The sequence below is a fragment of the Benincasa hispida genome, chromosome 12 (assembly GCF_027475165.1).
Source record: "Benincasa hispida cultivar pf3 chromosome 12, pf3_genome.v1.1, whole genome shotgun sequence".
Lineage (NCBI taxonomy): Eukaryota > Viridiplantae > Streptophyta > Magnoliopsida > Cucurbitales > Cucurbitaceae > Benincasa > Benincasa hispida.
The window spans coordinates 41,751,741-41,823,829 of NC_143489.1; the positions used below are offsets into that span (position 1 = coordinate 41,751,741).

The following is a 72,089-nucleotide window of genomic DNA, read 5'->3' on the forward strand; positions in this document are numbered from 1 at the left end:
CCAAGAAGGATGTGAAGGATGTCGACAGACGATACTGTCTCCAGGGACCAAGCCGCTACGAGTTCAGAGTCAGCTGCACAAGTAAAAATGCAACAGTTTTGTGTAAATAAGAAGAAAAGCTTCTGCACCTATTCATTCACCAGTTGGTAGAGTATTATCAAGTATAGGATCTTCTCTTCTACTTCAATGTAATTTTTTATGTACAGTAAACGAAATATCTTCATGGCCAGATGACTTAACTCCAAATATTATGAAGAGAAAGCAATGAAACCATGTCATTATATATCTTTGCCCCTCTTTTCTCCAATCTTCATACTTCCTTGTTAACGTGCTATCTATTAAGCACAGATACTTCATGTGAGACAAAGAATCCGTATCAGATACATATCGGATACCGATACTTCCATATACTTTCCAGATACGTATCTGACACGCGATTTGACGTATCTATTTCTATGCGTATCTTTTTTTAAAGATAAAAGATAACCAACTCATCTAATTTTTCCCAATTTAAAATTGGGTAACCTATTTAAAAAGCTCACTACTCGAGTCCAAAACTAAAAGGAAAAAAATAAATAAAAGACCAAACCCTAGAATTATCTAATCTTCATCTTCACATTTGAGTCTCCACAAAGTTCATCAAAATATAAATCATTTGGATATCTTCAACAATTCAATGAAGAAGTTCTTCGTTTATCTTCATATTTCTCCCTCTAATCTTCTTCTTTGTAATATGAGTCACTTTTCTATTGTATTTTATTAACTATTGTACTTCAACATCTTAGATATTTTTTTTGTATTGTATTTTAGTGTTTATATTCTATTTTGTGCTATTGTTATTAACTTATATGCTAAATTTATCTATATACTTGATTTTTTTTAAGAAAAAGAAAATGTATCTTCAACAAATTAGTATCCTTGTTTTTTAGAAATATATATATTAAAAATATATAAAGAAATGACGTATCCTTAGACGTATCCGTCTCTTAGTTTTTTTTAGAAATTGACGAATCGCTATATCTGATCGTATCCGTATCGTGTAACTGTATCTGTGTCTGTGCTTTATAAGTGCTATTCTCCCCTTTCTTTCAAATGCCTAAAGCATCGAGAAAAGACGTTACTTACAATTTTAATTTATTTTCATTTTTTTCAGTAGCATGAATACTTCTAATTATGCAGAAAATTGGTATCAGATACATATATGATATGGATATGTCCAGATATGTGTTCGATATGTGATTTGAAGTATCTGACTTAAAAAATTTTCTTTTAAATTTTAGATACGCGTATGCCCTTCCAAATACATGAAGAGGATATGTTAGACCATTTTTTTTTTCAAATTTAAATCCAACCACTCAAGAAGCCCAATCCATATCCTATTTTATTTAAAAGTAAATTAAATCTAGGCATCCAAAACAAAATAAATTAAAAATAAAATAATAAAAGTAGAAAAAGGTAAAAGAAAAACCCTAAAGATAATTACATCTTCATTCTTCTTCTCTCTCACTATCTAAATCATGATTCACACCTCCCCCCTCTTTATCCTTAACTTCATTCTTCAATCTCATCTTCTTCCCTGTAGTTTGCCTTAGTCGCTCAATCACAACTCGAGGATGTTGTATTTTTTTTAGTTTTTCCTCTCTTCTTAAATCTACTTTGTTCTAACATAAAATAAAAATAAGTATTATAACAATTATTTGGGCATGATTATATATATATAACATATCTTCAATGTATCTGTATCATATTTTTTTAGAAATTAGTGTATCATCATATCTATCGTATTCATATCTGTGTTTGTGCTTCTTAGATGAGAGGATTTAAATCACGAGCCTCTTAATTCTTAGTATACATTGATGTTAGTTGAGTTAAACTCTTTTTGGTACTTATAAATATTTTTTTGAGGTTTCATTTAAGGATTGTGAAGAGAGATAAAATGAGTTAAGTTAACTATTAATTCAAATTCATTTTCTTTCTCCTATGATGTAGTAACAATAAATTACAAGGCATGTTGGAAAGTAATAATACCTTTTCTTTCTTTTTTTTTTCTTTTTTCTTTTTTAATGGTTTAAGGGTTCGCCACCACTGCTGCCTAAAGTTCTAGGGTGTCTTCATCGGCACTGGGTTCTCTACGGGTGGGCTTCGTCTTCATCTGCGCTGGGTGGGCTTCCACCGCCGGTCGTTGTTTCATGTCCTGGATTCCTAGTTTCAAAGTTCAGGTGGGCTACGTTCGGTTTCTACGTGCCGTCGTCATCGACTGAGTCTGTACGGGTGGATGTGCGTCTGGTGGGGTGGATTCCTGGTTTTGTGTCTATGAGGTTCTTGGTTCCCGTTTGCTTGGGTGGATTCAAAGATGCATTCTGTTGCGTTCGACGACCGCCAGCGACTGAGTCTGTACGGGTTTTGTTTTACGGCTTGCTAATTAGTGGAGGTGCTCATGGTCAATTGGTGAGGCTGGGTTCTGTTGGTTCGCAAACGGTGACGTTCTTATTGAGGTGGGTTTAACATGGTGAGAGTTAGTGATGATGGTGCGTAAGCGGTTGCCTCTAAGACTGAAGGAGAAGAATGGAGGGTGAGTTGCTCGTCAACCCTTTCGTCTGCTTAGACCGGAGAATGATTTGGGATTGGGTGCTTATTCTTCAGAGATGAAGGATTTTAGGTTGTCTGACGGTCGCTCTGAGGAAGGTGAAGGCTCTGGTATGGGGAGTGTTAGGTTGAAGAAGGAAATTCGGGTTGTGAGGGTTGAATTGGGTGGGCTGGGTATTGAATTAGTTGATGGATAGGAAGTAAAATGGGTGTCTGGGAGTCTTGAGGGTGTTGGGGGCCCAAATGAAAACCGGGTTGTGAGGGGTGATGAAGTGGGCATTGAGGGAGTTGGAATGAGCGGGCCTATTGGGAGTGGGTTGAGGTTGAGTGAAGGGAGTGGAATGGTGCAGGGGGAGTTGAAGAAAGGGTTGATAGGTGTAGGAGCTTTGGTGGGAGGGCCGTGTGGTGCGGGGCCGAAGTTGGGAGGCTCGGGGTGAGGGGAGGGGGGAAAGGGGGTAGAATTCAGACAGTGAGGAGGTTTCGCAGGTTGGGCTTTGTGGAAGTGAAAGCCGATCGGTGGACATTCAGGTTCTTCGTAAGCAGGAGGAGTCGATTCCTAAAACCGGTTTTGCTAGGGGGTTTGGTCCAAAGGTGGTTCGGTTGGAGGAGGGGTGTGGTTCTAGTGGTTCTGGATCCAGCGTGAAAGGGGAAAAGTCATGGGCAGCCCTTTTCGAGTCTAAGTTGAGGGGTAATTTGGAGTTCATTCCCCCATTAGTTGAAAATGATAAAGTTATTGTTGAACATTGTGAGAAGATTATTGATGAGGGTGTCTATGTGTGGGAGAAATCTTTGGTTGGTCAGTTTGTGGATACCAAACTCCCGTATTTTGTTATTTGTCGTCTTATTAAGAGAATTTGGGGACGTGTAGAGATGCTAACTATTACCTTGTTGGATAATGGTTTGATTATCTTTAATTTTCAGAAGGTAGAGTCACGAGATTAGGTGCTGGAGAATGGTCCGTGGCACTTAGGTGGAAAGCTCATCTTATTACGACAGTGGTCTCCAGGTATTGTTCCTGAAACCTTTGTTTTTGATCCTGTTCCTATCCGGATTAAATTGGAGCGTGTTTCCCTGGAGTTATGGACGGATAGGGGTTTAGCAGTGTAGCTAGTACCGTGGGTAAACCTGTCTCTTTTGATGTTGCAACAAGAGAGCGGCAACGATTATCGTTAATGCCCCCATCAATCATTGTTAGAATGCGGGGTTAGGAGTTTATTATTCTAGTAGTGTATGAGTGGAAACCTCATAGGTGTTCTTACTGTGGTTCCTTTGGCCATACTGGGGCAGTGTGTGAGCAACAGGGTGTGGAGAAGGGTTAAGAGTTGTGTATTTTGGCAGTCAATGATTGATGTTTGGAGGAGAACGGGGGAATTGAGAGTGTGAGGAAGGGGCAGGACTTGGGTATGGGTGCAATGGAAGCTAGCCTAGTGGATGAGATTAAGGGCACGGAGAGGGTTGAAGATTTTACTATGGTTAGTCGACGTAGGCGTGATAGAGGAGGTGTAGGGCATAGGGGTGGTAATGGGTCACCGGGTACGGTCCCCTTGAAAAGAAGAGTAGTTTATGGGTCCCCTGGAATTACGGGGTTTGTAAAGCATGTTGATGATCGTAATCAGTTTGATGTTTTATGTGATAAGGGGGCAGACTCGTTGGCATTGGCTCTAGTACAGGTAGATCCCGATCCGTTGTTTGTTATGGATGGGATGTTTGGGAGTTTGGGCAAAGGCCTAGTGGAAAGTGGTAGGTGTGATCTCTTGCAAGATTCATGATTTGGTGGAATGACCCTGTCAAGTGTAGAGTGGTGACACACTTTCTGGCTTTCTCCTCTGTTACTTTTTGTTGTTTGCTTGAGACAAGGGTTGGTCGTGAAAATTTTGATGTGGTGATGGGTAGGTTTAGTGATGCCTGGAGTTGTGTGTGTAGCTATAGTGTGTAGGGAGTTGGGAGGATTTGGGTGATGTGGTGGAAGAGTGCCTATGATTTTTCCATTGATGTCAATGGGGATCAATTCATTTCTGGAAGCTTAGTGGATATTATATCCAATGCTAGGGTACATATTGGTGCGATGTATGCCTCTAATCATGTTAGCGATATGAGGAGCTTGTGGTCTCAATTGATTGATGTGTGTGCCTCATGGCAGCTTCCTGGAGTTGTTTTGGGGGATTTTAATGCTATTTGTAGTAGTTCGGAAGATTTTGGTGGTTGCCCTAGCTTGAGGGAGATGGAGGAGTTTGATGAGGTGTTATTGGGGGCGGACCTGATTGAGTTAGGTGTGACAGGTAACTAGTTTACCTAGACTAGTAAACTTCAAGGGAATGGTATCTTATGCCAGTTAGATTGATGCTTGTCCAATGAGGCGTGGAAGGTAGCTTTTTCGTATTCAGAGGTTTGGGTTGGTCAGTGGGGGATTTCTTATTATAGCCCTCTTCTGGTTTCTACAGGGGAGACGAGGAGTAGACCGCCTCCTAGTTTCGTTATTTTTCTCATTAGGCGAAGGTAGAAGGTTTTCTTGATACTATCTAGTCAGTGTGGAGAAGGTCTAAGGATGTATCTTCTATCGTTAGTTTTGTGGGAAATTTAAAGGAAGTGAAGCGGGTTTTGTGTGCATCATTTGGTAGGCGTATCTCTATGTTAGCTGATAAGGTGCGGGCAGCTAGGCAGGTTATGGAGGCTGCTCAGGCTGCGGTAGAAAGGAATCTTGATTCAGAGTCGGTGTGTGCAGAGGCGACTCAGGCCACTGAGGTGTTTTGGTCAGTGGCGAGATTGGAGGAGGCGTCGCTCTGGCAGAAGGCCAGGGTCAGGTGGCTGGAGTTAGGTGATATGAACACAAATTTTTTTTATCGTTGTGTTCGTTCTTGTTGCAGCTCTAGTGGTTTATTTACGGTCGTGGATGCTGGGGGGGACTCGCCAGACGGTGCATAATAGGGTGGCAGGGGTGGCGGTAGAATTATTTCAGGGTTGCTTAAGGGCTTAGCATGTGAGGTATATGGATCTTATTGCTCGAATTGGGGATATTGTGCAGTTCAGCTGGCCTGAGGAGAGGGTGGAGGCACTTGGTTAGCCAGTGAGTCGGGAGGAGATTCAGAAGGCTTTATTCTCGATGAAGTCTGGGAAGACTCCTGGGCTTGATGGGTTTTTGATGGATTTTTACAAAGCTGCTTAGAGTGTGTTAGGGATGATTTTTGTGACGTTGTGCTGAATTTTTTTGAAACATGTTACCTGTCTGGTGGAGTTAATTCTAATTCTATTACTCTCATCCTTAATAGGCAGGGAGTTAAACGTATGGAGGAATTTTGTCCTATTTCATGTTGCAATGTTGTGTATAAGTGTATCTCGAGGATCTTAGCGGAAAGATTGCGGTTGTGGTTGCCTGATTTCATCAGTGGTAATTAGTCTGTGTTTGTTCTGGGTAGGTCGATTTTTGATAAGATTTTATTGTGTTATGAGCTCGTGGGGAGCTATAAGGAGGGTAGAAAGAAGCCACGCTGTGTGTTAAAGGTAGACCTTCAGAAGGCTTACGATTCGGTGAATTGGGATTTTCTGCTTGGTGTATTGTTGGCTATAGGTACGCCCCTTCAATTTATTAGTTGAGTGAGGGCTTGTGTTACTTCGCCTAAGTTCTCTGTGATGATTAATGGTTCCCTTGAAGGATTTTTTCTTGGTAAGAAGGGGTTGAGGTAGAGGGATTCGTTGTCTCCTTTTTTGTTTGTGATGGTGATGGAGGTCTTGTCTAGGTTGTTGAATAAACCTTCTGTATGGTTTAGGTTCCATGATCGGTGTGAGCACTTGGGCCTAACTCATCTGGTTTTTGCCGACAATTTAATGATTTTCTATGCAGCTAAGAGATATTATTTGAAGTTTGTGAGGCAGGTATTGACAGAGTTTGCAGAGCTATCTGGGTTAGTTGCAAATGTTGGGAAGAGTTCCATGTTTGTTGCGGGTGTAGAGTTTGGAGAGGCGGAGGAACTAGCTGCGTATATGAGAGTCTCTCTTAGTTCGTTGCCTATTAGATATCTGAGTTTACCTTTATTAATGGGTCGATTGAGGGATGTGGATTGTGCGCCTTTGATACAGAGGATTACAGCTCGTATTAGAAGTTGGGCATCGAGGTCTCTCTCCTTTGCTGGGAGGTTGCAGCTTGTTAGGTCTATTTTACAGTCCTTTCAGATTTTTTGGTGTAGCATATTCGTGTTGCCTGCATGTGTAACTCATGAAGTTGATCGTCTGTTACGTAGTTATTTATAGAAGGGTAGTGTGGTGAGTAGGGGTGGTGCATGGGTGGCGTGGGATGAGGTGTGCTTGCCGTTGGGAGGGGGGGGGGGGATTGGGAGTGAAACATATGGCCTTTTGGAACCAAGCTGCTATTATGAAGCTGCTCTGACTTCTCTTAATTAAATTGGGATCACTTTAGATGGCGTGGGTGGAGGCGTATGTTTTGCATGGACGGTCGTTGTGGGCTGTTCGGAGTGAGGTTGGGATGTCTTGATGCTTGAGGGATATCTTGCGAAGTAGAGATAGATTCAAGTATTTGGTTCGTTTGATGATTGGCAATGGATGGTCTTGTTTTGTTTGTTAGGATCCTTGGCTGCCGGGGGGCACGATTTTTGGATTCATATAGGTCTACGGTGGTTTATGATGCAAGGAGTAGTTTGGAAGTGCGGTTGGCAGAGTTCTTGGATGGTGATGGAGGTTGGAGGTGGCCTACAGTGTTTTGGGAGCTACTTGAGATTTGGGGTTTTATCCAGACAGTGGGGCCTAGGGTGAGGGGAGAGGATTATTGGGTTTGGGTGCCGGATGTTAGTGGTCGGTTTTCTATCGCTAGTGCTTGGGATAGTATACGTCCTCGTCGTCTTAGGGTGTCTTGGGCTGGCATTTTATGGGCAGAGGGTGGTATTCCTCGTCACTCCTTCTGTGCGTGGTTAGTAGTGAGGGACAGGTTGAGTATGCGGGATTGGTTGAGAAGTTAGGTATGTTATCAGAAGGGGGGGGGGTGTCTTCTGTGTGGGGGAGGTGTGGAGTCGCGGGATCATTTATTTTTTGAGTGTGGGTTTGGGAGAGAGGTGTGGTCTAGTGTGTTGCGTCAGTTGGGTTCGACGTATCGGGTGGATGGTTGTGATGTAAAGTTAAGTTGGTTGTACCGAGTGGGGTCGGGTAAGGGGGTGCATAGTAAGGTATTCCGTGTTTTCTGGCATGCGTTCGTATACTACATCTGGCAGGAGTGTAATCAGCGGCTGCATGGAGGTCGATCGAGGTCGGTATCTACTCTGGTTCACCTTATGGTCTCTACGGTTCGTGCTCGTGTTACTTCCTGGTGGGTTGACCTTCTTGGTCTTATCTAGTGTGTATACGATGTTTTTATTTCCTTTTGAATTTCACATTGTTCTCTGTTTTGCTGTAGCCCTTATTTTGTGGGGTTTTGGATTCTTTTCTATGCCTTTCCTCCTAGTGGTTTGCGAGTTTGCGTCTATGTGTTAGTTTTGTTCTGGTCTTATCCTGTTGGCTTTGTTCTGGTTTTGATGCCCTATCTTTGCTTGTGCTTTTTTGCTTTGATGCCTTGATCCCGGGTTGTGGGATACTCCTTGTTGTTGTATAATAATATTACCTATTCTAAAAAATAATAATACCTTTTTTTTTCCTTCGTGAACAAAACGAACAAAGCTTCTTGTAGAAAAATCCAAATGGAAGGTGATCCTCGTATAGGATTAACATGTTTGTCACTTTTTTGGAGGGCCTGGTTCATGGGTCGGAAGTCACAAACGGTCTGGGCTGAACTTTATTTTCTTTGTGGGCTTGTAAGGTTGAGGGATAGGGAAATAGTACTAATTACACTCTCATTTGAAAAAAATAGTACAATACGGAATTGTTTTGAATTACAGTAAAATGTCTCCCTTTTTCTTTTTGTTATTCTTAAAATATCCTCAACGATATCTTGTATTAAATGGTAATTATATTTTGGTCTTCCTATATTATAGCCTATTAAATCTTCCCTATTTGTTTAATCTTGAGATAGGATCCAATCAATCTTTCTTTCTTTCTTTTTTAAATCTCAAATTTTATCTCAAATTTGTGTTGTCCTTTCTTTTTCTTTTGTATTTTCCCCCTTCCAAATATCATATATCCCCACTGTTCTGATTTTTCCATCTTTTTCTTTCTTTTTCTTTTTAACTTCTTTCAAATTATATATCATCCATATATTTCATTTTATCTCTTCTTTTATACATTTATTTTGTTTCTTCTTGGATATCTCAAATTACCGAAACATCAATGCGATAATACTTCCAATTTGGTTTCTTTCCCGAGTTATTGTCTAAATGCTTTCCAAATTCTTTGTGAACGAGCTGATTTTCTTGGATTCTTGTAGTACCATCCTGATATATTTTCAAACTCCAGATTATTCTTCATCAATTCTTTTTTAAAATAAAAAATCTCTATAATGAGAAGTATTTGCGTTTCTTAATCGACTTCTGGAAATTAAGATTGGAGTTATTGTTGTTGTTGTGATTCTTTAGTTGTATGGATATCGTATCACAAATTGAACTCGTCATCCTGACCACGGAGAGATTTAAGGAAGCAACAAGCCTTTCTAGACGAGCTCATCGGCAGAACATAGCGCGATGGAGGTTTAAGAAGCGAAATAAAGACTGTGAATTCAAAACCGGAAGATGATGAAAGAAGAGAAATAACTAACGAATAATTATGTTTTTTATTCTTGGAAATTTCAATCATTTATTTTACAACATTATCAATTATCTAGTAAGTAGTCACTATTTTGCTTCTTTCTTTTCTTGTTCACCAATTTTTCTTCACCAACATATTAAAAGTACAATGTAATTAACTACATCCCACAATTTTCAATCTTCAAAAAATACAATATATTAAAATTATAATGTAATTAACTAATGAACATGACACAATTTTCAAATTTCAAATAATGATCAATTACAGTGTAATACTGTTTAATAGATGTTTATTTAAGAAAAGGAAAATTTGACTACATAACATCTTTTTATATTCCATTTGTGAATTTAGTAAAAAGAATTTCAGAATTGTGGTAAAGAACTCAAGAACTCATTTGCACGTGATGATGACTTTCTTTTATCCTAAAATGCCCTCAACAATATATTTAATTTCAATGCCATTAAATATTAATATTCAAAGATTTGAAGCAACCTCAATTGAATCTAATATTCTTTTAAAATATTGTTAAAAAAATAAATTAAAATCACATATCTTCATCTAAAAATCAAATCTCACCTCTTTTTTTAAAATGTTATATTTTCATCTTGTTTTATTTTTTCTTTATCTTTTGATATATATATATATATATAATCTCAAATTGGTTTTAAAATCCCAAATCTTTTGTTGTCCCAGATGACTAGATCTTCACGATAATAATCACAATACACTCAGTTATAATGGTTGATAACAATTCAAGAGTCAGGGGAGATAAAATGTAGATGCTCGAAAAACCTTCTATCGTTTACCAAAAATCTACATGATCATGTAGACGATGCACCAATAATTAAACAATAGGCCAATTAAGTAAACAATAGGAGGAAGCGTTAAACAATCGTATAGACGACAGTTGACCGAAGTTAGACGATCGTATAGATGACAACTAAAGAGTTAAACGATTATATGGATGATTAAATGTGGAGCTAAACAATTGTGTACACGATGTGATAGGAACTACACGATCGTATAAATGACACTTTAGCAAAATCTAAATGATCGTAGAGGAAGATGAAAATACATAGAAATTTAAGTGGTTCGACCAAAGGCCTATGTCCACTGTGCAAATTAGGAGGTTCTCTTTTATTACTCTTCAAAAGCATTTATATGTGCAGGAAATTCAGTCAACGATGATGAGCTCTGGTGGTTACCACATTTAACAGAAAGAAGTTGATAATCGTTCAACTGCCAGCTGCATTGTTCTTTCTTGATTTCGAGTCTTTCTGTAACAATCTCCACCTTTGTAAGCATCCACAGTTTCTTCCCTCTTTGCTTCACTGAACTATCTTGAGCTACTTTTTCAGGTAACTCAAACCCGAGAAGTTCCAAGCATCTACCAAGCTTATTCAATGAAACAGTTTTTGTTAGCATATCAACTATATTATTCGAGGTATAAATCTTCACTACCTCGATTTCCCCTTTCTCAATCTCTTGTCTGATGAAATGATATTGATATCAATATGCTTGGTTCTGCTGTGAAACTATTGATTCTTAGATAGGTATATTGTGCTCTGATTATCACAATAGATTATGACTTTAGTTTGTGTTATGCTAAAATTATTTAATAAAACTTTCAACCACAAACCTTCCTTCACAGTCTCAGACAAAGCGATGAACTCAGCCTCTGTTGTGGAAAGGGCCACAACATGCTGCAATATAGCTTTCCAACTAATCAAATTGTTCCCCAATAGGAAAACATAACCTGATAGAGAACGTCTTCTGTCCAAGTCTCCTGCATAGTCTGCATTTACATAGCCATAAACCTCATCATTGGATGGCTCATTCTATCTATATAAGACTTTTGCCTCCTTGGATGAGCATAGATACCCTAGTATCCACTTGATTGCCTCCCAATATCTTATACCAGGATTTTCCATGTACTTACTCACCATACTTGTTGCATAGGACAGGTCTGGTCATGTCGAAGTCAAAAATACATAAGAAATCCCATTGCTTAGGAATAAAGGACAACTTTCATATGGTTCAGATGTTCTTCATCAGTGCTCTTTAGACTATTAGCAGCTGAAAGCTTAAAGAGAGGGGCAAGAGAAGTACCGACCGTGCTTTCTCCATCTTGAACCTCTATCAAATCTTTGAATAATATTCAGATTGGCTAACAAGTAATTTGCCCTATTTTCTATCTCTTTCTATTTCAGTGCCTAGGATCTTTCTTGATGAAGGAAATTGGACATGAGGATTTCAATGAGCAGCAGAAGGATCATTCCAAATTTCAATCGTATATGAACATACTCAGTTACAATCAAGAAACAGAAACAATAGGTTGTGCACAAATTGAAATTACAGCATGCTCTACTAAAGATCAAGGGAAAGAACACACATACCTTTGAAGACTTATCTTCAACACCCTTGATCACGAATGCTCGTACAACTTCAAGACTGGCACACACGAACGTTCGTCCACCATGACCGCAATACAACACGATCAACAAAGAACTCGAACATCGAGATCTTCAAGATCACAAACACATCAGACTCCACACAAACACCCCGAATGGCCTTCAAATAACCTTGACTATGTCGAGTTAAGTATGACACCACCACAATGGCTACCTTGAAATTCTCGGTGTGAGAATCTAGAAGTTTGGGTTCTGTTTGGACTTGGTTAGAAGACGAGACCGGAGGAGAACAATTGTGTAAATGATTGAGCAAGTAGAAAATGATAGTGTCCATCATATAGACGATGCCCAATCGTTTAATAAAATCTATGCAATCGTTTAGCAAAAGCTGCACGATCGTTTAGCTCATCAGCTAGCTGAGTGTCTATCATATAGAAACACTCCAAGATTGTCTAGTCTCTCCAAGCTTTCATTTAGAAAATCTAATTTACTTGACAAACTTTCCGTGAGTAATTTCTGAGAATGGAAATCTCAAAACAAGAACCTCTAAATTTAGGAAAACATTTTTCCTTTTATCTCACGGTTACCATGAAACCACCAATAACCTCCCACTCAATTGGTTATTAGAGAGCAAGAGATAATTATCCAATAATTAATATTATTATAAATACATATGAGAACCAACTTACCATACTATATTTATAACCTATAGTTTTAATATTTCATCTCATGAAACATCTAAACCATAGCTTTTTTTTGTATTCCATGGTCCTTAATATAAATCTCATTTACATTAATCCTCCACTTGATGTATCTCATACACCATATTGATCATATCATATATAATCGAATTACCTCTTGTAAATTTGAACATTTCAAATCAACACCAAGAACTGATCCACAACTTGAATCCATTGAGCTACCAAGGGGACCTTATGATCTGTAGCTCGAAGCTCCAACAGTACGTGAATAACTGACTAAACTCTTTAATCACGGGATCCACCATCCATTAACTACTAGACACTCTACTAAAGACCGACAGTTGAACTCTTCTTACTACAGATATATTATGTGTCCATCTTAACCAATCAACAGTGCGATAACCCTTCACAGATTGCTCCTAAGTACAGCTCGGCCAATAACCATTATGCCCCTGTAGTTACATCTAACTTCTTAAGTACCATTGATCCCTCTAATGAACATAAGTCATAGTTCTACTATGACTGAGTCCTCTCTTCCAAAGAGAAGCTGTGGCCACTATGTTCAAGCCCCAGAATCAGTCCTTAGGGGAGCAATCTATCTACTTACCCCTACTTTGGGGAAGGAATGAATTCCATCTTGTGTAACTGAGTTCTCAACTCCCAAGTAAGACAAATCCCCAAAAAGGTAGGCATGTTGAGTTGGCAATCTGGCCATTGTCACCCATACTCATCAAAGGACCACCCTCAAAAGCAGGAATTCCCAAAACAATCAGGATTGAAGTCATGTCACCTATGGTCGTTTAGGTTAGATGCAAGTCTCAAGTCTCAACGGTGTTATATATAGAGACTACTCATCTTGTGCTCCAGTCTTATACAAACTCTTTGTATAGGACACCCCCGCTCGCATGTCTCCACATGAATGGTCAGGATCTACCATCTGTAGTAGTTCACAACACTTGTAAACCTCTACAAAGCGGACCGTATCCGTAATGTCACCAGCATTAGAAATCCCTCCTTAATCCTTATACTACAGACCTATTTAGGTTATCACTTAAGGCATGATCCACTTGTATATCTCATATACATGCTTAAGTTTACACACAAATCCCAACAATTTCCCACTTGTCCTAATGCCTCGGGAGACTAATGTACAATACAATATAAAGACATGTACAATATATAATAAACTAGGGCATACCCCAGTATAATCTCCCACTTGCCCTAGACAAGATGTCATATGTCCCACAGACCCAGACTCTTTAGGTGACCCTCAAACACTTTAGCCGTGAGAGAATTTGTAAAGGGATCAGCAATGTTGTGCTCCGACATGGTGTTCGTGACTATCACATCACCGCGATGCAATATCTCTCTGATCAAGTAGTATTTTTTCTCTATATAATTGCCCCGACGATGACTCTGAGGCTCCTTTGAATTTTCCACAGCCCTGTTGTTATCACAATAGAGAATGATAGGCAAATCCAAGGAACAACTTCCAAATCTGTAAGGAATTTCCTCAACTAAATAGCCTTTTTAGCTGCTTCACAAGCAGCTACGTATTCGGCTTCCATAATGGAGTCCGCGATGCATCCTTGCTTGATGTTTCGAAACTCTACAACCCCTCCATTCAGAGTGAATACTGACCCCGATGTCGATTTACGAGAATCTCTATCATTCTGAAAGTCAGAGTCTATGTATCCTATAAGGATCAGATCCTTATCTCTATACACGAGCATGTAGTCCCTCGTTCTTCAAAGATACTTAAGGATCGTCTTGACAGTCGTCCAGTGATCAAATCTTGGATTGGACTGATAACAACTGACAATCCCTACAGCATAGCAAATGTCAGGTCTAGTACACAACATTGCATACATTAAGCTTCCTACAGCAGAAACATAGGGAATCCGTCTCATCTTCTCAACCTCTTGAGGTGTCTTAGGACATTGATCCATAGACAAAACGATTCCATGCCCGAAGGGTAACAAATGCCACTTGGAATCCTGCATCCTATACCTGATCAATATTTGCTCGATGTATGTGATGGAACACGAGACATACACAGTGAAATAAAGAACTAATTATACTCTAATTGCTTCTAGTTAAATGGAAAATAGCATGCAACCCTAAATTAATTAATTAGGGTTTGTTTAAAAAAATTACCTTTGAAGCTCCCGAAATGCTTTTATCTCCACCCGAACACGAACCGGACAACCACTAAAGCTAACCTACTATCCTCTGGACTCAAAACCGGATTGTGGGACTTGATGAATGAAAAAACCGAGAGAGAGAAAAAGATGGAAGAAGAAATGGATTTTTCTTTTTGGTTTTGGGTTTTCTTTTTTTTTTTTTTCAGCCCAATTTTGAAAACTAAATTTGGCAAAATTGCAAAAGTTTTTCATCCAATTTGAAAACCCAAATTTATAGAAAAAAGCCATGCAACAATTGAATGAAACAAATTCATAAAAACCCAACACCTCAAAATCCACTATCTAAGTGGGCCAACACCTAGCCCACTATCTTGTTAGTGGAAATATCTAACAAAAGTTTGGATTTTCCCACTAACTTTAGTCAAATGGCAAAATAGTCATTTTGTCAAGGTCAAACTTTGACCGAAAAGTCAATATTTTGACTTTTTATGATTTTTTTCGTGTTGACTAATTTTGACCTCCCGAGCATGAATCCGCATTCATTTTCTCGAAATTCAAATCACAGTTGGATATAAGGTCGGTCAAAGTTTGACTTTTCAAAGTCAAAAGTCAAGTCTTTGACTTTTTACATCTTTGACCATTTCCATTATTTTTTAGCTTCCGAATATGAACGTATTCATATTCTTGATATTTAAATCACATTTAATCAATAAAGCTTTATCTCTAAACTAAAAACCGACTACTATATCACATATACTTGTTGATTTCTCTCTCTTCACCTAATTCGAACAATTCGAATCATTCTATCATACTGTTTTATTCCATATGAGCTAGTAGGGGAACCAAATGGACCTATAGATCATGGGCTCCAACGATCAGAGATTAGCTGGCTAAAACTCTTTTAGACGGAGCTAATCAACATTCGTTAACTAACGGATCATTCCACTATAGTCCCGTAATTACACTCCCCTCACTATAGATATATTTATGTCCATTTTTTATAACCATGATTAGTAAGCTAATCATTCAAAGGTTGTTCGTAATCTCGGCTGGGTCATAAAAACCATTTTACCTTCAAGACTACATCTTGTTCCTTAAGTTCCACTGATTCTCTAATAAACAATTGGTTTAAGGTCCAACCTATAAACCGAACCCTTCTCAGGTCAAGGAAAGGGTGGGGCCCCTTGTTCAAGACCTGGATTTAGTACTAAAGGGAACAACCTATCTACTATCCCTATAACGGGTAAGAGTGAATTCTATCTTGCCCCCTATGTTCCCAGTTATCCACCTGATCTTATCCCTGAAATGGGAGGCTTATTGGGTGAACGATAATGAGCTGCCCTCACCTATGCAGATCTAAGCATAATTCCGAGTGAACAGGAGTTCATAGTTAGCTCAGGATTAAGATTAAGTTACCTAGGTCATCAATAAACGAAATAGTCAATTTTATACATAAAATGACGTTTAGAACGTAAAAAATGACTATTTCATGGTTCAATCTTATGCAAACTCATTGTATAGGATGCCCTCACTCACATATCTCTATATGAACGATTCAGGATCACATCGTTTGTACTAACTACAAAGTGGGCCGCATCCATTTTAGCTATATATTTGAACTTGATCCACAATTATGTCACTACATAAAGTTTAAACTACATTAAATAGTCACAGGACCTTAGTTTATTGGATTTAAGATTACAATTTCAATAACAATTTTATCAAAAAATAAAACAGAATATGTTTATCAATTTACAAACTATGAATTTTAGGACATAAAATCTAACAAACTCCCACTTGGACTAAAACTCCCAGTGGAGTATCACAATGTTGAATTTAAGTGAGAAACATATGAGTACAATAAATATATGAATACAATAAACTAGGGCATGTACCCAAAAGTTCTCCCACTTGTCCTAGTTTACAAACTTTGTAGACCTAGGCTCTGTAGGTGACCTTCAAATAGTTTAGCCGTAAGGGCCTTTGTAAAAAGATCAACAATGTTTTGCTCTGAAGATATCTGGGTCACTACAAGATCTCCACGATGTACAATCTCCCGAATCAGATGGTATTTGCGCCCAATATGCTTGCCGCGCTTGTGGCTTCTTGGTTCTCTTGAATTTGCAACTACACCACTATTATCACAATATAAGGTGATAGGCAAATGCATATTTGGAACGACTTCCAAATCTGTCAAGAATTTCCTCAACCATACTACTTTCTTTGCTGCTTCACATATAGTTACGTATTCAGCTTCCATTGTGGAGTCCATAATACAGTTTTTCTTGACACTTCTCCACACTACTGCTCCTCCATTTAGAATGAACACTGTTCCCGATGTACATTTTTTTGCATCTTTATCGGTTTGAAAATCAGAGTCAGTGTATCCAGTAAGGATCAAATACTTAGTACCATGCACGAGCATATATTATATCCAGGATTGGACTAATACCTACTGACTATCCTTACTGCATAGCATATGTCAGGTCTAGTACATAACATTGCATACATTAGGCTCTCTACTGCGGAAGCATAGGGAATGTGTCTCATATCCTCAACCTCTTGAGGTGTCTTAGGACATTGATCCTTTGACAAATGAATTCCATATTTGTAAGGTAACAAACCTCTTTTGGAATTCTGCATCTTATACCTAGACAACATTTTGTCTATATAAGTTGCTTGAGACATGGCTAGTGTTCTGTTCTTGCGATTCTGAATAATCTGAATCCCGAGAACATACTACGCATTTCCCAAATCTTTCATTTGGAATTGCGTTGCTAGCCATTTCTTGATGTCAGTTAGCTAACCTACATCATTCCCAATGAGTAGAATATCATCAACATATAAAACTAAGAACACTATAGTAGAATTGACGATCTTCTTGTAAACACAAGGCTCGTCAACATTCTGTTCAAAGCCATAAGATTTGATCGCAGTATCAAATATTATATTCCAAGATCTAAAAGCTTGTTTCAACCCATAAATGGATTTTTGAAGCTTATAAACATTTTGTTCTTGCCCCTGTGCAATAAATCCCTTTGGTTGAACCATATAGATACTCTCTTCAAGATCACCATTTAGAAAGGCTGTCTTGACATCCATCTGCCAAATTTCATAGTCATAAAATGTGGCAATGGATAAGAGTATTCTAATCGACCTAAGCATGGCAACGGGAGAGAAAGTTTCTTCATAGTCCACCCACTCTCTCTGGGTATAACCCTTTACCACAAGTCGAGCCTTAAAAGTATGTACTTTATCAACTTGGTCTCGTTTTCTTTTGTAGATCCACTTACAACCAATTGGTTTTACATCATTTGGTTGATCTACAAGTTCTCAGACAGAATTGAAGTACATAGACTCCATTTCGAGGTCTATAGCTTTGACCCATTGATCACGGTCCACATATTTCATCGCCTGTTTGTAGGTCGATGGATCCTCTGTTCCGTCATCAGGTATGACGACTTGTGTTTCTGTTAAACCCAAGTAACGGTCAGACTGATGAATAAACCTCCCACTACGTCGAGGCATTCTCAACTCTTGAAAAGAATGTGACTGACCAGATGTACTAGTTTTATCTACTATTTTAGTAGATGAACTAGCTCTATCTGTAGCGTCTTCCTCTAAGAATGTGGCATTTGTCGATACAAATACCTTATTCTCTTGAGGATCGTAAAATAGACCACCTTTTGTTTCTTTTGGATAACCTACAAATAGGCATAGTTTTGAACGACGTTCCAATTTTTTAGGATTTTGCACCAACACGTATGTCGGACGTCCCCAAATCCTAAAGTGACGTAAATTGCCTTTACGCCTTTTCCATAGCTCACTTTTAGAGGGAACGTTATTCAAAATATAAGCAACAGTTTCTAATGCATGTCCTCAAAAGGGATCAGGTAACTTAGCAAAGCTCATAATTGAGCGAACCATGTCCAACAAGGTTCTGTTTCTTCTTTCAGATACACTGTTCTGCTGAGGCATATTAGGTACAGAGAGTTGTGACTTAATTCCGTGTTCTATCATATAGTCTTGGAATCTTAAGTCCATGTACTCTCTACCTCGATCTGATCGTAGTGTCTTAATTGTTTTACTTAACTGGTTCTTAACCTCAACCTTATATTCTTTGAACTTTTCAAAAGAATCAGACTTGTGATGCATTAGGTAAATATGACTATACCTTGAATAATCATCAATAAAATGGTGAAATATTCATACCCACCTCAAGCTTTGACATTCATCAGTCCACAGAGGTTCAAATGTACGAGCTCTAAGGGTATTGTGGCTCTCAAGACCTTTTCTAGTAAAAGATCTCTTAGTCATTTTTCCCACATGACAAGACTCACATGGAGGTAAAGAATTGTATTCTAACTGATTTAGGAGTCCATTTTTAACCAATCTCTCAATCCTTTTGAGATTTATATGGCCAAGTCTTAAGTGCCATAGATAGGCATTAGAAGGTACTTTTTGTCTTTTATTATGAGTTTAGGCTGTTCTAAACATCTCAATATTTAAGACAATTTTTTCTTTAGTTTGTCTTAACTTATATAAGTTGTTTTCAAGTATAGCAGAACAAATTTGAATATCTTTTCTAAAAATGAATGCTTCATTAACTTCAAAAGATATTTTATACATTTGTTCCAATATACATGTGATAGATATTAAATTCCCATTTTAGGAGCATACAAAATATTTTGAAGTATGATATCTCTATCATTGAAAAACAACTTCAAGTCTCCCACTGCTTCGCCCGAGACAACCTCTCCTGTTCCAACCTTGAGGGTGATCTCGCCTTCTTCAAGCTTTTTTCAGGAATTAGTTTCCTGAAAAGAGAAGCAAATATGATTAGTGGCTCTTGAATCTAATACCCAGGTTGAGGTATCATACTCCACTAAACATGTTTCAGCAGTTAGTAAATCATATTTACCTCGTGCTTCTTTCGAGGCAGGGGCCTGAGGACATTCCTCAGTTAAGAAAAATCTCAGGTCATCTATTACTAGTGTTGAATTCAGATTTATTTTCCATGTTCAGTAGTTGTCGCCGTTAAGTTTTTCAGAAGCTAATAGTTGTACTAAAGAGCTAGTCATGCTGAAAAGAAAAACATATCCTTTTTAGTAAAAATCATTAATATTTTAAATCCAATCAAGTTTAGCAAAAAAACTAATAATATACCCTTCATTATTATATTTTGCAACGATATTTCAAAAGTTTAGAGTAACCTCCATCGAAGGGCAGTCGATTATTCCTCTTTGTTTGTTTATTCCAGTAGTTATCCAATGAAAATGAATGAAATTTCTATAATTTTTTTTATCCTTGCGTTTGTCCTTAGCATATTTTTTTGTTCTTTAGCTATTTTTCTAGTCTTGTACGTTGCTTTACCTCAATGATATTAGCAGTATGAAATTTATAAGTACAGAGTAGGCGTTAGGAAAATCAACAAAGCCTCAACTTTTCTAAAAAGACTACATGTTTTCTTTCTAATGCATGCAAGCTTTAAATCAAAACTCCTTTAGAAACTCTCAAAACCTTTTCGAAATTTTGTTTCTCTTTTAGCAATGAGGATTTAGCTGATCTCTAAATTTGGAGATGAGGGAAATCTGAGTTAAGACGCATTAATCGTGTACATTAAAAAGAACGAAAACAAAATAGAAAAATGTTCAACGCAACTCCTCTGTCATTTCTCTAAAAGAAAAACCTCAAATTGGCATGAGTTAAAAATTGGAACATGCATTTAGCCGTAGTTGGATGCTCACATGACACCCGTGGGGGCAAGCCAAAATGAAGTTAAGTCGCATAGACCAATGCGTCCAAAAAATCCTCTATCTAGTTTAAAGAAGCTATAACTTCAAACGCATAAATGCTAGATATGAGTTTAGTTGTGAAGGGCTCTCACCCGTAGTTGGATGCTCGCATGACACCCGTGGGGGTAAGCTAAAACAAAAGTGGGACATCTGAAACAACGCATGGGTAACCAAAAATTTATACTTTCTTTTTAACCGGCTTCTATTTTAACAAGCATCTAACACATTGTTGGTTTAGAAAAGACGGGAATGTTTTGAGAAACGAAAGGAGTTGTTGACAAAAAAGCTTGCTGCACTTGAAATAAAACATTATTCCTTTTAGAAAAGAATCAACCTACATTACATTTTCCAAACTCCAGTCTCAAGTTTATAAGTGAATATGATGAAAGGTGAACTTTGCACACTAAAGATAAGGGAGATAAAAAAGAATTATTTATGGAATGCTTGAGGACAAGCATTGTTCAAATTTGGGGGTGTGATAACCTGTAGAAATACAAGTTATTGTGGCTCATAAGTTGGAACAATAAGGGTCTTTAATGATAAAATCTCATCATTTTTTAGAGAAAACGCATGGAATTACTCGAACACTATCAAACTCATGCAAAAGAATGATTATTGCTAAAATACTACGGCACTAACGCATGATATTGCAGGATCTCAACAAGAGGCTAACGCATGATTAAGAAAAGTGTCGCAGGCAAAGTCTAATGCATGGGGCATGCGTCAGAGGGGTTCAACGCAAGGAAGATTCATTGATTCAAGCTGTTTGTGTCAAATCACCACTTGCAAGCATGGGCACCTGCAGCGGGCAGCGTCTGGAAAGCATCTGAGTGTCAGGCGGCTAACCAGGGTATGGAATTTAATGCTGCTTATCATTAAGTTGGAGAAGACTGACGCTTATAAATTGAAGAAATCCCACTAGTTGTTTGAAGTTAGAAACTCCGAGTTTTAGTTCTCAAGTTAGATAGTCGGAGCTTAGATTAGAATCTTAGATCTTTAGAGCTGTGCTGTGGTGCCGAGAAGAACAAGAGGGAAGAGAACCACTACCATCACCGATCAAGGAGCGAAGGAATCCGAGCTCGAGAGAGACACGTTTACTAATTCTTCCACAAGTGGTTGTACATGACTAGAATTGAGCCAAAGAGGACAAGAGATTGTACTCTGCAGCTTGATTTTTTCCATTTCATCTTACTTATCACTTTCATCTTTTCATTTGATTAAGTATTGGTTTGGTAAAGACAATCAGTTTCTTTCTAAATTCACATATTTGATCTATCATACTTTGCCATTGTTTATTTCTTGTTTACGTTGGATGCATCTATACTTCATGCAAAATTCCATTTCAAACGCTTAAGCCAACTAAATCAATTGGTAAAAGTATCTTTAGCTTAAAATATTCGAGAGAATAAGTAAGCCAACATCAATTTAGAACGCCTAGTACATCTAGAGATAAACACACTGGTGTTTAGTTGCATCCTGTGTTTGACGCATACATCTTAGAGATAGGTATTGTATGAACACTTTAGCTGAGGGAGTATTACGAGCTAAGCCGAAGCTTGTAAATGTTTATGAGCAGGGAGAGCACTCCTGAACTTGTATATGACCCCGAAGTTGAAAGGACCTTCCAACAAAGAAATCGATCTAATCATCACTGTAGGTTAAGGCAACAACTGCTCAGACAACAAACCATGCAACAACAAATGGCGGACGAACAAGTGAATCAAAACTTAGCTCAACAGCTAGCCTACGTTGCGCAAAATCCTATCATAATGGCAAACAATAGTAGGAGTCCCATGAGGGAGTATGCGTCTTTTGTATTGTACGATTTCTCACCAGGGATCATATATCCAACGCCAGATGGGACAAGATTTGAGATGTTACAAATGCTCCAAACTGCTGGACAATTTAGGGGTGCTCGGGGAGAAGACCCTCACGCCCACATGAAATGTTTCCTGGAGACGTGCAACTCATTTGTGATTCCTAGAATCACCCCAGAAGCTATCAGGCTATCTTTATTCCCATATTCTCTGCATGACGGTGCAAAGCAATGGGTAAGTTCTTTGGAGCCTATTGAGATCACAACCTAGGAAAAGTGGGTGGAGAAATTAAAGCAGAAATACTTCCTACCCACCACAAACGCAAAGAGGCGGAGAGAGATCATGAACTTCAAGCAGGAAGAATTTGAAACCTTGAGCGCCGCATGGGAGCGTTTCAAAGGATTAGTCAAGAATTGTCCCAATCATGGATTACCGTTAACCATCCAGATGGAAACTTTCTATGGTGGATTAAACAGAGCGTCTCAAATGGCGGCCGACGCAGCTGCAACTGGAGGCATTATGGACAAATCTTATAACGAAGCTAAGGAAATACTGGGCCGCATAGCCAAACATAATATGGAATGGGTGGATGACATTTAAGACACAAGAGCAGAAAGGAAGAGGCGATCTCAGAATGTGAATTCTATTGACTCTAACGCCATAACCATGGTCTCTGCAGAATTGGCTACTATGACAAACCTTTTGCAGAATATGTCACTAGGGAACGCATCAAACCAGCAAAAGGTAAATCAGGTAGAAACATTCGTACAACCCATGGTTAGCTGTGTAGGCTGTGGAGATCCTCCTTCCTACTCTGATTACCCACAAAATCTGCAATCGGTATGCTTTATTAAAAATAACCCATTCTCAAACACATATAATCCCGGAAGAGGAACCATCGAAATTTCTCTTAGGCAGGTAATCAAAGGAGCCACACCACCTAGGGGGTGAACCAGCAGCAAAGGCAAGGACCGCCGCCTGCATTCCAGCCAATGCAGTAGCCGCACCAACAATCCTTTAATAGAGAAGGTCATGTATCGAGTTCAGCATCTCCGTTTGAAAACCTCTTAAAGGAATATATCACCCAGAATGATGCATTGCTAAAAATCCAGGCGTCGTCCATCAGAAACCTGGAGATACGGGGCAGATTACGAGTGAGTTGCGAAGTGGCAATGGAGTCTTGCCTAGCAACACGGAAACCCTGGGGAATAACAATGGAAAAGAGCAATGTCATGCGGTGACATTGCGAAGTGGCAAAGCTCTTGAAGAAAAAACCATGAACCCCAGAACCAACAATCCTTCAAAAGAACTCAACACACGCCTAATGGAATTAGAAGATCAAGAAGAAAGGATGCCTGAATCCACAAGCCATTCGGAGCCAAGCACGTCCAACGTAGGAAAACCTACGGTGTAGCTGAACGCACCATTCTCTAGACGCTTGATGAAAAAGAATGATGAACAGCAATTTAAGCATTTTCTTGAACTCCTGAGGCAACTTCACATCAATATTCCACTTGTAGAAGCCTTGGAACAAATGCCAAAATACGTCAAATTTTTTAAGGATATTTTGACAAAGAAAAGGAGAATCAGCGAGACGAAAGTAATTGCACTAATGCAGGAGTGCAATGCGTTCGTCAGCAACAGACTACCCAAGAAACAGAAGGACCCACGAAGCTTCACAGTGCCGAGCTCAATCGGAGGGTTGGATGTGGGACATGCGTTGTGTGATCTGGGAGCAAGCATTAATCTCATGCCACTCTCAATCTTCAAGAAATTGGGAATTGGTGAAGCACAGCCCATTTCTGCAACTCTTCAACTCGCTGATAGGACGATCAAGTACCCTAAAGGAAAGATTGAATATGTTCTGGTAAAAGTTGACAACTTCATATTCCTAGCGGATTTCATCATCCTAGACTATGAAGTAGACAAGGATGTACCAATTATTCTTAGACGACCCTTTCTAGCCACTGGGAAAGTATTAATAGACGTGCATAAGGGAGAATTAACCATGCGCGTAGACAATCAGGAAGTGAAGTTTAATGCGTTAAACGCATTAAAGTTCCCAGATAGTGAAGAATGTCAACTGAACAGAATAGAGTTTCCTGAAGAGGAAGCGCCCCAAGTTTGCGAGGTCCTCGCGTTAGAAGAAAACATGAAAGAACCTGAGCCACCAAGTCTGAATGAGCGGCGGACGAAACCAACACGTCCATCATTGGAAGAACCACCAAAACTAGAGCTGAAACCGTTACCTAATCACCTTAAATATGCTTTCCTTGGAACAAACAAAACCTTACCTGTAATTATTTCTGTAAATCTTATCGAGCCTAACGAACATTCTCTTTTGCAGATGTTGCAAAAGCACATGTGTGCAATAGGTTGGATTCTGGCTGACATCCGTGGCATCAGCCCATCTTACTGCATGCATAAAATTAGGCTAGAAAAGGGGAAAACTGGATCGATTGAGCCACAACGAATGCTGAATCCCATAATGAAGGAAGTAGTCAAGAAAGAAATCTTAAAGTGGTTGGACGCAGGAGTAATCTACCCTATATCAGATAGCAGCTGGGTAAGCCAGTTCAATGCGTCCCCAAGAAAGGGGAACAACAGTGATAGTCAATAGTAACAATGAGCTTATCCCTTCAAGGACTGTCACGGGTTGGCACATCTGCATGGACTATAGGAAAATCAACGCGGCAATCAAGAAGGATGACTTCCCTCTTCCCTTCATTGACCAAATACTTGATAGACTGGCTGGAAAAGAATTTTATTGTTTCCTTGATGGATACTCTGGCTATAACCAAGATTTAATTGACCCAGAAGATCAGGAAAAGACGACATTTACTTGCCCTTTTAGAACATTCGCGTTCAAGTGCATGTCCTTTGGACTATGGAACGCACTTGGAACATTCCAAACGGGTATGATGGAAATTTTCTTTGACTACTTGGAAAAGACCGTTGAAGTTTCATGGATGATTTTTCATCCTTTGGAGACTCATTTCAATCATGCTTAGATAACTTGGAGGCCTTCCTCGCTCGATGCAAGGAAATAAATATTGTGTTGAATTGGAAAAAATGTCACTTTATGGTGACTGAAGGCATTTGTTTTGGCCACAAGGTAACTAAAGCTGGGTTGGAAGTTGATGAGGCCAAGATAGATTTCATAGCTAAACTTCCTCCACCATCAAATGTAAAAGCTTTACGAAATTTTCTTGGACATGCTAGCTTCTACCGAAGGTTCGTTAAAGGATTTTCTCAAATTGTGCAACCTCTGAGTGCATTATTAAAAGCAAATCAGCCCTACGAATTCAATGACGACTGTTGCGACACATTTGAAACATTGAAGTATACGTTGACTACAGTTCTAGTACTAATAGCACCGGATTGGACGCAACGTTTTATTCTAATGTGTGACGCAAGTGATGTTACAATAGGTACCATGTTGGGGCAAAAGAAAAGAAATTTGATACACCCCATCTCTTATGCATCCAAGACACTGAATGACTCTCAAGAACACTACACAACCACAGAGAAAGAAATCTTGGCTGTAGGGTTTGTCATCGAAAAGTCCAGATCTTATTTAGTTGGTGCATCAGCAACCATCTATACAGATCACTCAGCCATTAAGTTCCTGATGAGTAAAAAGGACGCAAAACCAAGATTAATTAGATGGGTGCTGCTATTGCAGGAATTTGACATCGATATTCAGGACAAAAAGGGGATATATCAGGTGGCCGATCACCTGTCCAGATTAGAGAACCAGGAAATACAAGACCAAGAAAATGAAATCAAAGATGCATTTCTTGATGAAAGCTTATTCAAAGTTGAAGGCAGGGAACCTTGGTACGTAGACATAGTTAATTACTTAACTACCAAGCAATTCCCCGAACACTTCAACTCTCAGCAAAAGAAATGGTTGGTACACGACAACAAATTTTATTTTTGGGATGATCCGTTTCTCTACAAAAAAGGTCCTGACTTCATCATGTGTCGATTCGTTCCGGAGGGAGAGACACAACATATCCTGGCTGAGTGTCATGACTCTCCTTACAGAGGGCATTTTGGAGGGCAAACAACCGCTACGAAGGTTCTTCAAAGCGGATACTTCTGGCCTACCCTCTTCAAAGACGCAAGGGAGTATATTCGCAAGTGTGACCCTTGCAAACACATCGGAAAGATCTCATTAAGGGATGCAATGCCTCTGAACAATATTCTTGAAGTTCAATTATTTGACATTTGCGGCATCGATTTTATGGGACCTTTTTCCCTGTCCTGCAGTCAACAATATATCCTGCTTGCAGTAGATTACGTATCAAAGTGGGTGGAAGCAGTAGCTTGTGCCAGAAATGATGCGTCAACTTTTTCTAAGTTTCTTACCAGGATCATTTTCACACGCTTTGGAACACCAAGAGCCCTAATAAGTGATGAAGGTACGCATTTCATTAACCGCATCATTTCAAAATTGCTTGTCAAATATAATGTCAGGCACAAGATCGCTACCGCATACGACCTGCAAACCAACGGTCTAGCTGAGGTATCAAATCGGGAAATAAAATCAATACTGGAAAAAGTTGTCAATGCATCACAGAAAGACTGAGCACAGAGGCTGGATGAAGCACTCTGGGCCTACAGAACTGCCTACAAGATTCTCGTAGATATGTCTCCATACTTCTTAGTATTCGGAAAAGCTTGTCACTTACCCCTACAGTTAGAGCATAAAGCTTTCTGGGCAGTAAAGAAGCTGAGATTAAACTTGGACGCCGCAGGCGATCAACGCAAACTTCAGCTCAATGAACTTGAGGAATGGCGATTGAATGCATATGAGAACAACAAGCTCTACAAGGAGAAGACCAAACGTTGGCACGACCAATGCATTAGTAAGAAATAGATTGTTGTTGGCCAAAAAGTTCTATTATTCAATTCACGATTGTGTTTGTTCCTAGAAAAATTAAAGTTAAGGTGGTTAGAACCATTCATTATCAAAACAATCTTTCCCCACGGAGCAGTAGAATTGATGCGGGAGGATGGCACAAATACGTTCAAGTAAATGGGCAAAGAGTGAAGCCCTACTTTGAAGATGGCGTAGAATGATAAAAGTCATCCCTCGTATTACGCGAAGCCAACTGAGGCTTGCGTTGAAGCACCCCTGCATTCACATCGACACATATACTAGGGACGCTTCTTCTATCTCTGTTTCTTTTGCATTATGTATTTTATCACTACATTTCCCGATTCACATCGACACCCCTGCATTCACATCGACTTAAGCCAACACATGACCCAAACCAAAATGACACATCTCGAAAACACAAAACACTCGATTGTTTGAAAGCCTTAGGCACGTCCTTTTAGCTTCTTAATAAATGCAGATATCAGGTGCCACCTGATGTCATCATCCTCCCTCTCTCTCCAGACCTATAAAATGCGCAACCCTTCGATCGTCTCTCTTCTTCCATCTTCTTCAAAGCATTCTTCGAAAAAAAACCTAGCATCTAAAGCCTTCACCGTCGCTCGATCAAACTTGTTACTCCGTTCATTCTTCGACAGCAATGTCTTCAGCATCCGACAGCCAAAACCAATCGATGAGCTACGGAGGCATGTCGCCGGTAAGCTCCTTCCCATCTTCGTCTGCTTCAATGTTACCTCCTTCAAACCTTCGCCGAACTTCAAAAACCCTCGTTCCGACCAAACTGTTACACGGTGGGCCTTCTTCTACTTCCCAGCGACCATTTCGGTCGAAACCCATCAAAACCCCCATAAACCCTTCCTCTAAAACCCACAAAAAACCCAAAACCATCACAAAACCTAAACCAAAAACTCCCACAAAACGGAGGCAGCAACGCCCTTCTTCCTCTGCGGCTGCCAAGAAACCCTACACCAAGCCCCCCCACTACCGTTTATTCCAAATATTACTCTGGTGGGTGCGCACGCATGACCCTATCCCCGCTTATCTCCATAATGCGCCATTGCCCGCAGTGCGTCCACCTCCCCCACTATCTATCAAACCCCCTAGCCATCATTTACCCGATTAAAGCAAAAGAAGCCAGCCAATCCCTTCAGCCACGTTCACCAATTATCATTTCATCTCCAGGGTCGCCGCATACCCAATCTGGGACCCTACCATTCACTCCACCGAGGCCTAGCATTGATAGTCCTGCGTCAGAGCGAAACTTCGAGGAACTCGCAGAATTGCCTCGGAGAGACGAGCAAGAAGTCTTCGGAGCGATCTTGGCAAGTTTGAATCAGAGCCAAGAAGAGGAACAAGTGATGCATCCTGATCCAACCAACGCATCACTTGAAATCGATGAAGCGGAGCACTATGCAATGATGCTTGAAGTAGAGTTGGAAGAAGAAGAAGAAGAGGAGGAAGAAAGGGAAGTACGCCTAGACGCGTCACAACCTCGCCAATCTGACGCGAATGAAGGGCCATCGAAAGCAAAGAGAGTGATGAGAGAAAGAAAATTAATTTTGGAGGAAGAAGAAGGGCAGTCCGCATCCGGTCCTAAAGGTGCAACGCATGAGAGCTGCTCAAGGCCTATAGAGTTAGAAAAGGAATTAGAACAATATTAACCCTCTAGGCAGGGGCAAAGGAAGTCAGCTCTCCAAAGAGAATTAGAAAATGAATTAAGGGAGCCAGCACGGGAAGCCAAAGCACATGAGGCGGGCAAACGCAAGGTAACTGACGCATTGCCTAAAAAGACCATAGGAGGGAAGCGCCAGTTTAGTGACATGCTTACCGAGAAGGGCTTGTTCCCCGAACGCAACCCATTGCCCGCACATATAACCAGAACTGTGGACGCAATGGGCTGGAATCAGCTATGCGTTGGGCATACAAGAATTTGGTCCAACCTTGTCTGCCAATTTTACAGTAGTGAGTTTGATATGGAGAGAAGTACGACATTCGTTGATGGCGTTTTGGTGCACTTCTCAGCTGATAAGATTAATGAAGTGTTGAATATTACAAGTAACTTGGACGCAGAGGGCAACCGCATCTTGGAAAATCCGACTTCGAGCCAAGTAGAAGATGCGTTAAGAGTAGTGGCCAAACCTGGAAGTAAATGGAAAACATCAAGAAATGGAGTAAAGATCTTAGCTTCCAAGAATTTGAAACCAGACGAAACTTGTGGTATCATTTGATTAAGAAAAGCATCATGCCTACAACGCATGATGAGACATTGTTTAGAGAACGCGTCCTGGCCACTTACTGTATCATGCAGCGCATTCCTCTAGATATAGGGAGGATAATAAGGAACCAGATCAAAGCCATTAAAGCCAAACCACGAGGACAACTTTATTTCCCTTGGCTGATCTGCGTGCTGTGTGAACGCGGGGGCATCCCTCTAGGGGATCATTATGAGGAAATTGATGGTCTGATGGATATCAAGTTGATCAGGCGTCTGCTTCACGGTTCGCCGCACCAGCCTGCCCTACCTCGCAAGGACGCGGGAGCCAAACCTCAACCATCCAAACGTGCCCCCCAAAAGAAGACGCGTCCAGGTGATTGAACACAATGATGAAGCTTCGAAGAATGAAGATTACGAAGCAGATCATGCATTTACTAATGAAGAAGCATGGCCAGACCTAAACATCCTTTTCCCAAACTCACCATTGGCCCCATAAGAAGGGAGTCTTGATCCAACACACCATGAGCCTATCACTCCAAGTTTTAGTTCTCAAGTTAGATAGTCGGAGCTTAGATTAGAATCTTAGATCTTTAGAGCTGTGCTGTGGTGCCGAGAAGAATAAGAGGGAAGAGAACCACCACCATCACTGATCAAGGAGCGGAGGAAGCCGAGCTCGAGAGAGACACTTCTACAAATTCTTCCACAAATGGTTGTACACGATTAGAATTGAGCCAAAAAGGACAAGAGATTGTAATCTGCGGCTTGACTTTTTTCATTTCATCTTACTTATCACTTTCATCTTTTCATTTGATTAAGTATTGGTTTCGTAAAGACAATCAGTTTCTTTATAAATTCACATATTTGATCTATCATACTTTGCTATTGTTTATTTCTTGTTTATGTTGGATGCATCTATACTTCATGAAAAATTCCATTTCAAACGCTTAAGCCAACTAAATCAATTGGTAAAAGCATCTTTAGCTTAAATTATTCGAGAGAATAAGTAAGCCAGCATCAAGTTAGAATGCCAAGTACATCTAGAGATAGACGCACTAGTGTTTTATTGCATCCTGTGTTTGATGCATACATCCTAGAGATAGGTATTGTATGATATTCGCATTAAGAAGTGTCAAATAGAGTCTAACGCATAAACGGAGATAAACAAGTCATTTCATTCGCATCATATTCTTGTTCGTGTACATCCAACTTAGATCGATGCATATCACTTGCATCAAACTCCATTTTCACACGATCCATCATTCTCTACTCGACCCTTTTGTATCTTTTTGCATACACACACAACAACTTAGTGTAAATAACTCATTTCTCCATACACTTAGGATATCCCTACAACAGTTACAATGCAAGGTCTGTGTTAGCTTTAATCTGAATCTCTGAGTTCGACCTTACACTTACCAGGAACCTGAGTTGGATTTATACTTGGATCTTATTCAGGAAGACTTGAACGTCAATAGAGGAGTGTCATGCATCTTGTTGCACATCACTAATGCACTAACGCTTTACTAATACATCATAAACGCATCAACGCATCATTCATAATTACACTTATTTTTCCAATTATTTTATACAATACACTTCTAAGCTCGAATCATGAAATCAACGAACACTGGTCTTCGAAGCTGATACTGAGGTGCCGATCATATTGGGCCACCCATTTCTCGCAACTGGGCGCGCGCTGATCGACATACAAAAAGTAGAGCTCACAAACAACCAATATGGATGAACCGGGTAAAATTTCCTTAAAAACACAAAAGGAAAACTAACTATTACAAAGACAAGGAGTCTTCGATTCAAATAGGCGAACCAGGTCTTGAATCGCTTGGGAAAAGCATTGCTTCTCCAACCATCGTGTATTAAATACCTCGCGGCCGTCTACATGATAAAACAAACACTTTGCTCTATCGCTTACCAGTGCTCCCAAAGCTAAACGATCATTTAGCATTTACTATACGATCGTCTAGAAAAATCCAAACAATCGTTTAGCTATTACTATACGATTGTGTACCTTTATTAAGAGATGAAGCCTGAAGTACACAATCGCTCAGCTTGGTCCGCAAAACGCCCGCCTTTTGCGATCGTCTAAACGATTAAGATGTCGTGAAGCACCATTGCCTAAGAGATTGCTTAGCTAGCGCCTTCATATCGCATATACACGATCGCATAGGTAGTAACTAAGCGATGAAGCTTGCTAACTACACGATCGTCTAGTGCACGCCTTCTACTAAAGAATGAGCATCACATGTTCCCACTACGATCGTCTACCTCTAGTGCCCATGCGATCGGGCAACCAACGCTATGCAATATGGTAAACGGTTTACATCATTGCTTAGCAGTAGCTAAACAATCGATTAGAAAATACTACACGATCATATAGAGAAAACTACTAAACGATCGCATTGTTAAATCCCAACGATCGTTTACCTGAGGCTACACGATCCGACCAACGCTTGGTGTTCTTCTTCGTTGAGAACCACATTGCCATGCGCCGAAGCTTCATCACGAATGACTCGACGAACTCAAACATTTTAAATTACAGACTTTATTGCAAAGTTAATTTCGCCCAAAAACACAGGGGCCCTTACAATTAACACTTTGTAATAACGAAAGCTTTAACAAAAAAGGCAAGTTAAACCCGAAACATTCATCAACGCAACCACAAATGCAAAAAACGATTAACCACAAATTTAGAAACCCACCGTGACTGAAAAATGCGTTCAATTCAGATATGTAATTTGGAATATCAAAGAACCTAGCTCAGATACCAATTCAAGGAAATCGGATTTGCAATTTCCATGAGCAGCGAAAGAAAGATAATTCCAAATCACAATCATGAATGAACATTGCATTTACAGTCGAATTCAAACAAGTGGTTATATAATTCATACAGAAATTACAGCATGAATAACTACAAATGCACAAAGGGAAAAACTGTACGAACAATTTGCAGAAACATCTTCATGCTCCGTTGCACACGACCGCTCGAACAACAGCAACCTCGAATGCTCAATCTACACGATCGCAACACAACACAAACACTTCGGGCTCATCCTCAACGATCGCCTCGATCACGACAACCTTGGTATTCTCGGTGTGAGAATCCATAGGGTGGGCTCTATTCGACCTGGATTGAGGCAGACAAATGAGGAAACACCGATCATGTACACGACTGGGCAAGTGGAAGATGGCAGAGATCTATCGTATAGGCCAATGCCCAATCGATTAGATAAAGCTATGCGATCATCTAGAAAAAGCTATGTGATCATTTAGCTCATCGTTAAGGGAGCAATCTCTCTACTTATCCCCGCTTCAGAAAGGAGTGAATTCCATCTTGTGGATTGAGTTCCCAGCCACTCTTACCCATACTAATCAAAGGACCGCCCTTAAAGACAGGAGTTCCCAAAATACTTAGGATTGAGGTCGTGTCACCTATGGTTGTTTAGGTGAGAAGCAAGTCTCTATTATCAATGACATTATATATAGAGTCTAGTCATCTCGTGGTCTAGGTCTTATACAAACTCTTTGTATAGGACTCCTCCACTCGCACGTCTCCACATGAATGGCCAAGGACTACCATCTGTACTAGTTTACAACACTTGGAAACCTCTACAAAGTGGGTCATATCCGTAGTGTCACTAGAATCAGGTATCCCACCTTAATCTTTATACTACAGACCTATTTAGGTTATCACATAAGGCATGATCCACTTGTATATAACATATACATGATTAAGTTCACATAAGATAACCAAGGAGCATTGTTTGTTGGATATAAGTAAATGCTAGAATTAAATAACACTTATTTTATTCATTGAACAATGTGTATCTTTACAAAACAACGAGACTCCGGGGGAATTAGGACACCAATCCCAACATTTGAACCTTGAGATTCCTATTTTGCGACTGCTGGTTAGTTTTAAGCAGCTCTTGCTAGTCGTTTAATGACGGCTATCCCCTCAAAAGGTTGTAACATAGAATTCGAAACAATTCAAACTCCAAAAATGGATAGGACTTCTTAGGTCCATTCCCAACCTTGACTCTCCAATTCAGTAGCATCGTTGAGGCTGATCTCTGAAATCTGAAGATGGAGGGTTACACTAACAAAATTACTAAGTGTTAGTAGTTTCTAACCAAAAAACAGTAGCTAAATGACTATAGGAATAAGAGTTATTCTGGACATATTGTTTAGTTAAGAATGTCTTGCTTTAGTGAAAAAGTATTTGACTACTCCTCGGTAGCACTTATTTTGACTCATCATAATATCGTTGCAAAAATAATGAATTTTGAGTACATTATTACTTTGCTAAAACATGTTCGGATTTAGTTGCAATTTTACTAATAAGAATAAGTTTAAAATTTCAACATGTCGAATTCTTCTAAAATACTCGCTTCCACTTTAATTAACGGTAATGACAATTCAACATGCAAGTTACTAGCAAATGATGATTCAAAACATGTTTTAACAGAGGATTTCCTCTATCTCCCAACTCAGCTAAAGTTTTAAACAATATAGATGAGAATACAAAATTCAAATGACAGAGTAAATGCTATTTACTAGTCATTCAAACATGCTTAGTGGAATACAATAAAAAAAACCTAGATAACAGATTCAGGTGCTGCTAATCGTATCTGTATTGTTTCTCAGGAAACAAGTTCCTAGAGATAACTTACAGAAGGCGAAGCGACATTTAATGTAGGGACTGGGGAGGTTGTTTCAGCTAAAGTAATGGGAGATATGAAGTTATTTAGATTGTAGGAAATCTACTTTGGGGTCAGTATTCACCCTGAACGGAGGAGCTATAGTATGAAGGCTTATCAAACAAAGTTGTATTGCTGACTCCACTAAAGAAGCTGAGTATGTACAATGAGGAGACGTGATTATCACGTAGAGAGCCTCCCAAGACAACTTGGTTCATCCTTATACAAAGGCCCTCTTGGCTAAAGTGGTCGAATGTCCCCTAGTGGGACTAGGACTATGAGATACTTAGTACTAGGGCAAATGGGAGAAATAATGGGTATCTAATGTCGTAGTTTATTGTATTTATTCTTTTTGTTATCTCTCATTGAACTTAACAACTATAACATTGCACCTTCTTTTAACATTCTTCACTCTCCAAACCTGTTTACTTTCGATTCTCTTTGAATGGTCTATAGTAGATGAATAAGGTTGGGTACCTTATCGTGACAATACAAATACGACCCGATTTGTTATTGTTACAATTGTTGTAAAACGCTACAAATGACCTGATCCTAATCATTGATGTGGAGACATGTGAGCAGGGGTATTCTATACAAAAAGTTTGTATAAGACTAGATCACGAAATGAATAGTCTCTTTATATAACTCCATTTCTGGAAGAGACTTACATTTCACTAGGATGACCATAGGTGACTTGACCTTAATCCTGGGTGAATTGTGAACTTCTATTTATGAGGGCAATCCTTTGATTTGTAATGGTGAGAGTGGCCATGTTAGCCGACTCAACGAGCCTACCACTTTAGGGATTTTCCCGAGTAGGAAGTTGGGAACACAACCACATAAGATGGAATTGACTCCTTTTCGAGAAATTGCTCCCTTACTAACTGATTCCGGGTCTTGAACAATAAGGCTTTAACCTCTCATTGGCCTGAGAGGTGTCAGTTTATAGTTGGACTATAAACTATTTGTTCATTAGAGGAATCAATGACACTTAAGGAGTTATATGTAACTACACGGGTCAAACGATAATTTGACCCAGCTGTAGTTATGAGCAATTTGTGAAAGGTCGACTTGCTATCGATTGGTTATATTTGTGGATACAAAAATATATCTACAGTGTGAAGAGTGCAGCTATCGATCTTTAATGAGTGACCAGTAGTTAATAAATATTGATTAATTTAATTAAAGTGTTTAATTAATCAGTCTCATATCATTGGAGCTTCTAATCTGTAGGTCCATAAGATCCCCTTGTTAGCTCGCTAAAGGATAAGTAATGAGGAATGATTTGAATTGTTCAACTCACTTGAAGAAATTTTATATTAATATGATTAATTTATAATGTGGTTAATTATAGATGTGATCTATAATCTAAATTATGAAAGAGAGAAATAAATGAATAAGATTCGAATATTAAATTTATATGAATTGTACTTATATAGAATTACAGTATAAGGGAGATATATTTGAATGAGATTCAAATATTAGATTTATATGAATTGGATTCATAAAGAGTTGTATAGATATAAATATGTGATATTTATATGTTAGTTAACTCTATATTAAATATGATTTAATATAGTTATTTAATTGATTAATTAATAGTTAATTCATTGATGATTGGTGGTTAGTATAAATATGTGATATTTATGTTAATTAATTAACTCTATATTAAATGTGATTTAATATATAATTATTTAATTAGTGTGTCAATTAATTAAATTATGCTTCTTTATAGCCCATTGATAACGGGCAAAAATGCACATTATTACAACACAAAGATATAAAACAATGTGGGAATACGACGGTAAAAATATGCAAAATCGTGTCCAAAAGCATTAACTTGAGAATATTGCGATCGCATGCACCCATCGCATTAAAGCAGCTAATTTTCATATTTTTATGCAGGAAAATGCATTGGCGTAAAGCAAATTGTGATCCAAGGAATTCGGCGCCCGAGCGCATTAGAAGATTGCGGCCGCAAAGCTATGCAATCATATGCATCTGCTCAAGAAGTTGGCTGCATAAAGATGGTGCATTAACGACACACTGTAGCAAGTACATTCAACTTTTTAGTGACCATTAATCCGCACATCAGACAGAGATTTAATGACCTCCCATCATTGCAATCATTTGAAGAAAAGCTCTTCACCCTGGAGCTTTAAAAATACAGAAGGCCACCTTCGTTAAAGAAGTTCGAGTTCAAAATTCTGTAGTTTGTAATATACATAGTTCGCCACATACATAGAGATAGATCATAGATAGTCGTTAGTTTGTAATTCTTGTACTTAGAAGACGGAGGCGAGCGAAGAGAGAAGATGCCAATAGATCATTCCTGGTTAGTGATAACTTTTAGAAATACAAGTTATTTATACTATTTTATTTAGATATTGTGACAAAAAGATAGAAAAGTTGCGTTGATAGTATGGAAATTGGCTAAGAAATGCGAGAATTATAAATTTTCGTTAACACGCCCATTGACACCATTACGATGGTAGAATAGAATGTTTCAAGTCTGTTTTGCAGGAAATCAAGTCACTGCATGCGTTCATGGCTCAAAGATAAAATGAACAATGCATCTACATCGCATTGCGCTCGTCAATCAAGAATGGAGAGACGATCAACGAAATGACGGCGCATGCGACAATCGATCAAGAGCTTTGTGATCAACGCAATTTCAATCGCATCCGATAATAAAAAACAACAACGCATGTGGGCGATAGATCGAAGATGTAAAGAGCAACACAATTGCGGAGGATTCAGATGCGTGTACAGCTGTCAGTTGAGCATTTCTGACGGGATTGATTTCATAATAGAAGGAATATTCACTCCACCATTTTAGGAACTACCTTAACCAAATAGTGGGGACCACACCGCAAAGAGTCAAAGCTTCGCCTATAAATAGCTTCTGCAATTCCATTGAAAGATATACGAGAATACAGGAATACTTGAGACTTGATACTTGAGTACTGAAATACATAGAAATCTGTATACTGATCTGAGAGAGAGACTGGTCTGAAGCGATTTCTAGAAAAGATCTGGGAAGAATCAAGAGACAAGGTCGAGAGGTGAGTCTCCAGGCAAGGAATCCTTTCAATCCCCACCGTTGAAGCTATGTACGAAGGTCACTCCTACCAAAAGAGCAAGCCTGAGAGGGAAGCTCTCCTTTTCATCCATTCCACACATCGGCAAGTAAAATCTCCGTCCAGATTTGTGTCAAGACATTGACATTCTTCTGTATTTTTTTCTATCTCTTTTTCATCCCTTGTACTCATCTTCTTTACTCTATCATTCACATCATTTATCAGACGCTTAATCTTAGTACTAATTGTTATGATCATTTCCATTATCATCTCTTTGTCTATTTTCGTTCATCCATGATTCACTTTCTCCATGATGTTTTCTTAATTCCCTGGGTAATTAGTAAGAATTAAGCAAGTAAATTAATCTATGTTAAGGAAATAATTGTGTTTAGCTAAAGCATGCTAGATGGCATCTTCACCTGTGAGAGCAGAAGTGAAGATGTTATTCTGCCTATCAATAGAAGGTTGGAAGAATGCATTAACCAAAGCGAGAAGTACTTCTAAAGATGGAAGCAACCTTGCGTTCATCATGTTCATCCTTATTTCACCATAGAGATATGGGAATGCGGCCGTTCACCGAGAGGTGTACGCCAAGGGAAAGTGGAACCTTAGTTATATCTTTAACACAATTAACAAACTTGCGATGTTTTTGCTATTTATTCTTCCTATTTCTGATCCATCTATAAAGAATTACCATCACATACCACGATCTTTTGTATAAACTCAGTATCATGTATCACGTATCTTGTATCTTGTATCATGTTAGTTTAGGATTTACCTTTTTAACGCACTTTTATTTTATCAACGCAATTTATGTTTATCGCAATTTAAATTCATGTACAAACCAAATCTTTTATTAATTGTAAAACCAGTCGCATGTATCACAAAAGTAACATATTAACAAAAATAATCCCTGTGTTCGACCTCGGATTATTCTGAGAAACTTGTGTTGGAATTATACTTGGTTTTAGTGCAAGGAAACTCGTGACACGCATTACTCTACCACATACTACAAACATATAGTTAACAATGCATATTTAGAAGTAGTATCACATAAAGTGTGCATGAGCAATAACACAACATAACATTCCATCTTTGTCACCAAGTTTATGTTTTTAACGCGTATACTTGTTCATTCATTCATATTCATATTTGTTCATATGCTGTAAGATATAAAAATAGTGTTACAAGTTTATGGCAACATGAGCTTGTAGCACATTATCATGCATGCAGAACACGAAATCCATTTTCAGTGTACCAAGTTTATGGCGTCGTTGCCGGGGACATGAACTTGCATTACATTCATCCATAAGTAGTGTGAATAAGCGTTACATAGCATAAGACAAATTTTATGTCAACAGTTAGCTTGAGAAACTGCCGAGAAGCGCTGAGAACGAAGACAGCGTCGACTCTTGCGAAAGCTAGAACATTCTTTTGAGCAGAGTAGAGTAAAACACAGTGTAAAAGCCTTGAGAAGCAAGACATTGCTACCGGGATCCCTATCCCTTCTTTTCATTGTCGTTCTGTATTCTGGTTTTATTTATACAATGGAATTTTCACCTCTACATCTGTTCAATCTCTTCACAATGCGCATGAGTAATTAAACTTTCGAATGGGTTGAGAAGCACTTAGCTAGTAGGACTTAAGATCTTCATTTTATGCGATCATTTTGTTTTATAAATGCATCCATCACCCTTTAGAGATGCTTGAGAGAGTAGTCTAAAGAAAGAACCTAGACTTGAGAGAGTTAGGTTAGAATCCAGGCTTGAGAAAGTCATATCAGAACTACATAAGCAAGAGATAGAAATTTAGAGATAAGTTCTGTTTGCTATCATGCATCGCATGCACCCTAGAAATAGGATATGATAGTGTGCGGTTGCCTTGTGTATGTGTGTATCATTCATCATCACATAGACAAGAATAGAGGCTTAGATATAAGTTCTATAGACATTATCGTATACATCGCATGCGTTCTAAAATTAGGAACTATGGCATTTGCATTGAGAGATGACATGTTGTGTGTGTGTAGCATGATTGCATGACTTGAACACAAACTTAAGAAATGTTAGCTAAATCCTTTCTCAACCCGTTCCCTTCATACTCATTGTAACTTTCGTTGTTATTAACTCTTTACTCAATTCCAGCGCATAGGATTTATACTTTAAACAACATACCGACCAACTTATTGTTTTTGTCACTGCAAGGAATAAAGATTCACCAACGCATAATATCTCAGTAGTCCCTGTGTTCGACCCTGGAATTATCAGAAAACCTAGTAGGATTTATACTTGGATTTTACTAGGAAAACTTGCATGTGCAACGCATACACCACCATCGAAATATACACCATTATTTTATCATATTCACAACGCATCAAGTTTTTGGCACCGTTGCCGAGGACTACGGCAGTACATCTTGTGCTAACAATAACTTTTTGATTTTCTTTGCAACTTTCCATCTTTGTGCACTGCCTCTCCTTTGGTAAGGGAAGAAGCGAGTGTCGTACGAGCGAAGGACAAGTTCCAGAGCCCAATTACGACCCAAAGATTGAAAGATCTTTCTGAAGAAGAAGAAACAACCACCGACAACAACAAGAGAGAAATTCCAACATGGTGGAGCAATCAGAAGACAAAGCAACAAATGAAATTAATATCATGGCGAACCCATTCTCCTGGCGAATAACCGCAATAGGTCCATTCAGTACAATGCGTCACCCAACCTCTATGATTTCTCCCTAGGAATCATGAGGCCTGCCTTGGACAAATCGAGGTTCAAGATGAAACTGGTTATGCTGTAGATGATTCAAACTGTCGAACAGTTTGGCAGTAGGCGTGGCGAGGATCCGCATGCCCATCTCTAGAGTTTTATTGAAATCTGCAATACTTTTGTGTTCCCAAACATCTCAGCTGAGGAGGTTTGACTACCTATTCCCATTTTCGTTGTGTGACTAAGCAAGGAAATGTGCCTATGCTCTCGAACCAAGGGAGATCACGTCTTGGGAGCAAGTAGTTGAAAAGTTCATGAAGAAGTACTTACCCCCAACAGAGAACGTAAGAAGGAGGAAGTTGATTACTAATTTTGAACAAGATATCGACGAATCGCTCAGTAACGCCTGGCGAGGTTTAAAAGATTGGTGCGAGATTATCTGCACAATGGCTTACCCGATTGTCTTCAAATGGAAATTTTCTATCATGGTTTGAACCCTGCATTGCAGACGGCTGCCAATGCGGCAGCAGCTGGAGGTCTGCTCGATAAAACATATGACAAGGCTAAAAACAATCTTGATCGCATTTCGAAGAATCACGAAGACTGGAGGGAAAGCGATTAAAGAGTGAGAATTAAAGATAGTGACGAAAGTAACGGGGATATCGCATCCCTACAAAACCAAATGAATGCGATGATGAATCTAATACAAGGAATCACAATCAACAGCCCAGGAATGCATAGGGTGTAGGTCAATGCAATCGATCAAACAAACGCAAGTTGTGCCACTTGCGGAGAAGTCCATCCATTGGAAGAGTGTCCGAAGAATCCATAGTTTGTGTACTTCGTGAAGAATAATCCTATCGCGAATACTTACAATCCCGGATGGAGAAACCACCCCAATTTTGCGTGGAAAAATCAACAACAAAATTATCAACTGATGGTGCAAAAAGAAGGGCCGCAAGGAATTTTTCTGCGAACAAACAGTCAATCACAAAATCAAGCTAGCAGTCTGCGAACAACCAGGATTTCTTCATCTCTAGAGAGCTTACTAAAGTAGTATATTGAGAAGAATGACACAGAACTCTAGAATCAAGCGACGTCTATCCGCAATCTCAAAATTTAGATAGGACAGATTGCAGGCTCAAAAGTATACTGCAAGGGGCGTTGTCGAGTTCAACTAAGCTCCCGCACAACCCAGGGAGTACGGGAAAGAAGCAATGTCAAGTTCTGACTTTGCGAGGCGGAAAGACAATGGCGGAAGAGAAGAATGAGCCAAGCCAGACTATTCCAGTTGCGATAGAATCCCAGACCCCGTTGACTCAAGAGGAACCATAAGAACAGGAGACGATGGAACCAGAAGTTGTGTCCACTTCTAAGCCTATAGAAGGGGAATCGTGAAAATGCAACTTCCACCATTTCCTCAAAGACTTAAGAAGAAGAAAAATGATGAATTGCAGTATCATCGCTTCATGGACATGCTGAAACAGTTGCATATCATCATCCCTTTCACTGAAGTGATTGAAAAAATGTCAAAATATGCGAATTTCTGAAGGACATGGTGACAAAGAAAAGAAGCATAGGTATGTTCGCAACGGTGGCATTAACGCAATGGGAAAAAACCATTATTCCACCGAAAATGCGCGACCCCAGAAGTTTCACAATACCCTGCTCAATTAGAGGTTAAATATAGGTCAAGCGCTTTGCGATCTTGGAGCCAGTATCAACTTAATACCCCATTCAATACGAATCATGTAGACGAAAAAGACGCTATTGCATAGCAGAATGCTTATCGTTTAGGAGAAGTTACACGATCGTGTAGATTTCACTAAACGATCGTTTAGGAAAAGGTATATGATCGTTGAGAAAAATTGGCACACTATACGATCATTTAGAAAAGCTATGCAATCGTGTAGGAACAAGTGTGCGATCGTTTAGGCGCGAGGTGCACGATCGTCTAGACGAAGAGCGTCTATCGTATATGCTCTCGATTCTTTTCAGCGATCGTTTACTTTCATCAACATGCACTTCACTTTTTCTTTTGGACAATTGATTGAACGCTTCAAAAAATGAAATCATTTCATTTTTATTTCATCGGTTACAATAACTGACTCATTTCCACTAACCCACGTCCAAACTTGATTTTTGGCTTAATTATCATATATTAACCAATTAAAATATTAATAAATATAATCATATTATATTTTTACCCTATAGTTTGATATCACATATCTACTATAGTATTTTCTCCTACTTGATAAAAATCATATTTGTATCTAATTTCTTCCAAAATAATGTATCTCATACATTTACCAATTATATCATATATAATTAACTAGTCAGATTATATCATATATAATCGAATTTTCTCTTGTCAATTTGAACATTTTAAATTAACTCAACCACTAGTTCTCAACTTTATCCAAGCTACCCAGGGGACCTAATGGACCTGTGGCTCAAAGCTCCAACGGTCCGTGAATAGCTGATTAAACTCTTTAGTCACGAGATCCACCATCCGTTAACTGTCAGGCAATCCACTAAAGACCAACAACTGAACTCTTCTTACCACAGATATATTTCTGTGTCCATCGGATATAACCAATCATGAGTACAAGAACCCTTCACAGATGCTCGTAAGTACAGCTGGGCCAAATTACCATTTTGCCTCTGTAGTTACATCTCACTCCTTAAGTACCACTGATTCCTCTAATGAACAATACAACATAGTCCAACTATGTGTGAACACTTCTCAGGCCAAGAGAAGGTGTGTGACGCCACATTGTTCAAGCCCTGAAATCAGCTCTTAAGGGAGCTATCTATCTACTTACCCTTGCCTCAGGGAAGGAGTGAATACCATCTTGTGTAGCTGAGTTCCCAACTCCTAAATCAGACGAATCCCCAAAATAGTAGGTTTGAATCGGTGACCTGGCCACTCGCACCCATACAAATCAAAAGACGGCCCTCAATGGCAGGAGCTCCCAACTCACTCAAGAATGACATCATGTTACCTATGGTCATCTTAGTGAAGGGAAGTCTCTGTCATGAAGGGTGTTATATAACGAGATGTTAACACTTCATGGTCAAGTCTTATACAAGCTCTTTGTATACGCCTCCACTTTCATGTCCCCAACATGAATGATCAGGATCAGACCATCTGTGACAAGTCACAACACTTGTGACCATTCCACAAAGCAGGCTGCATCCATAGCGTTACCAGGATAAGTTTTCCCTCCTATATCCATATACTACAGACCATTTTTGTTATCACTCAAGACATTAATCATTTATATGTCACCACAAACATGCTTGAGTCACATACAAATAACCAGGGATTTTATGTTGGTTTGTGGTAAAGCAAATAAAACAAGTAACTGAGCAAAAATACAAGATGTGAAGTAAATATCATATATTAACAACACAAGCATTCGTACAAACTATTTACAAACTAAAGGACACGAGACTTTAGAGCATCAACCCCAACACTCGCAGCTAAAGTCGGAGATTTTGCTGGGTCACCTAGAGAGTCTGAGTCTACAAGATATGAGTCATCTAATCTATGGCAAGTGGGAGATTTTGTTGGTTATAATGTATACCCTAGTTTATTGTACTATATTTGATACTGTACATCCCACTCACTTTAGGACAAATGGGTGGTTGTTGGATTTTGTGTCCTAAATCTCATATATCTTATAGTTTGTAAAAACAAATTATATATCTAATAAAATAAGAGGTATTTTATTAACATTTAGGCTGCATTAATTGAATCCAATAAACTAAGATCCAAGGTTATTTTATGAAACTTAAAACATGTATGTGGTTAACATATAGGTGGATCATGTTTAAGTAATAACCTAAATGGTCTGTAGTAGATGGATAAGGTTGGGTACCTTATCCTGATGATACTACGAATACGACCAACTTTGTAGTTGTTACAATTGTTTTAAAGTGCTACAAATGATCTGATCTTGATCATTAATGTGAAGACATATGAGAAGAGGTATTCTATACAAAGAGTTTATATAAGACCGGAGCACGAAATGGTCTCTCTATATAACACCGTTACTAGAAGAGACATACATTTCACTAAGACGGCCATAGGTGACTTAACTTTAATCCTGAGTGAGTTGTGAACTCCTGTTTATGAAGGCAATCCTTTGATTTGTTTGGGTGAGAGTGGACTTGTTAGTTGATTTAACAAGACAACCATTTTGGGAATTTTTCCAAGTAGGGAGTTGGGAACACAACCACACAAGATGGAATCATTCCTTCTCGACCTTAGGAAAAGGAGACAAATTTCTCCCTTAATAGCTGATTTCGAGTCTTGAACAATGAGGCCTCAACCTCTTATTGGCTCGAAAGGTGTTAGTTTATAGTTGGACTATAAACTATTTGTTCACTAGAGGAATCAGTGGTACTTAAAGAGTTAGATGTAACTACTGGCGTAAAACGAAAATTTGACCCAGCTATAGTTATGAGCAATTTGTGAATGGTTGACTCGCTGTTGGCTGGTTATATCCGTGGACACAGAAATATATCTACATGCGAAGAGTGCAGCTATTAATCTTTAATGGAGTGACTGGTAGTTAATGAATATTGATTAATTTAATTAGAAAATTTAATTAATTAATCTCATATCATTGGAGCTTTTAATTTCTAGGTCCATAAGGTCCCCTTATTAGCTCGCTAAAGGATAAGTAATGAGGAATGATTTGAATTGCTCAAATCATTTAAAGGTATATGAATATGATTAATATATAATGCAGTTAATTATAGATGTGATCTATAATCCAAATTATGTAAGAGAGAAATATTTGAATGAGATTCAAATATTAAATTTGTATGAATCAGATTCATATAGAATTATAGTATAAGAGAAATATATTTGAATGAGATTCAAATATTAGATTTATATGAATTAGATTCATAAAGAGATGTATACATATAAATATGTGATATTTATAAGTTAATTAACTCTATATTAAATTTGATTTATGTAGGGATTGAATCTCAAGCGGAAGCGTGTGAACGCCTTACATCTCGAAAATTGATTGTTGAATAAACAAAAGCAATGTTCTAAAATAGAACATATGAAGGATAAACATATTAAATAACATGCTTTGGAGAAGGAAAACTAAGAGAGAACCATTCTTACCTTTGAAAGATTAAACCCCTAGAACCATACACGAGCATGTAGTCCCTTGTTCTCCGAAGATACTTGAGGATGTTCTTCACTGTGGTCTAGTGACCCTGGCCTGAGTTAGACTGATACCTACTGACTATGCCCACAGTGTAGCAGATGTCTGGATGAGTACAGAGCATCGCGTACATCAAACTGCCAACGACAGATGCATATGGGACCAGTCTCATCTCTTCAACCTCTTAAGGCGTCTTAGGACACATGTCCTTAGACAAAGTGACTCCAAGCCTGAAGACAGTAGGCCCTTCTTGGAATCTTGCATCGAGTACTTGAGCCACATTTTGTCAATGTACGATGTCTGAGAAAGTGCTAGCATTTTGTTCATACGATCCCGAAAGATTTGTATACTTAGAACAAACTAAGCCTCTAACAAATCTTTCATTTTGAATTGGGTCGCTAGCCAGTTCTTAACTGCAGTCAGTAGACCTACATCATCCCCAATGAGTAGGATATCTTCTACGTACAACACTAAGAAGATTACTGAAGCGTTGATGATCTTCTTGTAGACACAAGGTTTATCAACGTTTTGGTCAAAGCCATACGACTTGATCGCAGTATCAAACCGTATGATCCAAGATCGAGACGCCTGTTTTAGTCCATAAATAGATCGATTCATTTTGCAAACTTTTTGCTCTTGACCTTGGGCTATAAATCCCTCAGGTTGCACCATGTAAATGCTCTCCTCAAGATTGCCATTCAGAAAGGTCGTCTTGATGTCCATTTCCAAGATCTCATAATTATAATAAGCTGCAATGGATAGGAGGATGCGGATCGACTTTAACATGGCAACAGGCGAGAAAGTTTCCTCATAGCTGACTCCCTCTACTTGGGTATAATCCTTTGTCACAAGTCGAGCCTTACAGGCCTGTACCTTCCCATCAGCACCCCGTTTGTGCATGTAGATCCATTTACAACCTATAGGGCAAACCTCATCAGGCTGATCTACAAGATCCCATAGTGAGTTGAAGTACATCGACTCCATCTCAAGATCCATGGCCTTAACCCATTCATCCCGATCAACATCCTCCATTGCCTTCATATAAGACAAGGATCCTCAACGTCACCATTTGCTACCATAGCAAGGATTTTCGTGAAACTCAGATAGCGAACGGGTGGGTTCGTAACCCTCCCACTACGTCGAGGGTTACTGATGTAGCAGGATTCTCAACAACTCCTTTTGAAGTTTCAGTAGTTTCATTGGAAAGCTCACGCAACACAACTTTGCTTCGTGGACTGTGCTCCCTTATATGATTCTCCTCTAGGAAAGTCGTTTAGTCATTTAGTCATCTTACCCTCAAGGCAAGATTCGCACACTGGTAAAGAATTTTCTTCTAACTCACTTAGAAGTCCATTCTTCATCAATCTCTCAATCCTATTGAGATTGATGTGCCCTAAATGAAGATGCAAAAGTGGGGCATTTTCTTTTGGAGAAATTCGTCGACGTTTTGATTGAGTTACGGAAGTTTTGAACATTTTAGTATTATGGAGTGAATTAATGGCTAACAGCTTTAGCACATATAAATTTGGTTTCAAATTTATTGTGCAAATAAAAACACCATCTTTATGAATAAATACTTTATCCACATTAAACGAGATAGTATATTTACATTGCAATAAACACTTTACAGAAATAAGGTTCCTCTTTAGTTCGGGAACAATACATACATCATGTAAAATAAGAAACCTATTCTGTAAAGCTAACTGGAGTCCTCCCCCTACCACAGCTGAGATGACGTGTCCGGTGCCTACTCACATCGTCATCTCACTAGCCTCTAGCTGTCACCAATATCTAATCCCCTGAAAAGAAGAAAAACATGGTTAGTGACACTCAAATCAATTATCCAAGAAGAATCATCATTCTCCACTAAAAAAGTTTCAAGCACAAGTAAATCACATTTACCTTTATCGGCCTTGGCCTTGGCCTTGGTTGTTTTCTTCTCTTTTAGATACCGAGGACAGTTCCTCTTCCAGTGTCCATCTTGGTCGCAGTGGAAACACTTTCCCTTAGTAACTTGTGGATGCCTCCTTGGGGCGACAGGCGATGGGTTAGCAGGTGCCTTCCCTTTTCCCTTACCACTCTTCTTCTTCTTCCCCTTTGCAAAGTTAGAAGTAGAAGGTGCAGGCTTCATTCCTGAGGTTGAACCTCTATGGAACGTCCTGGAGGATGAAGCAACATTTGCCTCCCCCTTCTACCTCTCCTTACTTTCAGTAAAGATTGGTAGGTCTACAACTCGTTGAGGAGAGTTATAAGGTTATATTTCACTTTGTTAAGAATCAAATTGCTAACAAAGTGCAGTAAGCTCTCCGGAAAAGAATGTTGGATTATGCTAACCTAGCTGCCCTCATTGATGGTAGACGCATTCAACTCTGCACAGTAAAGTGGACCATCATGTTAAGCACATGTTCACGAACAGAGATGTCTTCTTCCATTATGGAGTTGAATATGTATTTAAGAGCCTCATGCATAAGCTATTCAGACGGTTATCCAAACATCCCTGGCAGGGACTCCATGGTCTTATGCGCTAAGACCATAGGCTCATGTTTCTGGGCCAAGACTTCAGAAAGACTTACCAAGTTATAGGCCCAGCCTTCTCATTCGCCTTTGTCCATCGCTCATGCCTCCCGAACATTTCGAGCGGCATTTGGAGCTGGAATAGGAGGACAAGCCTCCGTGAGAGCGAACATGAGATCCTCGATGATCAAGATCATCGTGATTATGTGTTTCCATGTTGTGAAATTCTCTCCAGTAAGTTTTTCGGCGTTTAGTAATGCTAACGTGGTTGTTGCCATTTGAAAATGTTGCTGAAAATATGAACAAAACTTTATTAGATTTTTCTAAATCACTATTAAACCAATCAGTTTTGCAAAACAGTTTCAAGTACCCTAAGATATAGACTTCTATTTTGCAATGATGCTCCAGTGAGGCAAGATAAACATCACCGGTGGGGTGATCAGTTGCCCCATCGCTGGGATAAGACATTCTCAACCATTAGGCAGAACCAACTCTTGGAACTAAACCTAACAGCCACCATTTTTTGGTCTAGAATTCTTAACCTTTAACTATTTCACATAAGTGTAACCCCTCGCTTTCGGTGCTAGAGTCCCGCCCTAATGAGCCCACTGAAAGGAAGAAGCAGATTAGGACAAGAGACTAAGTTACCTTATCCTCTTACAGGAGATCAAATAAAGAAACGTGCAAAACTTCCATCCTTTAAGGGGACACTCCCAGGGTACCTCGAGGCGATGCGCAGTAACTTTATCCAACCTAACGAGGGAGACCGAGGGATATGCTATCGCACTTCCCGCTCCCAGTTACTATGAACACTCTCTCCATCCACCTTGATATTGACCTACCCAAACACCATCTATTATGGGGACACACCAAAGGTGTCGCAAGGCCAAGCGTAGATCTCACAGTGTGGACTATTTAGGAGAAATGTGAAAGGTTTAAATGAAGCATCTCATGCCCCAAGTACCTCCCACTGAATGTTCTACCTAGGGATTCATTAACCTAGACAATCCGGCTACTGATTTTAGTCTAAGACTTCTTTTTAAACTCTGCTCATAAACAACGTTTGTCTATGAAATATGAACAAGTTCAAGCAGTCACATTTAAACACTTTGATGGACTGTCCTTAACTTGCATGCATTCATCAAATCTATCTAATTCACCTTTCCAGGTAAGTTCCCAGGTAGGGGTGTTATGTTTCAGTCAACTTAAATACCCCAGCCTAGACAGAACCCGCCTTAGACAAAAGTTCCCTTATAAATAGATTTGCTACACTTTAACCCTTTATTAGCCAATTTAATCCTATTAAACTGATTAAAAGATTAAAGCCTTAGGGTTGCAAATCATATTAGAACCGTGATTTTAGGTCTATGTGCTCCAAGTTTTAAATACTTTAAAACCATGAATTAAAACTAAGTGAGCATGCATGTCTTTCTTATTTATTTTAGTTATAATTTCTCTTTAACTTTTAAAAAGAAACAACTAAAAAACATTGTGCACAACGAGGCATTTATAACATTTATAAAGTAACCTATGTGTCATGCTTCATGCAATGTCCGGTCATTACTATACATAACTTTTATATAACACGTAACAACCAAGCAAACATGCTATCATTCACTCTTATACTATAACAATTATAATATAAATATGATGCATGTCAATGCTTTTAATGCATGCATAAATATAACTCTTATATGATGCATGAGCATGCTCTTACATAATTAAATCATACTTCTCTAAATTATAACAATTACAATAAAAAGATGATGCATGACCATTGCATAACCTAAGGTGAGATTTACTATATGTGCATACCATATGACATATAAAAAACATACATCTCATGTAGTAAATAAAGGATTAATGGACTGGGATGAGCCTTTACAAAAAACTGGAATGAAAAAGACCCTATTTATTACATTTTTCATCGAGCAAACTAGTTCACAGACGAACTGGGTTTTGAACCGCCAGGAGGTCTTCATCGTGTAGCAAACGTCGTAGGTAAACGATCGTTTAGCGCGCACTAGACGATAGGAGCATAATTATACGATCGAGTAGACGACGACGAGGCTACGAAGCCTGATCGTCCTTGCGAGCATGTAGCGCGACTACAGGTAAACAATTTATCGTGCATTACTAAGCGATCGTTTAGTCAGTTACTAAGCGATAAAGCTTATTGACCTAAACGATCGTCTAGCGCGCGCACGAGTTAAACAATACGTGATCGCTGCGAAGCCTGATCGTCTATGCGATCACTTAATACAACGACAGGAAAACGATTTACTTTGCGTTACTAAACGATCGTTTAGTTAGTTACTAAGCGATAAAGCTTGTTGACCTAAACGATCGTCTAGTGCACGCGTGCGTTAAACGATACGCGAGCATCTCATCGTCTACATGACGCGATACTCTACGATTGCGTACCCGATCGTCAAAATGATACGATCAACTCTTGATTGCATATCCCTTCATTTAATTGATGCGTTCAACAACGATCACATACTCCATCATCTTTACGATGCAATCAATAGCAATTGCGTACTATATCTTTTGCACGATGGGATCAACCCTAGATCGTCTCTTTCTTCGAAGAACTGCAATGCCTGCCCAGAACTTCTTCAACGAACGACTCAAAACTTCAAACAAACTTTGAATACATACTCGATAACGATTATTAATGCCCAAAAATGCAGGAGCCTTTACAAACAACTGCAAATGTAAAAGGATTTAAATCAAACCGAGGCTAATCATCCCAAAAACATCCATTAATCCGCACATCCACAGAAAATTTAACCATTAAACAGTGTAGAAATGCACCCACCATGAATGTAAAACTCATTTAGTTGATTTATGCAGGGATTGAATCTCAAGCGGAAGCGTGTGCACGCCTTGCATCTCGAAAATTTATTTTTGAATAAACAAAAGCAATGCTCTAAAACAGAACATATGAATGATAAACATATGAAATAACATGCTTTGGAGAAGAAAAACTAAGAGAGAACCATTCTTACCTTTGAAGATTCCCGAGCTCCACCAAAAATCCTCTGAATCTTGGCATGAACTTCTTCTAAATCGAATTGAACACGACCATGAGAATAATCGAGAATAACCTTGTTATTCTCAAGGATTCTAATAGAATGATAGGTGTTATGGTATCCTACTAATTGGAAAATGAAGAGGTAGGGGATTTTTCTTAGAGAGTAAAAAAAGGATTTGTGTTTTGGTGGCTAGGGTAAATCTCACCAAAATCAATTCTTGCCCTAATAGGGTCATAAAGAAGAATTTATATGGAAAAGGGTTAACCCCTTCTCCAAGTTCTTTCCCAATTTACGCTTATGCTTAGTTAATTAAATAATGTATATTTAATTAATTAACACATTAATTAAATAACCATTTATACATTAAATCCAATTTAATGTATATATTTAAATAACATAAATAAACATGGTATGTTTATGTGCATCACTTGAATTAAACATTTGAATCTCATTCAAATATTTCTCTCCAACTTAATTATGGATCACATTCATAATCAATTACATATCAATCACATTAATATACAATTTTCTCAAATTGATTTGACAATTTAAATCATTCCTCTTAATATTAGTTGGTGAGCTAATAAGAGGATCTGGTGGACATGCAGATCAGAAGCTCCAACAATATGAGATTAATTGGTTAAACTCATTAACCAAATTAACTAATATTCGTTAACTGTGGGTACACTCCACTAAAGACCCACAGAATTCTTCTACTGCAGATATATTTCTATGTCCACTGATATAGACCAATAACAGCAAGTTAGTCCTTCATAAGTGCCCATAACACCAATTGGGTCAAATTACCATTTTACCCTTGGGTTACCTATGTATTCTTAAGTACCAGTACTTCTCTAATGAACAACCTGTTTATGGTCCAACTAATAAACAAAAATCCCTCTCAGGCCAATGAAAGGGTAAGGCCCTATATTCAAGTCTCAGAGACACAACATAAGGGACCACTCATCTACTTACCCTAAAATCAGGAAAGAGTGAATTCCATCTTATATCATTATGTTCCCAGCTTCTCACTTGGTCTTGTCCCCAAAATGGTAGGTTTATTGAGTCGGCAAACTGGTGGGTTTGATTTGCTTCATCTATGAGAATTTCTACTGAATGTTCTTTTATTCATCAAAGCTCTTCCTAATCTCTGTTGAGATTACTGCTTTTGCCCTATCCTATCATATGTTTTATTGTTTCGTTCATCACCATTAAATTATTGATGGAATACGAGACATACGCAGCTGAATTGGGACCTAATTACACTCTAATTGCTTCTAAATTAAAGGATAATAGCATGCAATTGAAGGAAAAACAGTGATTAAAAATGATGAGATTCTACCTTTGAAGCTCCCGAACAACGCTTTTCCTCGTCGAATCTCAACCCGAACTCTTTTGGACCACCACTAGAGTTTACCTACTATTCTCTAGACTCATAACCGAGTTGTGGTACCTGGTAGATAAAGAGAACCGAGAGAGACAAAAGAGATGAAAATAAGGAATTGAATTTTGAGTAGGTTTGGGTGTTTCCTTTGTTTTTCTTCACAAAGTTGTAATTTTCCAGCTCAAATATCATAAAACTAATTTTCAAAATGGCAAAAGTCTTTTAACTAAATTGAAGAGCCCAATTTATAGAAAAAGGCATAACACAATTGCATGAAAAAACTTCACAAAAACCCAACACTTAGAATCCACTCACTTAGTGAGCTTAATGTCTCCACTATAAGCCAACATCTAGCCCACTATTTTGTTAGTGGAATTATCCAACAAAAGTTTGGATTTTCCCACTAACTATAGTCAAAGGGCAAAATAGTCATTTGGTCAAAGTCAAACTTTGACCAAATAGTCAACATTTTGACTTTTTTATGATTTTTTTGTGTTGACTAATTTTGACCTCCCAAGCATGAATCCACATTTATTTTCTCGAAATTCAAATCACATTTGAATATAAGGTTGGTCAAAATTTTGACTTTTCAAAGTCAAAAGTCAACTCTTTGAGTTTTTACAACTTTGACCATTTCCATCATTTTGAGCTTTCGAATATGAATGCATTCATATTCTTGATATTTAAATCACATTTAAATATTAAAGCTGTATCTCTAAGCTAAAAAAAACCCGACCACTATATCACATATACTTGTCGGTTTCTCTCTCTTTACCTAATTCGAACAATTCAAAATATTCTATCATCCTGCTCTAAGTTTATTCCATATAAGCTAGTAGGGGAACCTAATGGACCTATGGATCATGGGCTCCAACGATCCAAGATTAGCTAGTTAAACTCTTTAGACGGAGCTATCAACATTCGTTAACTAACGGATCATTCCACTAAAGTCCCGTAGTTGCACTCTCCTCACTATAGATATATTTGTGCCCATTTGATATAACCATGATGAGTAAGTTAATCCTTCACAGGTTGTTCGTAATCTCGGCTAGGTCATAAAAATCGTTTTTCCCCCAAGACTACATCTTGTTCCTTAAGTTCCACTGATCCTCTAATGAACAATTGGTTTAAGGTCCAACCTATAAACCGAATCCCTCTCGGGCCAAGGAGAGGGTGGGCCTCTTGTTCAAGACCTGGATTCAGTACTAAAGGGAACAACCTATCTACTATCCCTATAACGGGTAGGAGTGAATTCTGTCTTGTACCCTATGTTCCTAGCTATCCACCCGATCTTACCCCTGAAATGGGAGGCTTATTGGGCCAGCGATATTGAGCTGCCCTCACCTATGCAGATCTAAGAATAATTTCGAGTGAACAGGAGTTCATAGTTAGCTCAGGATTAAGATTAAGTTACCTAGGTCATCAATTAACGAAATAGTCAGTTTTATACATAAAACGGTATTTAGAACGTAAAAAGTGACTATTTCATGGTTCAGTCATATGTAAACTCTTTACATAGGGCACCCCCACTCACATATCTCTATATGAACGATTCAGGATCACATCGTTTGTACTAACTACAAAGTGGGCCGCATCCATAGTGTCCCCAAAATATGGCACCCAACCTTATTCATATACTATAAACCATTTTGACCATATATTTGAACTTGATCCACCTTTATGTCACTACATAAAGTTCAAACTACATTAAATAGTCTCAAGACCGTAGTTTATTGGATTGAAGATTACAATTTCAATAACAAATTTATCGAAAAACAAAACAGAATATATTTATTAATTTACAAACTACGAGTTTTAAGACATAAAATCCAACAATGATATCAATCTCATGCTTCAGAATGTTCTTAAAAATGAAAACTATTCTAATGATGCATAATTTTATGCTTCAAAAAGAAGAAAAAAAGGACTTAATCAACTTTTTCGAAATTGTCTTTTGTTTTAGTGCTTTTCTTATTTTGTACTCTCACCCATACAAATCAAAGGACAATCTCTCATGAAAAAGAATTCATAATACATTCAGGATTAGGACTAAGTTGCCTAGGTCATCTAATTGAAATAGGAACCAAACTAGTTAACGGTGTTACATTTAGTGGTTACTATTTCGTTGTTCGGTCTTATGCAAACTCATTGCATAGGATACCCCCACTCCGTATCCATATTGTCACCAAGATAAGGTACTCAACCTTATCCCTATACTTTCCTTTTAGGTCGGTTCTTGAACACTTCTCCACATACAGTTCAAGACTCATAAGACAACCTTCGATGTTATTTTATTCGATTTATGGTTATTAAGAAAAAATAGAATACAACACAATCAATAAATTTTATTGAACTAACATCGATAACTGTTTATGATGACGGTTAACTGATAACATTTACTATCAAAGAGTTTTAAGGCATAAAACCAAACAATTTAATATAGTTATTTAATTGATTAATTAATTGATGATTGGAGGCTAGTATAAATATGTGATATCTATGTTAATTAATTAACTCTATATTAAATGTGATTTAATATATAGTTATTTAATTAGTGTACAAACTCTTTGAAACTTGACTTTGGATTTAGTTGCAATTTACTAATTAGAATTGTTTAAAATTTTTCAGCATGTCAAATTCTTCCAAAATACTCGCTTCTGAATTAGTTAACGGTAAGATCAAATCAATGTATAAATTACTAGCAGTTAATGGTTCTAAAAGAGCTTTTACAGATGATTATCCTCTATCTCCCAACTCATCTAAAGTTTTGAACGATATTGATGAGAATACGAAATTTGAACAACGAGATAAATATGATTTACTTGTCATCGAAACATGTTTAGTGGAAAATGATAAAACTTGGATAATTGATTCAGGAGCCACTAATCATGTCTGTACTTTTTCAAAGGAAACAAGTTCCTCGAGACAGTTGACAAAAGGCGAAACAGTCTTTAAAGTAGGGACCGAGGAGGTTGTTTCAGTTAAAGTAGTGGGAGATATGAAGTTATTTATAGGAGATAAATATATTTATCTTAAAAGGGTTTATTACATTCCTTCTATGAAAAGAAATCTAATATCTATCTCTTGTTTGCTAGAAAAAAATTATAAAGTTTCTTTCAAAAATGATGAAGTGTTTATCAATTAAAGAAATAACCAAATTTGTTCAGCAAAATTAGAAAATAACTTGTATTTGTTAAAACCGACTGAGGTAAGAGTCGTTTTGACCATAGAGATGTTTAAAACTGTTGATACTCATAAGAAATGGAAAATTTCTCCAAATGCCTATCTTTGACACCTAAGACTGGGTCACAAAAATCTCAACAAGATTAAGAGATTGGTTAAGAACAGTCATCTAAATAAGTTAGAAGATAGTTCATTACTGCCTTGTAAATCCTGCCATCATGGTAAAAATGACTAAAAGTTCTTTTTCTGGAAAAGGTCTTAGAGCCAAAAAAAAAAAACCCCTTAGAGCTCGAACATTCTAACCTTTTTGGTATGATGAATGTTAGAGTTAAAGAAGGGTATGAATAATTCATCAGCTTCGTTGTTGACAATTCAAGATATGGGCATATTTACCTGATGCACCAAAAGTCTAAAACATTTGAAAAGTTCAAAGAATATAAGACTGAGATTGAAAACCAATTAGATAAAAAGATTAAAACACTTCGATCATATCGAAGTGGTGGGTATATGGACTTAGCATTCCAGAACTATTTGATACAACATGAAATCCAATCCCAACTTACAATCCCTGACACACCTTAGCAAAACGATGAGGCAGAAAGGAGAAACAGAACCTTGTTGGACATGGTTCATTCCATGATGAGTTATGCTCAGTTACCAAATTCTTTATGGGACACACAATTGAAACTGCAGTGAATATTTTGAACATGGTTACCTTGAAAAGTGTTTCTGAAACACTTTAGGAGCTCTGGAGAGGACGTAAAGGAAATTAACGTCACTACAGAATTTTGGTTTTCCCGGCACATGTATTGGTACAAAATCCTAAAAAGTTGGAACGTCGTTCAAAAGTATGCCTATTTGTAGGCTACCTAGAAGAAACGAAAGGTGGTTTCTTTTACGACCATCAAAAAGACAAAGTATTTGTGTCGACAAATGCAACTTTCCTAGAGGAAGACCACATGAAGAATCATCAACCTCGCAATAAGCTAGTAATAGAAGAAATGTCTAGAGAAACGAAAAATGCATAAAAAAGAGTTGTTGACAGAGCAGGACCATCAATAAGAGTTGTTGACAAAACTGATACTTCACATCCTTCTCAAGAGTTGAGAATATCTCGTCGTAGTGGGAGGGTTGTGCAATAGCCTAACCGGTACATAGGTTTAACTGAAACTCAAATCATCATACCAGATGATGGCTTAGGGGACCCATTGACTTTCAAACAAGCAATTAATGATGTGGATAAAAACCAATGGATTAAAGCCATGGACCTTGAAATGGAATCTATGTATTTTAATTCTGTCTGGGATCTTATAGATCAACCTGAAGGGGTAAAACCCATTGGTTGAAAATGGATCTAAAAGAGAAAACGAGACCAAGTTGGTAAGCTACAAAGCTACAAAGCTAGACTAGTGGCAAAAGGGTTTATCCAAAGAGAAGGGGTAGACTATGAAGAAACCTTCTCTTCAGTTGCCATGATAAAGTCGATTAGGATATTCTTATACATAGCTGCATTTTATGATTATGAAATATGGCAAATGGATGTCAAGATAGCCTTTCTAAATGGCTATCTTGAAGAGAGTATTTATATATCATAACCAGAAGGGTTTATTGAATGAGGTCAAGAGCAAAAGGTTTGCAACCTTAATCGATCCATTTATGGATTGAAACAAGCATCTAGATCCTGGAATATGAGATTTGACACTGCGATCAAATCTTATGGCATTGAACAAAATGTTGACGAACCTTGTGTTTACAAGAAAATCGTTAACAAAACTGTCACTTTTCTGGTGTTGTATGTTGATGATATTCTACTCATTGGAAATGAAGTAGAATTTTTAGCTGACGTTAAGAGATGGTTGGCTACGCAATTCCAAATGAAAGATTTGGGAGAAGCATAATATCTTCTTAGGATCTAAATAGTTCAGAATCGCAAGAACATAACATTAGCGCTATCTCAAGCATCTTATATAGATAAGATGTTGTCTAGATATAAAATGCAAAATTCAAAGAAAGGAACGTTGCCTTTCAGACATGGAATTCACTTATCTAAGAAACAAAGTCCTAAGATACCTCGAGAGGTTGAGGATATGACACCAATTCCTAATTTGAATTGAATAAATTTAACGTTGATTAATTATATCAAATATAATTGTACAAACTCTAATTTGAATTTGAACTAATTCAAACTCAAAACCCTATTTTCAATTTGAACATTTTTCAAATTGAAATTCAATTTGAACAATTCAAATTGATATCATTCCAAATTCACTCAATTTAATAATTGAAGGTGTTCATGTTTTATGAGCTAGTAGAGGGACCTTATGGACCTACAGATCTTGAGCTTCAACGATTAAGATTAATTGGCTAAACTCTTTAAACCGAATTAATTAGTATTCGTTAACTATCGAGTCACACCATTATAACTCGATAGTTGCACTCTCCTCACTGTAGATATATTTGTGTTCACACGATATAACCATAACTAGTAAGTCGAACCTTTATGGGTTGTTCGTAATTCCGACTGGGTTAATGTGCTGTTTTACCCTTGATATTATGTCTTGTTTCTTAAGTTCCAACTGATCCTCTAATGAACAATTGGTTTATGATTCAATCACTAAACTGGATCCCTCTCAAGCCAGTGAGAGGGTGGGGCCCCTTTTCAAGACTTGGATTCAGTACTTAAAAGAACAACCTTTCTTCTATCCCTAAATCAGGTAGGCGTGAATTCCGTCTCACACCCTATGTTTCCAGCTATCTACCCGATCTTACCTCTGAAATGGGAGGCTTATTGAGACAACGTTGTTGAGTCAACTCTTACCTATGCAAATCTAAGGATAATCCCAAATAAACAGGAATTTATAGTTAGCTGAATATTAAGTTCGAGTTACCTAGGTCATCTAAGCGAAATATTCAGTTTTAAATAGCAAACAGTGTTATAAAGTAAGAGTGACTTTATTTCTTGGTCTGATCTTATGCAAACTCATTGCATAGGACGCCCCCACTCATCATATCAATATACGAACGAATCTGGATCACTTTGTTTGTAGTATCTTTACAACAACTTGTAACAGCTACAGAGTGGGCCGCATCCAATAGTGTTACCAGAATAAGGTACCCAACCTTAATCATATACTCTAGACCATTTTGGCTATTTACTCGAACTTGGTCCATCTCTATGTCTCTACATAAAGTTGAAGTATTCATATAATAGCCATGGATCTTAGCTTATTGGATTTACACTCTATGAATGCAATCAATATATTCGATACCTTTATTGAAGAAATGTTGAATAACATCTTTTATTGATAATAGAATATGTTTAATTTTATAAACTGTGAGTTTTAGGACATAAAACCTAACAATAACTCAATCTTAATCCTGAGCTAACTATGAACTCTTGTTTATTCGGGATTATCCTTAGATTTGCATATGTGAGGGTTGGCTCAACAGCGCTGGCTCAATAAGCCTCCCATTTCAGGAGTAAAACTGGTAGATAGCTGGGAACATAGTGTGTAAGACAGAATTCATGCCTACCCGATTTAGGGATAGGAGAAAGGTCGTTCTCTTAAGTACTGAATCTAGGTCTTGAACAAGGGGCCTCACCCTCTCACTGGCACTAAAAGGATCCAGTTTAGTGATTGGATCATAAACCAATTGTTCATTAGAGGATCAGTTGAAACTTAAGGAACAAGACATAATATCAAGGGTAAAACAACACATAAACCCAGTCGGTATTACGAATAACTTGTGAAGGGTCAACTTACTAGTTATGGTTATATTGTATGAACACAAATATATCTACAGTGAGGAGAATGCAACTATCGAGCTATAGTGGTGTGACTCGATAGTTAACGAATACTGATTAATTCGGTCTAAAGAGCTTAGCCAATTAATCTTAATCGTTAGAGCTCGTGATCTGTAAGTCCATAAGATCCATCTACTAGCTCGTAAACATGAACACCTTGAATTATTAAATTGAGTGAATTTGGAATGATATCAATTTGAATTGTTCAAATTGAATTTCAATTTGAAAAATGTTCAAATTGAAAATAGGGTTTTGAGTTTGAATTAGTTCAAATTCAAATTAGGGTCTGCTTAATTATATTTAATATAATTAACGTTTAATTTGTTGAAATTAAACGAAATTGGAGAGTTAATAATATTTAAATGTTGATTTAGATATCGTTACATGAATAGGATTCATGATTTAAAATTAAGTGTGTGATTAATTTAATATTTGATATTACATTAAATCAATTAATTAAATATGTTTAATTAATTATAAAATCCAAATTAATTCCAATTTATATTAAATTTAAGAAATTGAATTATGATTTGATTAAATTATAAATTAATTAAATCAAGATTTTAATTATTTTGGAATTAATTGAAATATTAAAATTGGAATTAGGTTTGTCCCACATTTAGGAAGAAGAACGTGTAACCTCCATATAATCACACAAATCCCACCTTCAATTGTTGAGCAGCTGCTAGCTTTGGAGTGTCTGGAGATGATTTGCATGCTTGAGAGTGATAAAACACTCTAAAATTGAAGAAGAAAGAGGTGAATTAGATGAAAAAAAAGTTTCTACTTCATTCATCTTCTTCTTCACACAAAAACCCACAAAATTCATTTACCAAATTCACTCAAATCTGAGCTCCACCACTCAAATTCAAGGTTGAGAATGGTAGAGAAGGACTCTTGATGATTCTCGAACTGATTTGGAGCTGAATTGGAGTGAAGAGCAGCTTGGATTTGAAGATTTCATCACAAAAAGTATGTAACTTGAAACTCACTTGAATATGTATGCTTTAGAACTCAAATTAAATGTAATTAGAGTGCTTATTGATTCTGTTTGCTTCCTTGCATGCTTGTGTATTCCATCATTTGTAAAGTTAAAATACATTCTATTATCAATAAAGATGTTATTTAACATTTTTTCAATAAAGTTGTTATTGAATCTTTAAATTGCATTCATAAAGTCTAAATCCAATAAAATAAGATCCATGGATATTACATGAATTGTTGAACTTTATGTAGAGACATAAAGATGGATCAAGTTCGAGTAAATAGCCAAAATGGTCTATAGTATATAAATAAGATTGGGTGCAAGACGGAATTCATGCCTACCCGATTTAGGGATAGAAGAAAGGTTGTTCTCTTAAATATTGAATCCAGGTCTTGAACAAGGGGTCTCACCCTCTCACTGGCTCGAGAGAGATCCACTTTAGCGATTGTATCATAAACCAATTGTTCATTAGAGAATCAATAGAAACTTAAGGAACAAGACGAAATATCAGGGGTAAAACAATATATTAACCCAGCCGTTATTACGAACAATTTGTGAAGGGTCGACTTACTGGTTATGGTTAAATCATGTGGACACAAATATATCTATAGTGAGGAGAGTGCAACTATCGAGCTATAGTGATGTGACTTGATAGTTAACGAATACTGATTAATTTGGACTAAAGAATATTAGCCAATTAATCTTAAATCGTTGGAGCTCATGATCTGTAAGTCCATAAGGTCCCTCTACTAGCTTGTAAAACATGAACACCTTGATTTATTAAACTGAGTGAATTTGGAATGATATCAATTTGAATTGTTCAAATTGAAATTAGGGTTTGAGTTTGAATAATGTTCAAATTCAAATTAGGGTTTGTATAATTATATATGATATAGTTACGTTTAATTTATTGAAATTAAACGAAGTTGGAGAGTTTATAATATTTAAATATTGATTTAAATATCAATTACGTGAATAAGATTCATGTTTAAAATTTAGTGTGTGATTAATTTAATATTTGATATTTAATTAAGTAATTAATTAAATTTGTTTAGTTAATTAAAACAAATTAAGTTCCTTTTTCAAATTAAATTTGAGAAATTGATTATTGAATTTGATTAATTATGAAATTAAATCAAATTGGATTTGATTTTTTTGGAATTAATCGGAAAATTTTGTATTTTTTAAAAATAGAGCTTTTAGTGGGTTTTCCTCCCTTTCATCAAGGATGGGGTGTTGCCCTTCTAATTACACACAAATCTCATTAAATTTTTGAAGCAGCTGTTGGCCTTGATGTTGATCTAAAGTACTTGCATGTTTAGGTTGTTTAAAACTCTCCATTTTTTGGTTAAGATTAATGGGTTCTAGAGCTGGAAAATGGTTTTCTAAAGTTCATCTTCTTCCTTACAAAACCCACATTTTCTAACTTCAAAAATTCACTTAAATTCGAGTTCCACCACTCAAATTCAAGGCTGAGAAAAGTAGAGAAGATTTTTTGGTGGTTCACTAAAAATTTGGAGCTGAATTAACATGAAGTGTAGCTTGGATTAAGGAGAATTCATCAAAGGTATGTTGAACTTGAAACCTACTTGCGATTTTCTGCAAAAACATGCTTTAGAACTCAAATTAAATGTAATTAGAGTGCTTATTGATTCTGTTTGCTTCCGTTGCATGCTTCTATATCCTATCAGATCACACCCTTTTGCAGGAATTTGATTCGCTTCAAGAGTGTGGTGCCACATTATTCAATGCCTAGAATTAGCCCTTAGGGGTTCAATTTCTCTATTTTCCCTAACATTAGAGAAGAAGTGAATTTCATCTTGTGAAGTTGTGTTCCCAACTCCTCAGTCAAACGAATCCCCAAAATAGAAGGCATATTGAGTTGGCGATATTGGCCTCTTTCACCTATGCAAATCAAAGGACCGCCTTCATAGGCAGGAGTTCATAACTCACTCAGGATTCAGGTCAAGTCACCTATGGTTGTTTTGGTGAAATGTAAGTCTCTTTATCAATGGTGTTATAATAAAGAGACTATTCATTTCGTGGTCTGGTCTTATACAAACTCTTTATATTAGAACGACCCCGCTCACATGTCTCTTCTTGAATGATCAGGATCATATCATTTGTAGCACTTTATAACAATTGTAATAACTACAAAGCGGATCGTATTCATAGTTTCTCCAAGATGAGGTACCCAGCTTTATCCATCTACTACAAATCGTTTAGGTTATCATTTAAATATGATCCACCTATATGTCTCTATATATATGTTTAAGTTTCATAAGATAACCTTGGATCTTAGTTTATTGACTTTTTATGGGTTAATGCTACTAAATGTCAAATAAAATGCCTTAAATTTTATTAGATAAATAAATTATTTGTACAGTACAATTACAAACTACAAGAGCCACGAGATTTAGGACATCAACCCCAACAATCTCTCACTTGTCCTAAAGTTAGTGGGGTGTACATCATAAAAATCAAACAATTACACAAGTATACAAAAACAAGAAACTAGGACATACAATACACGCTTAGTACAAAATCTCCCACTTGTCCTAGACTAGATGTGATCTGTCTCGTAGACCCATACTTTTCAGATGACCTTAAAAAACTTAGTCGTGAGAGCCTTTATAAACAGACCAGCAACATTGTGTGTCGAAGTTATCTACATGATGATCACATCCCTTCGATGCACAATATCCCGTATCAGATGATACTTACGCTCAATGTGCTTCCCGTGCTTGTGACTCCTAGCCTTCCTGGAATTACAGTACCATTATTATCACAATAAAGAGTGATGGGCTTTGACATATCTGGAACTACTTCCAGATCAGTCAATTTTTTGAGCCAAACAACCTCCTTAACAGCTTCACAAACTGCTACATATTTTGCCTCCATGGTGAAGTCAGCAATGCACCCTTTCTTAGTGCTCTCTAGATTATAGCTCCTCCATTAAGAATGAATACAGATCCTAAAGTAGATTTCCTAAAATCCCTATCGATCTGAAAATTAAAGTTTGTGTATCCTATAAGGATCAAATCCTTAGATCCATACACAAGCATGTAGTCCTTTATTCTTTGAGGATATTTAAGGATATTTAAGGATGGTTTTAATAGCAGTCTAGTGATATAATCTGGGATTCGATTGATATCTACTAACTATCCTCACTGCATAGCAAATGTAAAGTCTAGCACATAACATTACATACACCAAGCTACCGACAACTGATGCATAGGGGATCCGTCTCATCTTCTCAACTTCTCGAGGTGTCTTAGGACATTGTTCCTTAGACAAAGCAACTTCAGGCATGAAAGGTAACAAGCCTCTCTTGGAGTTTGGCATCGAATACTTGACAGGCATCTTGTCAATGTATGATGCCTGAGCCAAGGCCAACAATTGGTTCTATCAATACTTAAAAATTTGAATATCGAGAACAAACGGTGCCTCTCCAAAATCTTTCCTTTGGAATTGGGCCGCCAACTACTGTTTTTTATCAGTCAGTAGACCTACATCATTCCAATGAGTAAAATATCATCTACGTACAATATTAAGAAAGCACTGAATTGTTGATGATTTTTTTTTTAAACACAAGGTTAATCAATATTCTGACCAAAGCCATAAAATTTGATTGCAATTTCAAAATCTTATATTCCAAGATCGAGAAGCTTGTTTCAATCCATAAATGGACCAATTAAGCTTGCAAATCTTTTACTCTTGACCTTGAGTTATGAATCCCTCTGGTTGCTACATATAGATGGTCTCCATAGATGTTATTCAAAAATGTAGTCTTAACATTCATTTTTAAAATCTCATAGTCATATTATGTGACAATGGATAGAAGTATCCAGATAGACTTCAATATGACAACATGTGAGAAATTCTCCTCATAATCGATTCCCTCAACCTGGGTATAACCCTTTATCACAAGTTAAACCTTAAAGGTTTGCACCTTCCCATATGCACCATTTTTTCTCTTGTAGATCTATTTGCAACCTATAGGTTTTACCTCATTAGGTTGATCTACAAGATTCTAGACCGAATTAAAATACATAGACTTCATTGTCAAGATCTATAGCTTTGATCCATTTATCTTTGTCTACATTCTCTACTGCCTTCATATAAGACAATGAATCCTCAATGTCACCATCAAATATGATGGCTAGGATTTCTGTTCAACCCATATAACGAATAGCAAGGTTTACAACCCTCCCACTACGTCGAGACTCCCTCAAAAGTTGAGGTCGATGTGACCTACTAGATGAACCGACATCAACAATCTTGTTAATATACTTGGCTTTACAACAACTCTTGTTGAAGGTTTAGTAGTTTCGCCGAAAAGTTCATTCAATACTATTTTACTACGCAGTTTATGCTCCCTAATGTGGTCCTTTTTTAAAAATGTAGCATATGTCGACACAAACACTTTATTATCTTTAAGATCATAGAAGTAAAAACCTTTGTATCTTTGGGGTAATCTATAAATAGGCACAATTTTGAACAAGGTTCCAATTTCTTCAGATTAACCTCAAACACGTGCTAAGCAACCTCAAATCCTGAAATGGCGTAAACCACCTTTATGACCATTTTGCAACTCCAAAGGTGTTCCAGAAACACTCTTGAATGGAACACAATTCAAAATATAGGTTGTAGTTTGTACTACATAACCTGAACGAGTGATGTAAGGAAGCATAACTCATCATAGACCAAACCATGTCCAATAAAGTTCTATTTCTCCTTCCTGATACATCATTCTGCTGAGGTGTATCAGGTGTTGAGAGTTGGATACAATTCTATGTTCTATGAAATAGTCTTGGTATTTCAAATTCATATACTCTTCACCTCAATTAGATCGAAGTGTTTTAATTTTTTTACCTAATGCACTTTTCAACTTCAGCCTTGTACTCCTTGAACTTTAGGACTTCAGACTTATATTGCATTAAGTAAACATATCCATACCAAATAATCATTAGTAAGGGTGATGAAGTATTCAAACCCTCCACTTGTTTAACATTCATAAACCACAAAGGTCTAAATGTACAAGTTCTAAAGGCTCTTTGGCTCTATCACCTTTTCTAGTAAAAGGTCCCTTAGTCATTTTGTCTTGGAAAATTTTCTTCTAACTCACTTAGAAGTCCATTTTTAACCAATCTCTAAATCCTATTGAGATTTTTGTGACCTAAAATAGGTGCCAAAGTTGGACTTTTTTTAGGAGAATTTTTTCGTCTTTTGTTTTGAATTACCGCAATTTTAAACACTTCAATATTTAGGTGGGCCTTTTTTGTTAACGGTCTTAACACATAGAGGTTATTTTCAAGATTTGAAGAACAAATATGTACACCATTCTTGTTTATTTACATTAAAATTTAAAGAGTAGTTTTGTTCTAATAAACATTTTACAGAAATCAAGTTCTTATTCAAATTAGGAACAACATAAACATTGTTCAATAAAAGAAACGATTTATGAACATAAACAAAGTCCTCCCACTGCCCTAGCTGAGATGACATGTCTAGTTCCAACACACATCATCATCTCACTAGTCTCCAAATGCCGCTAGGAATTAATTCCCTAAAATAAAGATCAAACGTGGTTAGTGGCGCCCGAATCTATTATCCAGACTGAATCATCATTCTTCACTAAATATGTTTCCAACACGAGTAAATCATTTTTACCTTACTTGGCCTTCTTCTTTTCTACGAAGTATTTGGGACATTTCCTCTTCTGATGTCCTTCTTGGTTGCAATGAAAACATATTCCCTTTGCAGCCTTGGCCTTTTTGCCCTTTTGGATAGTAGTTGGTGGGTTAGCCTTCCTTTGGCCTCCCTTCTTCTTCTTCCACTTTTTGGTGTCGAAAGAAAAAGGTATAGACTTAGTTCCAGATGTCAAACCTCTAAAGAACTTCTTTGAGGAAACATTTACCCACCCTTCTGTTCCTTGACTTTCATCAAAGATTGATAAGTCTGTAGCTCATTGAGCAGGGTGGTTAGGTTGTAGTCAATCCTATTCATAACAGCATTGCTACGAAACTAAAAGATACTTTCAGGTAAAGTTTCTAAGATGAAGCTAACCTAGCTGGCTTTATCAATGACAGACTCATCATCTCCACCACGTTAAATTCGACCATCATATACAGAACATGTTCTCGAATAGATGCCCCTTCTTGCACATGGGCATTTGAGATCGTCATGTCTGAGCTTAGTGCACGGTTGTCCAGACATTCCCCTCAGGGACTCCATAATCTAACGGGCAGTGAGCATGGGCTCATGCATCTTAGCTAAGAATTTAGATAAGCTTGGCAAGATATACGTTTGGGCATTTTCGTTCACCCTGACCCATCGCCCATATGTCTCCCGAACATTTCTGGTGGCATTAGTAGGTGGGACTTGAGGACCCTCCTTAATAAAGACAAATTGTAGGTCATTGATGACCAGCACTGTATTGATAGTATTTTTTTCATGTAGCGTATTTATCGTCGATAAGTTTGTCGACGGCAAGAAAATTTAAAGTAGCAGTTGTCATGTTTGAATATATAGAAACCATACAATTTATTTATATTAGTTATGCAAGCATTACCCAGTTTAAAAAACCAACCAATTTAGAAAAATAAACTAATGCACCCTATGTGACATCTATTTTACAATGATGTTTCAGTGAGGTAGGGTCAAAATCACCATAGGGTGATCATTTATCCTTTCACTGAATTAAGACTATCTACTAATAATAACACCAAAATAACTCTTATTCCTATAATTATTAATCATCGTTGTTTGGTCTAGAAATTGTTGACGTACATAACATTTTCTTGTAGCATAACCCCTCATTTTAGATTCTAGAGTTCCGCCCCAATGAGCCAACCATAGGGAAAACCCGATTGAGGCAAAAACTAAAAAAATCCTTTCTATTTTTGAAGTCTTAGTAAAAATCATGCAAATGTCATCCGTAGATGGACATAAGTATGTAGGGTTGAAAGCCATAATGAAACGAAAGACACAGAACCAAACTCATTATTTGATTTAGGATTTCTGAAATACCCATACACTGAGAAATTCCAGACAATTACAAAGACCAACAAAACTAAATAGCCTACTATAAAGTTAATCCAGGTTAAGCATACTTTAAAAATACAAAAAAAAAAAAAAAAAGGGAAAGAACTTACTTTTGTAGAAACCTTGATTGAATTCACCAATTCTCCATTGGATCGAAATCAACACCACCACAAGAATTACCTCCATATCCTTTGAGAATTCTTGAGGTAAAATTGGTTTGTGGGAAACAAAATTAATTGGGAAGAAGGAAGCAAAATTTTTTGGAAAGAATTGATTACTCAAGGAACCATTATGTGTATTAAAAAAAAGATCGCCCTTTTCAACATTTATCCCACATTTCTGTTAACTCCTTATGTGGGAGTTAACTGTTAATTAATAAAATTAATGAATTGATTTAATTAATTAATTTAATAATTAATTAAATCTCATTTCATTTAAATCATATTTAAAGGAAACATCACTCATATAATCCATAGTTTTAATTCAATCGATTTAATTAATCAAATTAAATTAAATTAATAATTAATTAATTTTCCAATTAATTAATTACCAAATTAAATATCAAATATTTAATTTAGTCTACACTTGAATCATATTAAATTGTATTTCTCTCATAACATATAGTTTTAATGTGCATCAAATGCACATTAATTTTTAACTTATAATTTTAATATCAATTTAATTCATATTAAATTAATATTTCAAATCTTTATTTTAAGTCTCCCAAAATGTAATTTTGAATCATATCCAAAATTAAAATTAAAATTAAAATTATATTATAAAGTTATAATGTACCATCATACATTATATTATTTCCCTAAATGAATTTGAACATTTCAAATTCAAGACATAGTTACCTCAATTCCCTTTACAAGTTAGGAAGGGGACCTCATGGATCTATAAATCAGAAGCTCCAACGATATGAGATTAATTGGCTAAACTCATTAACTAAATTAATAAATATTCGTTAGCTGTGGGTACACCCAACTAAAGACCCACAATTGCACTATTCTTACTACAGATATATTTTACATGTCCACGAATATAGACCAATGAAGGCAAGTTAGTCATTCACGAGTGTTCATAATACCAGTTGGGTCAAATTACCATTATACCCTGGGTTATCTCTGTATCCTTAAGCACCTATGCTCCTCTAATGAACAACTTTTTTTATGGTCCAACCATTAAACAGAGAATCTTTCTTGGGCCAGTAAGAGGGTACGACTCTTTGTTCAAGTCCCAGAAACACTACTCAAGGGAATACTCATATACTTATCCTAAAACTGGGAAGGAGTTAAATCCATCTTGTATTATTATGTTTCTGGTTCCCCACTTGGTCTTATCCTCAAAATGGAAATTCCAATTCCCAGGAAAAGATTACAGGTCGAAGTAAAAGCACTAAGTCCCTTAACTGGCCACTCTCACCCAAACAAATCAAAGGATAATATCTCGTGAACAGAAGTTCATAATACACTCAACATTAAGACGAAGTTGCCTAGGTCATCCTATTGAAATAAAAACCTAACTAGTCAATGGTGTTACATCTAGTGCTTACTATTTCGAGGTCTGGTCTTATGCAAACTCTTTGCATAGGATAGTCCATGTCACCTATACAAACATGTTGGATCAAGGCGTTTGTATCAAATACAAAGTAGGTTGTATCCATATTGTCACCAAGATAAGGTACTCAGCCTTATCCCTATACTATAGACCCTTTAGGTTGTATCTTGAACATTGATCCCTATATGTCTCCACATTTAGTTCAAGACTCATAAGACAGCCTAAAATATTAGTTTATTGGATTTAGAGTTATTAAGACAAAACAAATACAACAATCAATAACACTTATTAAATAAATGCAGAAACACTAAAATCCCACCATTAACTCTAAATTTAATTCCGAAAAAGATAAAATTGGGACTCAAAACTATGTGCTCTGATATAAATTGAAGGATGCACAAACATCAACAGTGGAAGCAGATTGTATCAAAAATTTTACTTTTAACGAAAACAAGAAATTTAGAAAACGGAACCAGAACATTAATTGTATACAGCATGCCATAGCAAGAAAAAAAAAGAGAGAAATTAGGGTTTGGAATTACTTACCCTTGAAGACAAGTCTCTTCGTAATCCTCTTTTAGTCTCAAACTTAATGATCTCCCACGATCTCGAATACATCAAAAATGCAGCAGTCCCAATAGAATACTATCATAAGGAAACCTCTGTATTCTCTGTAGGGTGAGATGAGGAGAGAGTTTTGTGGGTTACTCATATAATATTGGCAGAGGGAATACAAGGATTTTTTAGATAGAACTTTTTGTGCAGAGCAATTCGGTTAGAGCACACCCATCTATTCTGCATGAGAATTCAAGGAAGAAGGGAATCACAATCCCTAACTTTGTCTACCCACGGGGAGGGAATTAACTCCCTCCTTTTTCTAAAAAAAATATTTAAAAATTAAAAAAAAAAACAAATTTTTACAATTTTTAAATTAATTTACCATATATATATATAATAACTACCTTATTATATACATATACCACATATTAAACTATATGTTATATCTCACATAACCCATATCCTATAATTTATATTATATCACATATAATACAACATATAATTTAATATTCTCCTAATTTAACCTATAGTATTTAATATTAATTAAATTTACATTAAATTTAATTTGTAGTTTTATATGAATCACATTCATATAATTAATATTTGAATCAAATTCAAATATTTATTTTCTCTCAAATAAAACTTTATACTATAATGTATCATATACATTATATTAGTTATATTAATTCTCTCAGTTAATTTGAATTATTCAAATTAATCCAAAATTAATTCAATTCTCATTAATCCTAGTTGAGCTATCATTGAGACCTTATGGACCTATAGATTGAAGCTCCAATAATACTTGATTAATTAATTAAACTCTTTAATTAAATTAACCAACTTTCATTAACTACAAAGAATTTGTCTCTACATGAATGATCAGGATCAGATCATTTGTAGCACTTTACAACAATTGTAAGAACAAAAAAAGCAGGTCATGTTCGTAGTGTCACCAGGATAAGATATTCAATTTTTACTTATCTACTACAGAAAGTTTAGGTTATCACTTAAACATGATCCACCTGTATGTCTCCACATACATGTTTAAGTTACAGAAGATAAACTTGGATATTAGTTTATTGGTTGTTTGTGGGTTAATACTACTAAATGTCAAATAAAATCCTAAGATTTCATTAGATAAATAAATTATTTGTACAATACAATTAAAAACTACCAGACCCACGAGATTTAGGGCATCAACCCTAACATATCAACCATCAAAGTCTTAATTCTTTCTTTTTGTACATCGAGAACTTTCAGATCATCTTACCATCTGATAAAAAGAGCTTGATATGAGGAATCAATAAGCCCATGTTTGGTAATGTTGTGAACATTTTCTGCATTCCATCGTACTAAAAAATCTCACAAGACGAGGTGTCAAATGAGATGTTACTAACAAGTGCTTTGACATCCTCCTCTAAGTCACTACAGTCTTTAGACTCACCGTCAATAGAGTTAAAAACAAACCTTTTACCCTGCTTCTTCAAGAAATTAGGACATTCTGCTTGAAAGTATCCATTTTGCTTGAAAATTATAATGTACCATTATACATGCTAACCTGGTTGGCCTCATCGATGCTCGACCCGCTCATCTCCGCCACGTTGAAGTGGACCATCATATTGAGCACATGTTTCCTAACAGATGTTCCCTCCTTCATTCATGAATTGAAGATGTACTTTAAAGCATCGTGCTTGAGTTGCGCGGATGGTTGTCCGAACATTCCCCTCAGGGACTCCATGATCTCGCTTGCAGTGAATATGGGCCCATGCTTCTTGGCGAAAACATTGTTAAGGATGGCCAAGATATATGCTCGGGCCTTTTTGTTCACCCGTGTCCAACGCACATATGCCTCTCAAACGTTTCAAGCAGCGGTAGGAGGTGGAATAGGAGGACACTCCTCCGTAAGGACGAAGCGAAGGCCATGATGATTAGTATCGTGTTAATAGTATTTTTCCAACTAGCGTAATTTTCGCCAGTCAATTTATCGGCAGCAAGTAAAGATAATGTAGCGGTAGCCATAATAAAATTACTGAAAAATGAACAAACTTAATAAGTCTACTTGCATTAAACCACTTTTAAAACCAATCAAGTTTTAGCAAAATAGTTCTAGTGTACCCTAAGTGACATCTATTTTGCAATGATGCTCCAGTAAGGCAGGAAAAAAGTCACCGTAGGGTGATCAAGTGCCCCTTCACTGGAAGAGACAATCTCAACCATTAGACAGAAACAACTCCTTGTAACTGAATCTAACAGTAATCATTGTTCGGTCAAGAATTTGTTAACATTCTTAATGATTCTATGTAAGTATAACCCCTCATTTTAGGCCCTAGAGTCCCGCCCTAATGAGACAACCTTAAGGAAAAGCCGATTAGGACTGAAGAGACTAAAGCAACCCTATCCATTTCTGGAGATCAAATAAAGAGTTGTGCAAAACTGCCATCCTTTAGAAGGACACTCCCAAGGTGCCACGAGGTGATGCACAAAACTTTATCCAACCTAATGAGAGGGACTGAGGGATATGTTGTCAAGTATCCCACTCTCACTTACTATGTTCTTGGGGACTGAATCTCTTCCTTATCCTACTGAGAGCTTCTCTTTCTTTCTCCTTCAAGCACTTGAGTTCCTCCTCAAAGCTCCAAGTGTGAAGTCGTTTGTAAAAAACTTGTGTGCATGTATATGTAAGGTTTCTATATCCTATTTATAGCCTTCGTATTTCTTTGAGAGAGTGGAGATCGGATTTCTCTTCCAATCTCCCTTAGGACCCATGGCTTCGTGCCAAGTATCATAGGGGACCCCGGATTCGAATACTCTTCTTTCTTTTGAGATCTTATCACTATTTTTTTGGCTAATGGCCAACATTCTCTCCATTTACCTTGGTATTGATCTACCAAAATGCCACCCGTAGGGGGATAGTCCAAAGGTGCCTCAAGGCTGAGGATAGATCTCACGGTATGTACTTTTAGGGAGAAACGTGTAGAAGTAAAGTAAAGTATCATATACCCCCATTTACCTCCCATTGAATGTTCTACCTAGGGTTCATTAACTTAGAAAATCCGACTACTGATTTTA

At 37.4% G+C, this 72,089-nt stretch overlaps 2 protein-coding genes and 1 non-coding gene across 5 annotated transcripts in view; 2 read left to right on the plus strand and 1 right to left on the minus strand.

Moving 5' to 3' along the window:
* LOC120067709 (sporulation-specific protein) overlaps positions 1-285 on the plus strand; it is an 11,224-nt gene extending 10,939 nt beyond the window's left edge. For all 3 annotated transcript variants that reach the window (XM_039019253.2, XM_039019256.2, XM_039019254.2), the window contains one exon: positions 1-285. This exon is cut by the window's left edge and continues 397 nt beyond it. The gene's annotated coding sequence lies outside the window, so the exon portion shown is untranslated.
* A 21,730-nt stretch (positions 286-22,015) lies between these two features.
* LOC150032001 (uncharacterized) lies at positions 22,016-22,732 on the plus strand. The gene is made up of 2 exons (XM_090308348.1): positions 22,016-22,366; positions 22,580-22,732. The coding sequence occupies exons 1-2, from the start codon at positions 22,016-22,018 to the stop codon at positions 22,730-22,732; spliced, it is 504 nt and encodes a 167-aa protein (XP_090164474.1).
* Positions 22,460-22,563, minus strand: LOC120068718 (small nucleolar RNA R71). Its single transcript, XR_005479343.1, has one exon. It is a non-coding gene; the product is annotated as a small nucleolar RNA R71 (small nucleolar RNA).
* Positions 22,733-72,089: the final 49,357 nt, after the last annotated feature.

Bases quoted from the DNA above. Each gene is read 5' to 3' on its own strand.
- LOC150032001 (XM_090308348.1), top strand. From the start codon at position 22,016: ATGGCGGACGAACAAGTGAATCAAAACTTAGCTCAACAGCTAGCCTAC. The intron at 22,367-22,579 runs GTAAGTTCTTTG...TTAACCATCCAG, and splicing joins ATGACGGTGCAAAGCAATGG to ATGGAAACTTTCTATGGTGG.